At 30.2% G+C, this 72,089-nt stretch overlaps 5 protein-coding genes and 2 pseudogenes across 7 annotated transcripts in view; 4 read left to right on the top strand and 3 right to left on the bottom strand.

Moving 5' to 3' along the window:
- The first annotated feature begins 12,754 nt into the window (after positions 1-12,754).
- On the top strand, positions 12,755-17,540 carry LOC124833568 (magnesium transporter MRS2-I-like). Its single transcript, XM_047308083.2, has 11 exons — positions 12,755-13,514; positions 13,615-13,644; positions 14,196-14,349; positions 14,484-14,605; positions 14,933-15,007; positions 15,237-15,461; positions 15,552-15,596; positions 16,382-16,426; positions 16,506-16,535; positions 16,635-16,754; positions 17,034-17,540. The coding sequence occupies exons 1-11, from the start codon at positions 13,266-13,268 to the stop codon at positions 17,118-17,120; spliced, it is 1,182 nt and encodes a 393-aa protein (XP_047164039.1). The 5' UTR covers positions 12,755-13,265; the 3' UTR covers positions 17,121-17,540.
- Positions 17,541-25,199: 7,659 nt separating this feature from the next.
- On the top strand, positions 25,200-28,967 carry LOC124833570 (E3 ubiquitin protein ligase DRIP2-like). The gene is made up of 7 exons (XM_047308085.2): positions 25,200-25,768; positions 26,455-26,554; positions 26,971-27,376; positions 27,553-27,947; positions 28,032-28,082; positions 28,459-28,531; positions 28,629-28,967. Exons 1-7 carry the CDS (start codon positions 25,654-25,656, stop codon positions 28,788-28,790), a joined length of 1,302 nt encoding a protein of 433 aa, XP_047164041.1. The 5' UTR covers positions 25,200-25,653; the 3' UTR covers positions 28,791-28,967.
- Positions 28,968-31,252: 2,285 nt separating this feature from the next.
- LOC124833562 (PRA1 family protein D pseudogene) lies at positions 31,253-32,114 on the bottom strand (annotated as a pseudogene).
- Positions 32,115-35,850: 3,736 nt separating this feature from the next.
- On the top strand, positions 35,851-37,432 carry LOC124833565 (putative aspartic proteinase GIP2 pseudogene; annotated as a pseudogene).
- A 729-nt stretch (positions 37,433-38,161) lies between these two features.
- Positions 38,162-43,543, bottom strand: LOC124833564 (cryptochrome-1-like). Of its 3 annotated transcripts, XM_047308077.2 has the most exons (6): positions 42,846-43,538; positions 42,277-42,730; positions 41,344-41,565; positions 40,409-41,115; positions 38,660-39,317; positions 38,162-38,461 (listed from the first exon to the last, which is right to left on the bottom strand). In XM_047308077.2, the coding sequence occupies exons 2-6, from the start codon at positions 42,584-42,586 to the stop codon at positions 38,451-38,453; spliced, it is 1,908 nt and encodes a 635-aa protein (XP_047164033.1). In that variant the 5' UTR covers positions 42,587-42,730; positions 42,846-43,538; the 3' UTR covers positions 38,162-38,450. The 3 variants fall into 3 exon arrangements, with proteins under 3 accessions (XP_047164033.1, XP_047164032.2, XP_087953005.1); XM_047308076.2 differs by lacking the exon at positions 38,162-38,461 and having other exon boundaries at positions 38,496-39,317; positions 43,194-43,543; XM_088096879.1 differs by lacking the exon at positions 38,162-38,461 and having other exon boundaries at positions 38,496-39,317; positions 42,846-43,543.
- Positions 43,544-47,786: 4,243 nt separating this feature from the next.
- On the bottom strand, positions 47,787-52,072 carry LOC124833566 (actin-depolymerizing factor-like). Its single transcript, XM_047308080.2, has 3 exons — positions 51,914-52,072; positions 50,756-51,021; positions 47,787-48,263 (listed from the first exon to the last, which is right to left on the bottom strand). The coding sequence occupies exons 1-3, from the start codon at positions 51,938-51,940 to the stop codon at positions 48,113-48,115; spliced, it is 444 nt and encodes a 147-aa protein (XP_047164036.1). The 5' UTR covers positions 51,941-52,072; the 3' UTR covers positions 47,787-48,112.
- Positions 52,073-71,253: 19,181 nt separating this feature from the next.
- LOC124833569 (transcription factor MYB15-like) overlaps positions 71,254-72,089 on the top strand; it is a 2,385-nt gene continuing 1,549 nt past the window's right edge. Inside the window, exons 1-2 of the mRNA XM_047308084.2 lie at positions 71,254-71,670; positions 71,798-71,927. Coding sequence (XP_047164040.1) covers positions 71,538-71,670; positions 71,798-71,927 — 263 coding nt within the window. The 5' untranslated portion in view covers positions 71,254-71,537. The remainder of the gene's footprint in view (positions 71,671-71,797; positions 71,928-72,089) is intronic.

Raw genomic sequence — 72,089 nt, forward strand, 5'->3', positions numbered from 1 at the left:
CCTGCTGAAAGTACACTGTATGCATAAACTATAGAATTTTCAATTTTGTAAGACTTTTTTGCTTTTATGTTTAAGTAAAATATACTATATTACTTAAAAAATCAGAAAAATAAAAATAAGTATTATTAGTGACTGCAAGTTTAAGCTTCAAAATAAGATGAAAATATTTTAAAAAAATAAACTTTATTTTTATCACATTTTATTTCTTTAAGTTTTTTTCGTCTTTAAACAGTGTATTATTAAATGTATTTCTTCATAATCGGTATATAATATTCAGAATAACTTTTCACCATTTAAATCTCATTTTTATTAATGTTGTCACTTCTTTTAGGTAATGTAATATTAATTATTTGTTTGTTTAAAATTAATAAATTTCACTTCCATAATAAATACATTTATATTACTTGGTAGTAAATTATATTACAAACAAATATTATATCTAAAAATAAATTCATTTTACTACATTATAATTTTTATAATTTTTAAAAATTAATTTTAAAAATTATTTATAATTTTTGTCTCTTTATAAACATTTCTACAATTAAATATAACATTAATAAATAACATTTTATATTACTTTAATAACTAGGGACATTTTGATAATATTTAATTTCTATCTATTAAACTAATTTTTTAAATTTATCACATCAATCAAATCCTATACTAATTCTGACAAACTACTTCTAAATCCACTCTCAATTACTCACAAATCCACTAAAAAAAAACAACAAAAAAATTACCCTCAAATTCACTCAAATCCATTCAAATCATCTCTTTCAGATCTTCTCTCACAGATCCTTACAAAAAAAACAAACTCTTAATCTCTCATCTTGTCATACATAGCATTCTAAAAGTTTATTGATTTTGAACCTTATCAAATATCCTAATTGAATGATGGGGACATTTTGTTAAAAAGAAATGTTCTAAAACTTTTTTTAACTAAAAAGTTGTTGTACTTACATTTATCAGCATGTTATGTTATACAAGGTCATAGATTTATAAGTATGTTCGGATTTGGTAGGTTTTCTTAAATTAAGTGTATATTGTTTAAAGTAGTTAATATTAGTTTTAATATTAGATAAAGTTATCCTGTCACTTGTTTAATGTGACTCCTAACTAAACGTCAAATCATAAAATATTGTAATGACGTTAATATTCAAACTTAGTTCGATGTAAATTATATTTAGTCAACTTTGAGTGACAGTGATATTATTTTTATTTTCTATAATAATAATAATTTTTTTTCTTCAAAGCACTCTGTTATAAAATATTTAGTAATTATCAGAAAGAAAATTTCTTGAATTTCATATGCGTGTTAGAAGTGTTTTCAAGAATTTTTCTAATTAAAAAAATAAAGAAGCCACTAAAAAGAAAAATTCTCAAAATTCTTCGTAGATTTTTGTGACCACAAACGGATAGTGGAATGAAATACTTTCTATAATGTGGAGTTATATATCTATGTAGATGAAATATGATGGAAAATGTGTTCTGGCGAGCTCATGATGCTCTAGTTTCATTTCATTTTATTTTGATTATCTTTAATGTTATATATTCTTAATATTTGTTTGAATAGATTTTATCATATTTTGTTTAAAATAAGATAAAAATGAAAGTTACCTTTTTATATAAATTAAAACCGATTCATATATAAGTTAATTTGTCAATTTTGTCTATCTAAAATTTATTTTAATTAATTAATAAACTTATTTAAGTAAGTTATTTTTGTTATCATTCTTGATCTTTTGGAATCTTGAGTTTGAATTTTTAGACAAGATTTTAATCTAAGAAAATTTATGATTTATGAATATAATGAGCATTAGTTGTATCGTAAATATTTTCTAAAAATACTATATGTATTTATAAGATGAACATGGATTGTGAATCCATGTTCATATTAGAATAATACTTATCTCAGGTATATAATAATAATATGGATCAATGTTCTTATTAGAATAATACTTATCTCAAGTATATAATAATAATATGGTTAATTAATGAGAGAATAATAAATAATGACCATAGTACTATGTCAAGATTGTGTAAATATTGTTTAAATAAACTCAAGTTTGAGTTACTTTATAATGAAAATACTTAATAAATTTTCTTGAATTAAAAAAATATGCATGATGTTGTATGTTATATTTTCTCTTTTCTTCCATATCTTCTCATGTCACAGAAATATAGATCTAGAGTGATTACAATGAACTCGAGAGCATACAACTTTTTGACCGGTCACGAATGAATAAAGCCCACACCTCCTACCATGCACAATTTCTAGAATACTTCCATTGAAACACTTTTCAATTTGGAGTAAGTGTAATTTTTGTCTCTCTCAAATTTGTGATCTTTTAGTCTATTTTATGAATGTTTGACCGTTGTGTTTGTTTTGTTAGCTAACAAAAATATTTTCTCAACTAATTTTTTCATTGATTGAAGTTTTGATTTATATGGCAATGTTTGATTAAGTGTATAGAAGATTGTGGTGCTATTTGAGCCTTGTATAATTATTATTGGGTTGCCAATTCGGTAAGAGGAATTATTTTAAATTATATTTAAATTATTTTGTGCGTGATGGCATGAATGGTGAAATTGAAAGTAAAGTATTTGATTTATTAGATTTTATTTGGATTAATATATTCATTTTGAATTTGGTAATGACTTCTAAGTGTCAAAGTGTTTATAATTAAATTGGATAGTTTTATTTTTAATTGAGTTTAAATAGGTATTCCAAAGTTGTTAGAATAATTGGTTTAGAAAAATTATGATTTGAAACTTATTTTAAAGGTTTTTTATACATAGAATTGGGTATTCATATCTAATTTAAGAACGTTATGAGTGTGTTAGACGAGTTTATTAATACACATTATAAACGAGTATGTTCATTCACTAATTAAATGAATCTTTTAATATTAGATGAATATGTTCATACACTAATTAGTTTAACAATACATATTAGACGAGTCTATCCATGCACTAATTAGATAAATATTTTGTACATAAAACATAAAACAAGTAATTCCATGCATTAAGACGAGTTTAATAATACGCATTAGGTGAGTATATTAATTTACTAATTAAACGAGTCTTGAAACACACATTAGATATGTTTGTCCATATATTGATTAAATGAATCTAGTAATATATATTAGACGAGTCTATTTATATACATATTACACAAGTCTATTAATATACACTAAATAACTTTATTTATTCACTAATTAAATGTGTCTTGCAATACATATTAGACAACACACAGTAGATTAGTGTAGCAATACACAATAGATATTGATTACACAAATCTAACATTAGATATTAAACCAATTTATCGATGCATTGATTATCAAGTCTAGCAATACACATTAGACCAGTATATTCATACATTGATTTGTATTTATAACAAATATACTCAACATATTTTTCATAATTTATTTTTTATATTTTTAGAAAGTTTACTCTATATTTTTTCACATATTATATATATCCTTTATATTTTTATAAAATTTACTCTTTATATTTTTACACATATATTAACATTCTAAACTTATAATAATTTTTCACCTTGATTTTATTCAAAATTTAATTATAAACTTAAAAATATTTTTTTTTCAATCTCTATATAATTACTAACATAAAAAAAACATCAATTCGTACATATACACATATTTAAAACTAGTTATATCAAAATTAAAATCACAAATTTGATTATTTGACTAGACATTTAGGTATTAGGATGAGATTTTTGTGATGATATCAATTATTTTTCAAAGGAACAAAACAAGTATAATATAATTTTTTAGTTATACTTAATATATGAGTTTCATATTAAGGAATTCATTTTAAGATAATCTAGAAAATTATATTTCTATAATATATGTAGTTAATTATTTGAATGATTAAGAAATCAATTATGAATAATACACCTGTATATTTTAATATTTTGGTGTTACATCAAAACCGTTACGATGAGATATTTACCTACCTTTAGTGAGAAGTATCCTTAACATTTATTATTTGTTAAAACAATGTCAATGAAATGAACTATTACATGACTTTTGGCTAATTCATAGTCAACATTTGCGGCATAAACTTACTTGTGAAAGAAATCACTTACATCTTTAAATTTGTTAATCTTTAAACAACGGAATACAGATCAGTTTGAGCAGAAAATAATTATGTCTAGATCTATTCATGATTTGATAAGGAACCATGAAGTATAAAAAAAAATATGAAAAATATTATTTTTGGTTACATGGTTTTGCAGTATTAAAAGTTTTTATTTTTTTGAAGTATAAAAAAATATGAAAAATATTATTTAAAGGAAACCACTTTTTAATTACCACAAAGAGAATATGAATCTTTTGTTAAGTATGAATATTGTAAGAGCCGAGAAAATTAAAGAAGTTGGAGAAGACAGTGTATACCAGGATAGGACCGAGTGGTTTTAAGAGTGATATATAAATGAAAATTTCAAAGTTCGTTCTATTCTCTGAATACATCATCTTTTTTCAAAACTTTAATCTTCTCTTTTCTCCTCCTTCTCTATAAAATTTCTCACCAGTGGTTCATCTGATCGGCGATCAGAAGCTCCCAAAGCGATTGATAATGTTAATTCTTACCATTATCTAAGCATCATTTTAGTAGTAAAATTAACTCATTTCTAGCTTGTAACTTGTTTAATCCTCTTCTTTTGTGTTGTTTTCTAAATAAATGTGTTTTAGGCTACATTGATGTAACTTCATCACTAATCCCATTATTTTGTAGCTAAAACTATGCTTGGAAGAATCTCCAACAATGTAGAGAACTGAACTAGCCACAAAAGCAAGCTAATCTGCAGAAAAACCAGAAAAAGAAGTAGTGCTGCTGAACCTAGCTACCCCCTGGCTCAAGGGCGCTGGAGCGCCACTGCATAATGGTTGTCGCGCGCTGGGGCGCCCCTCACACAGGGGGGCTGGAGCGTCAGTTTTTGCTGACATGGCAGATTTGTCTATTTAACTCAGAAACGCGAAGGGCTTTTGGTCTTTGGTTCTTTGGAGGTGCAATTCTACAACTGGAGCTCATGAAGGGCGCGAGGAGTTTGTGGGAACATCTCCTTCTCTTCATTTGGGTCTCCTTCTTCCATCTTCCATTTTGTAAGCTTTAGGGTTCTCCATGGAAGTGGAGAACCATATTCATCTTCTTAGGGATTGTTGTAGCCTATGAATTCTTGTGTAATGGATAATTGATTTGATTATATATGCCTTTTTCTATCAATTGCTAGTATTCTTGTTTTCAATCTTAAAGCTTGCATGTAATAGGAATGTTCATGACTTGATTTTGGGGTTTCATGGATTATGGGGATGTAAGATGGAACCTTGAATTGAAACAAGAGTCCTTGTGGTCATTGATTCTAGGGATGAAAGATGATTCACATGTTGTCTTAAGATCCTATCTCTTTAATGTGGGTTTGCTTGTTAGATTTTCCAAGGAATTGGAGTTTAATAGGGAAAACCTAGGCTCTTCCACCTAAGGGATTAGGGCTAGAGTGTTCTTGTGGATTGACTTTAGTAAATTGATGGAGAGGAGATGAAGTTGGGTAGGCACAAGAGTGAAATAGGTGAAAACTAACCTTAGCAATGTCATTTCATACCATTTCTAGTCTTGTTCATATCTAAGTGCCTTTAATGACCAAAGTCCAACCATTGTATATTTGTGAATTTATCTATTTTCACATGCTTGTAAATGAATGTTGTTCTATTGAGTCTAGATGAGTTGTTAATCGCACAATTCTATTGTATTACGAGTCTCTTGGGAAAACGATACCTGGTCTTACCATGGTTTATTACTTGAAGCGATTCGGTGCACTTGCCCAAATCACCTAACAGTGATCCTGAGATCAAGAGCTTCCTATTCCACCGATCAATTTCGGGTTTTAAGTGGGTAAGTTTCGTTCCTTAGATTCTGGTGATTTTCTGGAATTTCTAACACATGCAAGAAAGCCTTGTTGTTTGCATGTGTTCATCAGTCTTCTCTTTTCCTTTCTAAATTCATTTTGGTCCATTGGGTGGTCTTTTCTCACTAATCAGTGAACTGTAGGTGTTCATAGGAATTTCTGGTGGTGATCGAGTTTGTAGTTGTTGAGCTCTCGGTTCGGTCATAGAGGTAAGGGAAGCTTGTGATTTAATTATGATTCTTCTATGTATGGATTGTTGCATGTTAGTATGATTGCATGTTTTAAATGGTGGTATGTTGGGATGTTTGGTTGGTATTGGAAATGTGGAAGTTTTATGCATATTGATATGGATGTGTTGATGTTGTTAAATGGTGTGAATGGGTAAGAATAATGTTTAATCATAATTCTGCAATATTCTGCAGATTTAGTACATGTCACCGAGAGTCATTCGTGACCGTTCGGTCTTTTCAGTATGTTCGGTAGTAACTGAATTATACTTCTATAGAGTTTTTCAGTTAATGACCGATTGGTCTTATATTCTGTATAATTGAATATAGTGCTCGGTCTAAGTATAGTTTTCTATTTCCACTCATAAGTCAGCCTAGATAAAAGTATTCGGTTTAGTTAAGCCCTCGGTATTATAATTGTACTTAGCTTGTAATTTGTGTTTAGTAACTCCAATGATCGATCCTACTTATACATTTTGTATAAGTTCAGAGTGTTCAGTCTTGTACTAGCGCTCGTTCTTGGTAGTGTTCGGTATTGTACTAGCGCTCGTTCTTAGTAGTGCTCGGTCATGTACTAACGCTCGTTCTTGATAGTGCTTGGTCTTATACCAACGCTCGTTCTTGGTAGTGCTCGATCTTGTACCAGCGCTCGTTCTTGGTAGTGCTCAGTCTTGTACCAACGCTCGTTCTTGGTAGTGCTCGGTCTTGTACTAGCGCTCGTTCTTGGTAGTGCTCGGTCTTGTACTAACGCTCGTTCTTGGTAGTGCTCGGTCTTGTACTAGCGCTCGTTCTTGGTAATGCTCGGTATTGTACTAGCTTTTGTTCTTGGTAGTGCTCGGTAATGTACTAGCACTCGTTCTTGTTAGCGATGAGTCTTATATTAGCAGTTATGTTAGAGTTAGTGTTCGGCCTAAGCCAATAATGTTCGGCCTAAGTCTTTATTGCTCAGACTAAGTCAACAATGATAAGTCTAAGACAATAGTGTTCGTTCTAAATCATAAGTGTTCTGTCTAAGATTCAAGTGTTCGATTTTAGCTTTAGAGTTCGGTTGTTCTGGCGTTCAGCTTCAAAGACGTTCTGTTCATGCTTGGATTTTACTCTTTACATGACCGTTCGGTCATGTTCTCATATAGGAAGTAGTCTTCCTTTTGGTCTTGTTCAGAGGTTATGCTACGCTTTTTCGTTCAATTGTACTCAATGGTGGTGATTGTTTTACTGTTCGGTGTAATTTTACTTAAATATATTATGGATGAAGAAGTATGTTGGTATTATATTTCAAGATGGTATGGAAGAGAATTCCAAGGAGGAATGTCTCGGGGTATGGTTATTGAATTGGTAAAGTATGAATATGGAGAGTGAAATTCACGGTGTTCATCCTGAAATTCTAATGATTACCAATTCTCAAGTAGAGATGGGTAAGTCATAGTGTGAGAATGACAGGAGGTCCTAGTCCAGAAGGGATCTGGATGAGGTATGACAGACTAACCTCGGGTGGCAGCTTAGGGGTTTCCAGTTATTACACCACCCAGGTGCAAGGACGACCCTAAGCTACATATTTATACTAGTCCGGACAGTCAGAATCAAGTGGTCGGTTATAACATGATTGTATGATTTTTATATATGTATGATTGTATTATATGTTTGTTTGAATTATATCTTAACATGGTTAATTAAATTACACTAGCTTACCCTTATTTTCCTGTCTTGTCATGTTGTTCGTTCGGTCGTATGTGTCCTTGCAATGATCACCTTGTGGGTGTGAACAGAGTGTGGAGAGTCTTTCTCTGGAGCAGGTGCTGAGTGAGGAGTCTTCAACCCCTTAGGCTAGGACCGTTCGGTTGATACAGCTCTTGTATAACCGATCAGTCTGTTTTTATGGTTTGTATCAATGTAGGTGTCAGAACCCATTAAAAACACACCCAAAAACCCCAAGTAGTGGGATCCATGTGCCAAAAGGAGAGTGAGTGTCTCAATTAGTGGAAAACAGATGGCTATAGGAGAGTGGTCGTTCGTTTTGGGTGACGGCAGTATTTAAGGCCAAATTTCAAATAACGTGCCACTTCTCTGCATGTCTTTCTTCTTCTCCAAACTGCTGAAGCTCTTCTCTCCTCTTTCTCTCTAAAATCTCCTCCTTCTCTCTAAGAAAACCTCACCATTTCTTTCTTCGATCACCTCTCAAGCATCGTTGGAACACTCCCGGCGTCAAGAGCTTCCGTTTAAACCGATCGGTTTGTGATTCTGAGCTGGTGAGTTTTGTTAACTCTTTGGCAAGCGTACCAAATCATTTTAAGTAATAAACCATTAAGACCAGATATCGTATCCCAAGAAACTCGTATGACACTTTACGATAGTATAATTATGTAACTAATTTAGACTAAAGAATATTTCCACTTAATATGAATTTAGTGCAATGAAAATAAGCATCATATATAAGTGATAGATTGAACTTCTTGGAGTTAAAACACTTGAAAATTAATTGATTAAAGATGATACGAAATGGAATGAAGATGTTGGAGAATGATTTTTACCTACTACACTCTCATGCAAATGCACATTACTACTACTTCATTTAATTGCTCATGTCAACCTACTACATTACTCAAACCCAATCCCTTAGCAGAGAGAGCCTATACTCACTCATTAAATTTCAATCCCTTGGTAGCCTAAAAAGTTCATCTGCATTAAGAATAGTGGTTTAAGACAACTAAAGGGCCAAGCTCTATCCCTAAACACAATTTCCTTTAGGTGTTTATTTCAGTTCAAGGTTCACACAATACTTCCCAATATCAAGCAAACCTAAGAATCAGGTAATGGTTGATCAAGTCACAACAAGCTTTAAGAGAAGGAAATAAATACTCACAATAAATGAAAGAAGCTTATATTCATTAAACACAAGTGCATTTACAAGGAAGTTTCATAGTCAAATCATTCCCCAACAATATGAACTTAGCTCTCCATAGTCATGGAGAGTTTGAGCTTACAATGAAAGAAAATGGAAGAGATGGAGACCCAAGGAGGAAGAATGGAGAGTTCCCACTGCTCAAAACCAGCTCCCAGAGGTCCAAAAACGGTGTTTTGAGCTTTAGCCGCCAAGAAGATACCACCCAAATTGCACGGAAGCCTTAAATACGTCTAGGGTTCCAAGTCAGCAAAAGTCGCGCTCAGCCCCCTTCCTCTGGGGCGCCCAGGCGCAAGGTCTGCGCAGGAGTTGCGTGAAGAATGGCGCCCGACCCCCTATTTGAGGCGCCCAGGCGCGAGGTCTGCGTACTGCTTTATACATAAAAAAAGAAATCCTCTTCATATTTTGAATCTTTATTTTTTTCGTCTTATATTTTTTTGTTTATTGTTATCTTTGTCTTCCCCGTGAACTTCTTTAACGAATTATTTGTTGATAGAGATCACCTCTGAAAGAAAATAAACAAAGCCGTGTGAAGATCATTAGGTTATTTAATTAATATTATATTATTTTTTTAATTTTTTATATCTTGAAAGATAACATTTTTAGAGCTTTCATTCTTATATTTATCATCAATGTATGATATGCAATAAAATGGATATCAATAAAAATATAATAATATCGAGTTTGTATATTTTCGCTATCTCAATTATTTGTGTTTGAGTATGTTTTTGGTATTTAAGTGAAATGAATTATTAACTTTTAAATTTTTTTCTTGTTTAAGTGATTATATGGTTGTTTAAGTGTTACAACTAACATTTTAGCAAAATTCAAAAAGTTCCTTCATTATTTCTGTTTTAAGATGTTTGACACTTGAGAGTGCTTAGGTTACGTGCTACATAGCTTAACACTACGTGCTCTTATCGAATTTGGATAGAGTGTCTATGAGATAGAATATAAGGCTCTCAGAGTCAATCTGTAAAAAGCTGAGTTCTTACCTTTTGATGTGGAAACTTTTAATTTAAAAATAAAAATAAAAAGAAGATTCATGTGTTGAAGACTTTCTAAAACTTAAGTAAATAAAAGTTGAAGGGAATTGTAGAATGCAGAAATATAATAGTCAATAAGAGGATTGAGTGTTCCTGTCATGGTGTGTTGTATTTCTATAATTTTTACCTTTATATAAACAAATTATATTAGGTGTGATAAAAATGACCATTTCTGAAATTAATGGACATAAAAAAGTGCACTTTCATGCATGATATTTCACTATAAACTTTCACTGATACTTTGACAGCATTTTTTTGACAACATTTTAACACTTATCTTCGTATCATTTTGTGATTGGTCCATATTAGTATTTATGATTATTATTATTGATTGTGGAGTAATTTTGGACCAATCACATAATAACATGTAAATTATGTTAAAATGTAATTAAAAAAATGATGTCAAAGTATCAATTTTTATTATAGGTAATTGTTGTGACAAATGTTAAATATTAAAAATAACATACGTCAAAACTTTTTTTAGTATTGTATTATATCTTATATTATATATTTAAGTTATTTAAGTAACAACCATATTTTTAAGCATATATTTCACTTGAAATATTTTGAGAAATACTCCAAGTATCTCGATATCGAATGTATTGGACTGATAACTTTAGTAGCTTGGATCATGTAAATACACTATGTTGAAGCATTTAGAATTAACCATTGAGTCATAAATAATATCATTTCAGCCTCTAACATACTTCAATAATGTAATTTTATATAAAAAATAATAATCTTGATTCTCTCTTTCTGATATTGTAAGCCCCAACTTGAATGACGTCAGATAATTGATAATTTATATTTTTCAGGTTCAACGTTAATTAAACTAATGTATATAGTATCACAATAATCCATATTACAACTCACCATCTTAACATACCATCAAACTCATATAATCCATATGACTAAACAATTACTATTTATAAAGGATGTATTATTATGCTTACCAAAATCAAATTCCAATCGGTCCAACTCGATCTATTCTTCATTGAATTCATCTCATTAGTATGACAAGGAAACTACTACTAGAAACTTTGTGAAAAAAAAAAATAAAGATAAAAAACTTTTTTGATAACCAAAATTTTTCAAATAAAATAAAAAAGAAGAAAAAACATTTAACTTAAATTTATAAACTTTAATTTTTATTCACTTCAAAATATATTATTGAAATACTGTGATTCTTTATTTAAGTTATATATCAATTTATTTTGCTTAAATGCAAAGGAAATCTTTCTGCAGAATTTAAATATTTAAAGCCTTGTGTTTCAAACCTGCTTAAACTACTTTGTGTATTCCATAGAACTATTCTATCTTCTTTTAGCCAAAGAGCAACCAATAAACTTTATTTCTATCTATAATTTGTTCGAATTGTACTATTATAAGAATTCACATTTACATTCTATTTTAATCTCCGTATACTCGTGGTTTTCTTAATTTTCATATGTTTACTTAAATCTCTTTGTCCTTTTTCAATCTTTTCTATTCTTATTTGTTTATTATATTTTATCTTTTAATTATGATTTTTTTTTCTTTAATATTTTGTTTTTTGTTATCATTACCTTTTTAAATTCAGCTCTAAATCTTTCTCAATTCACATTTTAAAAAAATAGCCTGTTTGGTTATTTAATTTTTTTATTAGGATTAAGAGAATATTAAACAAAAGAAAAAAGAGGTCAGCTGGAACAATAATTTACTGCTAGAACGTAACAAAGGCTTATAATAATTTACCAACTTAATTTCTACTTATATTTCCCATATTGTAACCTAAATTTAATATATTTTAACCTGACTTTTAAATATATTTAATTACAAAGTAAAAGTAACAAAAATGTTTTAGTGTAACGTGCAATACACACTATTAAAGGATATTTTGAAGTTGACGGGTAAATGAAACATATGAAGTATGAATAAAGTAAAACAATTTATTAAATAAAAGTGTATTAACAAGTTGAATATATTTGAAAAATAAAAAAAATAATAAGTTATATATCATATTTGTAGTATTTAATTATATGTGGTTCTAATAAATTTTAAATTTTTATTGGGTTTTATTTTTTTTTCACAAATTCCACGTTTATATCATTCCATAATTTTGATGTTAAAATGAGTTGATGGATCACTGTTGTTAATTACCTTTGATGTGCAATATCTATGATAAAGTGTTTTTTATATGTTAATCCAATATAGATATTTTTTATATAAATATAAAATACACATCAGAAATGAACAAGATAAAACTTAGATAGATGATCTTTCAATTAGACTTGAGAAATTCTCTTTAATAATATACTTATAAATAATTTTATAAAATGTCATTTAATTGAAACAGTAAATAATACTTGTTTAAGAGCGTTTCTAATTAAATTATTAAGTATGCATAATTCAAAGTTTATTAATACAGTAAAAGCGGGAAAAAAGATAAAGATTCTGAGAGTGAAGTTACTGCTAATTAATTTGTTGACTAATTTCTTGTTGATAATTATAATACAATAGAAACCAATTTGGTGAACAAAAAAGAACACACTGAAAACCAGAATAAGGATCCGCGGTACAGTGTGTCAGGTGGGTCAGCCAAGCACCACCGAACACACTAACCCTAATCTAATTTCTCACATTACCCTAGTTCTATTTCAATGGAGTCATCTCATTGGGCCACTAGGTGGACCCTCACCATAACTATCCTGCACTGAATCTCACTCTATATAAACTAAGTTCATATTTTAAAGCATTTCAATTCGATTTCATGTTTATTTGAGTTATTTCTTCACCCTCAGCATCCCCTGCCTAGCCTTGCCTCCCTCTAAGAACCTCACGCAGCATTAAAGAGAGACACAAATCAAGCTACAACTGGAGTTTGTCGGTTTTGCTTTTTCTTGAAGAAAAGGAAAAAATAAAAACGAAAAAGTTCCTTTCTGTGGTATCTATCTTTGTTTCTTCTGGGAATCTAATTCCTCAGAGTGGTATTAGAAACAAATATATTTTGAAAAAGGAACTCGGATACTCAATTGGCGAGTTGATGAAATGTGCAAGAGGGGTCTGAAGAAGTTCGCTTGCTTTATGATGAATTGAATTGGGTTTGAGTTTGGAGTTGAATTGAATTTGTTGAGTTTGGAATTGGAGCATGTGAGTTGGAATTAGGAGTGGGAAAGGGTAAGAGGATGGCTGGGGATGGGAGTGTCGTCCCTGCAGACCCAGGGGCAATGACAGTTGTAAAGAAGAAGACACAGTCTTCAAGGAGTTGGATTCTGATTGATGCTTCTGGACATGGTTCATTGCTCGACGTGGACAAATATGCAATCATGAATCGGGTTCAGATTCATGCGCGTGATCTCAGAATCCTTGATCCCTTGCTCTCTTATCCCTCCACCATTCTCGGTCGTGAGAAGGCTATTGTTCTTAACTTGGAGGTCCACCACATGTTTGGTTTTGTTTGTTTGTGTTTCTTGTGTTAACCTTTTCCTTTCTGTTTTTTCATTTTGTTTTTTCTCTTCTGATTCTGCCTTTCAGCATATCAAAGCAATTATCACAGCTGAAGAGGTTAGTCAGCTTTAATTCTCATGTGTCTGCTTTCATCTCTCAGGGGTCTGGATTAGAGAACAAATAAGAACATTATGCAGATTACTTTTAGGGAACCAGCTTTGACTTTTTATTTTAGGCTACTTATAATTGAAAACCTTAACTAATTGAGACATGAGGATTGGGGGATGGTAGATGAGCTTCTCTGAGCATTTTATCCTACTCTTTCATTTACTGGCCAGACTAATCTAGAATGGATCAAATTTTGGCGGCCAACTTTTGTTTTTGTTGTCAAGGTCATTGAATAAAATGGGTAGGAATAGGAAGAGATGTCTTCTTTTGCCTTGCTTAACTAGTGACAGGATCTTGACCCTCTTGTACAAGAATATACCTTACATATCTTTTGTGCAAGAATATACCTACAAGAATATCTCTCAGTAAAGGAAATTTTATATTTATCAATTTCTGTATCAAACATTTGGTCCTTTGTATAATACATAACTGTTTCTTGAAATTGAGATGACATTGCTTCCACTTCCTGAATTCCCAATTGTATCTAAATTATTGTATAGGTATTGCTGAGAGATCCAACAGATGAAAATGTGATCCCGGTTGTCGAGGAACTGCAGAGGCGGTTGCCTCGATTAAGTGCCGGTCTTCAACAGCAAGGAGATAGTAAAGAGTATCTTGGAGGCCAAAATGACGCTGAAGCAGCTGAAGAAGATGGTATGTTATATCAATGGTGAACCATAAGTAATGAATAAACTTAATGATTGCATCTCTTATTCTTATAAATATGTTTATTTATTTGCATCATCCATTGTCCTCGATATCTGAGTGATCTAAATTATGCAATGTAGAGTCACCCTTTGAATTTCGGGCACTGGAGGTTGCTTTAGAAGCCATTTGTAGTTTTCTTGCTGCACGTACAACAGAGTTGGAGATGGCTGCTTATCCTGCATTAGATGAACTTACCTCCAAGGTACATATATTATAGAATTGTTTATCTTCCTGTTATGGTTTTAATCTGGGATCCTTTGCCCATACCCTTTCTTAGGTATAAAATAAGCTTAACAAAATATGAAACTGCTTGAAAGTGGCTGAGGAAAATTTATTTTCTTCATCTCAATATATTATAATTTCCTTTTGTTATACTTATCATCTCCAAGGTGTTCATTCTAATTATGCCTGCATTATTAAAGAAGTATTTTGTTGTCTGGCTTGAAGCGTGGATGACTATAGTTCCCCTTCTCCCTTTTATTTCTTGACTTTTTTGGTTTAATGAACTTTAGATTAATGTAATCTGCAGATTAGTAGTCGTAATTTGGACAGAGTTCGTAAACTGAAGAGTGCAATGACAAGGCTGACTGCTAGAGTCCAAAAGGTATGCCAAGTTTTCATATGAAAAATGCCTATTTTCTTTTATGAAAATATATTCCGTAGCCCCTTCCCCTCATTGCTGCTGATATTTTGCATTCTTTTAAGTAAATTATTGTATTTTTCTTAAATATAATTAGTTTAATGTGACTGTAAACTGGCTTGATCAGTTTTAAGTAGAAAACAACACATATCCCTTTTCTTCTTCCATCCCCAGTTTTTGTTATTTGGTACAGGTCAGAGACGAGCTTGAACAATTGCTGGATGATGATGATGATATGGCTGACCTATACCTGTCAAGAAAAGGGGGTTCATCATCACCAGTCAGTGGATCAGGTGCTGCAAATTGGTTTGCTGCCTCCCCTACCATTGGATCAAAGATATCTAGAGCCAGTAGAGCAAGTCTAGCAACAGTTCGTTTAAATGAAAATGATGTGGAAGAGCTGGAAATGTTACTAGAGGTTATGTTACTTCCTTTAAAAATAGTTGGAAGAAGTTCCATTATGTTAATGAGGAAAAATTGCTATTAATGGTGTTTATTCAATTTGCAGGCTTATTTTAGTGAAATAGATCACACTTTGAACAAATTAACCACGGTAAGTGTCATGATTGTGCATGTGTAAACATGTGTAACAGGGAGCAGTGAATCTTAATTTTTTTTATATGACAGAAGATATAAAGTAATCTTGGAAGATTGTTTCTTTGTAAATACAGAGAAAAGTTTGTTTCTCATTGATCTGTTTAGTATTCCAATCATTAGACCGTGAACCCAAGGCCTGGCCCATTGGGTAGAGATTTTTAGTTCGGACTACTAATCATGTTAGAGTTTGACCAAATTGATACTCTTACACTTTAGGAAATTAAGGGTTAACAAAGGGGATTTGCATTTTTTTTTTATCTGCTGCTGTTTTCAAGTAGAACTTCGTGGTTTATATTCAAAATCTTGTTTCGGAAGTATTTTGTACAATTTTTTTAAAACTCTTCACATTAGCTTTGTGAGATGATATACTATTTGTTCGATCTTCTTGTCCGAGAATGAGTGATTTATGCTGTTTTTTCTTTTGGATCAAATAGATCATACTTGGATCTTTGCTGTACCACTTTTGCCTCTGTCATTAAATATTATTATACCTGTGATTCTATCTCTAATTTATGTTGTCAAGTTTGCTGAAAATTTATTTGTAGTGGAACGTGTTAAGAGACTATTGGCCCATTACATCAGGCTATTCTAGAAAGCGATTGAAAACTAGTTCACTGTTTTGATTTTTGTTTGGTTTCTTTAAAAGTCTGTGCTATTTGCTTGTATAGGATTACTTCAACTCTGAATCTGCTGTTCAAGATACTTTTACCTAATTATTTACCTTTTTCTTTTCATTTAAAGCTGCGAGAGTACATTGATGATACTGAAGATTATATTAATATTCAAGTAAGTAGCTAGCAAGTTATTGAAAATATGGCATCTGTTTAATGACATGAAGTTTATGTTAAGTTTTTCCATTTTGCAGCTTGACAACCATCGTAATCAGCTGATTCAGGTGGCATTCATATTTCTGCACCTTGAATGTCATTTATCAGTATTTTATGTCTTTTTTCTTTCTCATGAGTTTGCTAACTGGTCTTCAATTCTTGTGCAGCTAGAGCTCTTTCTTAGCTCTGGAACTGTTTGTCTATCTTTCTACGCTTTGGTAACCGCTATATTTGGCATGAATATCCCATATACTTGGAACGAAGACCATGGTTACATGTTCAAATGGGTATGCAAATTGTTACTGTTTATGAATGTGTGTATATAATATATATGGCATATGCCAACGTGCAGCTATTTATTTTTTAGAAGCAAGTTTTAATCAAGATTAAATCAAAGGTGTAACTTGCTAATACATTCTTTCTTAAACAACAAGTAGGTATACTTTGGTAAATACTTGTGTGGAGTTTATCATAGGATATGTACTTTTTAAAAAGTGTGTGTATATATATATATATATATATATGCAAAATTTTGGACTTGATAATTTGAATGTTTCTTCTTGCAGGTAGTTATTACCGCAGGAGTATTTTGTGCTTTGACGCTTGTCACGATTACTGCTTATGCTCGCAAAAAGGGATTAATTGGATCTTGAAAATAATTGACTGGAAAGCAGTGCCGAATGAACTTTGACTTACGCATATAATAGACTAATGAATTATGTTGTCAACATTTTATTAGATGTAGTTCAACTTGTGGTTCAGTACCAACAACCCGTTAAAGGATCTGGGCCCTAAGTTGATGTGAAAATTGAGGGATTTTGGATCAACTACATTCCCTGAGTTCTCTGGATTCAGTCATCGTTATAATAGACTGTAAATACACTCTGCAGAATCAAAGTTGATTCTTCCTTTTCAATAATACTATAGTGTGAACAAGATGTGTCATCAAATCAAATGTTTTGTGAATTCCAATGCCTAGGTTCAACACAGAAAGCAGGTCAAAAGAAAAAATTGTAATGTTAATACATTCTCATGTTTTTTTTTTATAATGTCAAATGTAGTTATTAAGATTATATTATACAAAGTAGCATAATTTTATATAGCTTTATATATAATGGATTATATAATTATGAAATTTATTTTCTTAAAATGACTGTTATCTCATAAACATAACAGATTGCTGGTGTTAGCATAAATGATAATATACCTGGACCTACTTGAAACAAAAAAAAATAGATATAATGTTTCCGATAATTGGTTATTAGAAAGTTAGTTCTCTCAACTAAAATGACTTTTTTATATATAAGTTTCATATTTTAATAATAAAATATTCAAGTTCAATTTAAAAAAAACTCAATTTTAGTCTGAACTATCTTCTACTCTTTATCTTTATCATCTTCTCTTGTTAATAACAATTGATTTTTTTTAATTTTTTATTTTAAAAAAATTATTATTATCTCTCTACTTCACTTATTTTAGGTTAAAATACTCTTTTGATTTCAATTTTTGTAAAATTTATTCAATATATTTTTTTTTGTCATGTCATGTGACACAAATAGTGCCAAGTGATAATGATAGTGTCGTGTGACAGTGTCAATATGGTTATTGTTTTATATTTAATGTAGCTTTTATATTTATTTTTTATTAAAATCAATCCTAATTTTTTTAAAATGAAACAATAGTATCCTTCTCTAAAATATAATTGAAGTCAGTTTACTTACCAATAAAAATAAATAAATTATAAAATTTATTTTATTATTACAAATATTATTTAATTTATAAAATTGATCCAAACACTTATACCTATCATTGAATAAAGGGTTAAATATGTTTTTCGTTCCTTAGGTACCACACATTTTGGGTTTAAGAGTTTTAAAACTATGAGGACTAAAAACCATCAAAAGTTTCGAGTAGGGACTAAACCCAAAATCGTGTGATAGTTAAGGGACGAAAAACATATTGAATCCTTGAATAAAACACTTTCACTCTAATATAATAGAAGATTTGAAAAATCAATACAAATAATAAAGAAATATTTTATACTTATTAATATTATATATTTATGAAATAAACATTAAATAAAAATAAATTTATTAAATATATAATAATTTCATTATTAAATATTAATATATATATATATATATATATATATATATATATATATATATATATAATGTAGAAGAGTATAACATAATGAGAAGAACTTCTACTATAAAATTAGAGCTGTCAAAAAGGGTAACCCGAATCGACACGGTCCGGTCCACCACGGGTTGGTCACTTAATGAGTCAATCCAACTCGGCTCACTTATTAGCAAACCGAAAAAATTTGAACCTGGCTCGACCCACTAAACGGGTTGGTGTGTTAAACGGATTGGCTCACTGACTCGTTTAATTATAAGTTTTTTAAAAAATAAAAAATATATAGAATTTTTTTAATTCAAATCTAAATAAATTTTACTCTAAAATGATGTTTAATTTCAAAGACAATTCAAAATAAATAAAAAAATTATACAATTCAAGCATAATCCAAAACTAAGCACAAAAGACGAACAAATAAGTTTTTAATATTGATAATTTTTGAAACACTTGTCCATCAATATTAGAGTCTTGAATAGATAAATCTATAATATTTTTCTCTCTTGAAACATCTTTTTTTTATCTCATCTATAATATAATAAAAAAATGCTAACTAATAATATTGAAACACAAAATAATAAATAATTAAATTAAATTAGGTGGGTGGATAAGTCAACCCGGCTCACCACGGGTTCAACCCAGGTGAACCGGGTTCTAAATAAGCCCATAAAAAATTACATTCTCTTCAAACCCAACCAGGCTCAAACCCATGGTGAATCGGGTTAGCTCGCGGATTACAACCCATTTTGACAGCACTATAGAAAATTAGAAAACACCTTTAAAATAAATAAATTTAATTCAAATTTAGAGATGAACAACATTTCTTAAGTTAAAAATGACATATTCGAACTAAATTCAATAAAAAAATAAATATAAAAAAAACTCTAAATTCTAAATACTAACACGTGACATTGTCACGTGACATTAATAGTTTCACATAACACGACGGACCTTATACGTGGACAAAAAACTAAAAAAAATTAAAAATTAAAAATATTACGAACTGATATATAACATACCTTAACACTGTTTATACAATTTTAAGCAAAATAACTTAATTGAATCATTTTAAAAAAATTTAATTAAAAGAAAATAAAATAAAAGACATTGAATAAGTTTAACAAAGAGACAAAAAAAAGTATTTTAATCTTTATTTTTAAACTTTAATTTTTTAAATAGATTATATTATGACATTATAAAATATTTATTTATATTCATATATATATATATATATATATATATATATATATATATATATATATATATATATATATATATATATATATATATATATATATATATATATATATATATATATATATATATATAAGGTCTAATCATACGATATTTTTTATGATTTTTTCTAAATTATTTTCTCACTTATTTTTTTTTATCAATTGCGTTTCAAATAATGAAAAGTTAATACAATTAAAACTCTGCTATTAAATGAGTTGAATGATGTTAAATTTATGTAGCATATTGACATGAGTTATTTAAATGACATGACAAATTTAGGATGGGGTGATCTATTACACTCATTTGAATCTATCAGAAGTCGCCACATCTTCATCTCTATCGTCTCAGAAGCCAATGAGCTAGTAGCCGGTTAACCACCACTAAAACCCTCATCCAAACCAAATCGTGTAAGATCTTTCTCTTCATCTCGCATACACGCACAGAACCTCGAGCCCCATATTAGGAAACTCATCTTCTCCACCAACAGCCACTCAAGCACTGTGAATCACGATCCCTGAGCCAGAACAACGAAGGCCAAATCGTGAAACCTCCATATCCATCTTCGCACTTCAATTGCAAAACCTAAAATTGAAAAACAGCCATCACTACGAGACAACATTCGATCTCCATCACCTCCTTCGTCACACCTTTCTTGCCAATCACCAACCACCAGAACCACCACAGATACTTGCGTCTCCTTCACGGCAGCCACTCAAACCCTCTGTGACTCATCCGCATCTCACACATGCAAAACCCAAAAAAACAGCAGAACCATAATTAAAATGAAATTGGAAATGTTTTGGTGGCTACGTGTTTGGTTTCCTGCTAGTGGCACAAAGCTGACTTGAGGGGGTTCGTCGTTCAAATCTCTATATGATTTGGGTTCTGTTCCAGGTGTGCATCGCGATGATCGTTTCTACGATGCAAGGTTGCTTCACATTTTACAGTGTGATGGAGACGTGTTTTACTGTAGGTGGGTCTGTGCATGGAGGCCTGTTGTGGCTGACGGCACTATGGAGTGACTGCCTAGGGTTTGGTGGGTTTGGTTCTAACAGAGAAGATGAAGATAATGGACGTGTCATCATGTTTCCACCTAAAATAACCTTACTCTGCCACATCATTTAAATAAGTCAGATCATTTAAATAAGCCAGATCATTTAAATAACCCAGGTCAAGGTATTACATCAAGATAAACTTAACGTTATTCAGCCAATTTAATAATAAAGATTTAATTGTATCAATTTTTACAATTAAGACAAAAAATAAATAAGAAACCAATTTGAAAAAAATAATCATACTCTATGATTAAACCTATATATAATTAATTTGTTTGTTGATGATAAATAATGAGAGAAGAAACGCATGATTAGGAAATTAAAAAAAAAATAATTGAAAGAGATAAAATTATTAGTACGTACTAGTAATAGAAAAATACTATCTAATTAATGTAATAATAAAATTTAACTTTATATAAAAATACTAAAAAAATATATAAAAATTATGTAGTTATAGGTTCAATTAATTTTTTTCTCTCATTAGAAATATTATAATACATTTGTTAGTAAACTTTAGTTAAGATATTATAAAAAAAAAACTAATAATGATCAATTTAATAAGTTTTGGTTTTAGTGACATCTAAAGCTTCATGCATCTGATGTAATTGAAAAAAAAATAATTAAAAAGGAAGAAGATTAGTCACAGTTATCATTATTTCATTGTGCATGTTATGGTAAAAAAATAAAAACGAGATTGAACTTATTTAATTAATAAATAACACTATAGATTATCTAAATTTGAGTGAAAAACTCGGTTAAGCATAATTTCAATCAGAAACATGGAATTTGTCCAGTAAAATACTCAATAATTCATTTCATTAATTTATAAATTTAATTAACACAAAAATATTAATAATTATTTTAAAGGTAATTTATTTTAGAAAATTTCAACTTATAAATTATAAGTTGTGATTAGGTTTTAGCTTATGAATTTATTTTTTTCTTATATTTTAATATGTTTATGTATTATTATTTATTTACATATTAATACCTATGTTAATGTTACATAAAAGTCAACATGGGACTATTTTAATATAGGTTGAATTACTTTTTAATTTTTATATATTTAAATTTATAAAAATAATATTATAAATTAAAGTAATAATAATAATTTAAATTAAAAATAAAAAATTCTAAAATACACAAAAGCTAAATTTGGTTGATAATCATAAATCAACTTATTTAAATAAAATAATTACCCAAATAAAAAAAATTATACAACTTTTAAAAATAAATAAAAACTTTAACAGATTTAATTATTACAAAAATCTGAAATTATAATTATATAAAATTATTTTTATTTTAAAAATACAACTTTTATTTATGTAATAAAATTTATATAATTATTATTTTATATTTATTAACTAATTTATCATCTAATTTAGTAAACACTCATTATTAAATAGGCTACTTGTTTATTCTCTAAAAATATCTGGAAATTAGTTAAAGTTGTAATTTACTTTTTTTGAAGTATAAAATTCATTTGAGTGACAGACGAGTTTGGGACAAACAGATGAATGAAGAAAAAGACACGAGTTTTTGTCATAATATTTCAATTAAAAAATAAAAATTTAATCAAAAATACCACGTGCGATTTATAGTTTTATAATATGAATTTTGCACGTGAAACTGCTCTATCTGTCTAGTTATCAATCTATTTTTAGAAAGAAGAATCAACTTTGAAATTGGAGGGATTGGACCTAAATAATCATAAATTAGAAATTACTATTTCTAAAGTTTGAATATATTATATTATATATTCAAACAAAAGTAATAATATTTTCTTTGCATATATTATATTATATACAGAGAGAATATATTATCTTTATATTTATATTTAGAATATATTATCTTTTGTGTTTTTTATATATAATTCATTTCTTTGAATTTATAATCTTACATTTTTTATGTCCTTTTTTTATATTTTATAAAATATATAAGTAACCTATTTACATACTTTTATTTATATACTAAAATTTATATTTTAACTTTTTTTATTTTAAAATTTTTTTTTTGGTATTTCTAATTTTAAAATTTTTTTGTCGTTGTCTCAAAAATTAACCATTTACCTTTTTATAAAGTGCTATATTATTTTCTTGGTGCACCAATTTGAACATATGTTTCGCATATAGACAGACCAGAACATTTTCTAAGGGATAAGTTGATCAAATAAATAATAAAATAGTTAGGATTACCAGGAATGAAAAAAAAAGAGAAAAAAATCCTAACAAATAACACATTATCTCAGAAGGTGACATTCCAAATCATTATTAATAAATAACGTTTATATTTAACTCAATAATAATTATCTTTAACGCATGCATGTGTATTATTAATTCATATTGAATGTTTTAGTGATGGCTAATTCAAATAAATTAATTTTATGAATTTTTTTACCATATTAATATCTTAAATAATTTAAATTAAATTTCATTATTTATTAACAGAAATTATGAATGATTAAAAATAACATTATATCATAATATAAATTGTTAATTATAAATTTGAAATATAATTTGTAAATTGAAAAAAAAATTGAAATACAACTATAATACAATTTTTTGTTGTGATGTGTAGGTTAAAATAGTAATTAATTTTATAAATACACTTTTTTAAAAAGTAAACAAATTTAAATTTATTATTCCTAAACTGACATTTTTTTTTCCATTAAGTATGCCCACCTAATGCACAAACTTTGATTAAAATTAATGAGATAAAATTTATATATAAACATATATCATATATTTTATTTAATATATTATCCAATTTTATTATCACTAAAATCATATACTTATTACGTATCTTATACATAATTTATAACCTGAAGAATATCTCTTACTGTGTAAACTTTAACTATAGGATGAAAGATAAAATATTTTAACAACAAAAAATAACCACCGAATCTTTTTATCCGTAAATACTGCAAATTGAAATTAAAGCTTTAAATATAAGTAATTTTAACAAATATTAAATAATATTAAAATTTCGACTATCTAAAATATATTTTACATAGGTGAGAATCCTACACATATTTACTGATATATATTATATAAGTAAATGAAAGTCCAATAGATATGCTTAGTGATTAGTGGTTTATTTAAAAAATATTTACACATTCAAACTTCTTTATATTCATTTCATAAAATATTTTTTCAATCCAATTGATCCTTTTAGACACTCTCTCATTCTCAAATCCGTTGATTACCTTGCAAGGCGAGCTGGTTTCAAGAAAACAAGGTTTGTGATATGTCCCTCCTCTTCTGTAATTAACTTTATGCCTAAAAATACATTTAGGAACTTTTTTTTTTGTCTAATTGAATTTTTTTACTATGTGCATTACATTTTTCTCTTTTTTTTATTATTGGCTATTATCAATATATAATTAGACTATTTGCAAACATGTTGCCTAATTTATAATAAGTTTGTAATATGCCGCATAGTCACTATTATAACTAAAATAATAATTTGACAAAAATGTATAATTAAATATTATTAGTTTGAATTGTAATATAAATATTTTTTAAGTCATGTAAACATATCACTGTTCCATTTTAATACCTAAAGAAAGAGGTATTTAGGAACTTTGCTTCTTGTAAAACATTTTTCTGTAATTCAATTTTTTACTCACATTTTCTCCTTATTATTTTGTAAGATGATGGTTAGGGGAAATTAGAGTCTCTGTATAATTAATTTTTATTCCTAAATGGTGTTTACACTTTGTTAGGGAAGGAAAGGGAATGACAGACATTAGAGATTCCTATTATTTTTGTTTTTCACACAAAATATATTATCATTAAAAAAATAGTTTTTTTACATGGTATTCTGTTTTATCAATTATTGTAAAATTTACCTTTTTAGTATTTTTTTCACAATATTGTTTATGTATTGTGCATCATATTCTCTCTCTTTTATAATAAATGCATAAGATTAGTGTAACAGTTAGTCCAATAGGCAGTCAAAATAGTTGATTTAATATATTTATAATATAATAGTAAAAAAATTTAAAATGTATTAATAGTACTTAAGATTAACGAGGAACATTAATATATAGGGATTAATTATAGTTTTAAAGGGGTTTAGGTTAATATAAATAAGTGGGTTAATTATATTAATTATTATTTAAAATAAAAATCTTAAATGTGTTATAGATTAGATAGGAATGTAAAGAAAATATAAGTGTTGCCCTATAGAAGCATGTGTAAGAGGGAGATGATTGGTCCCAGATCCTATTTATATTGTGTCATGTGTGCCTCAAAACAGATCCTTCAATAACACAATCCCTCTGTCACACTAACATTTCTCTATTCTCTTTCAAGCACACGCATTCCCTCTCTCTCATACACATGAAACCATATATCACCGATTAGAATTTTTCAGTCATCAAGAGATAAATCCAAACCACCATCGCCATTGGACAAATCGAGCAAAACAACCTACGATACTCCAAGGATCTCACTTTTTTGTTTTCCTCGACGTATGTCAATCATCTCAGACAGAGTCGTGCCTTAGTCGGATCATGCACAATTCTTGAAACCCTTTGTTTTTTCTCTGGAAGTGGAATCTATTTTCCTTATTTTTGTAGCCGGTTTCTCGTTGAGAATGATGTAAAACTGGCATGTTTTTATTTCTTGCTGTCGTTTTTCGGTGACATGCACCATGCTGGCTACGTGAGTACGGAGGTGTCTGTGTTTTTTTTATTGTGTATGTTTGTTTACGAGTGCATCCGTCTCAGAGGGAGATAGATATAAAGGCATTAGCGATGACAAGGGAACTCATGAAGGTCAACTTGAGGAAGCTCTCCGAAGCCGTCACATGTTATTTGTGCAATAAATGGTTGAAAAACGCAGCCACAATAACAGAATGCTGTCATAGCTGTAAGTCTTTCCTTTTCTCTTCTACCTTCTCTGTTTCTATTTGGTCTTATGCTTTTTCAATTTTTAATTTTTTTATGCTGCTGAACTAATTTCTTGGTGTTTTTCTTTGAATTTTCTTTTCTTTTTTTTTCCCTTTTATGTTTTGGGAGACCTAATGTTTCATCTCTCTGATTTATGGCCAACTTATAAAGTGGATTTATTGAAATTCTTTGTTAACAATGACTTGATTTAGCTTCCATACAGCTAAAAAAATTACACTTTGTATTTACACATCAAGCATAGAGTCCTGTCTTTCTATTTTTTTTGGCAAAGTGGCATACTGTATTTTTTTCATCATGTTTTTACTCTTCTTATGCATATGATTCAAAACAAGATATTTTTGTCAAAATTAGTTAGTTAAATTTTACAGGCTTAAACTGTTTCTAAGTTTACAGTAAAGGAACTAGGTATGCTAATTTTTTGCAGTGAAATTAGCAAATATATGTCTCTAAATAATCAGTAATTTCATATTGTTTCTGCTAATCTGCAAAATGGTTCTTCTTTGAGAAACTTAGAAGCGTCTGCTAGAAACTATACTATAGTTTCTATCATAAAAACTACCACTCATTGTTTTGTCTTTTCCATATACATTTCTGTTTCCAAATCTGTATGCAAGTTGGAAGTCTAATTCTTGAGTTTTTCAACAGTTTGCAGGGAATGTATAGAAAAGAAGTTAATAGATGAGAAATTAAATCATTGTCCGGTTTGCAATACAGACTTGGGTTGTTCTCCACTCGACAAATTAAGGTAATCACAACGAACATGATCCTTCCATAGTGCTGACAGATTGTTCTAATATTCTCTGTTTCAGTTGCTGGTCTCACATCACTCAATCATGCATTGTAGTTTGAGTCATCATTAAATGATTATACTGTCAAAACATTTTTTTTCCATGAAATTACTTGATCTTCAGTGTAGAACCAACCATACAGGGATATACCAAAAAGTAAGGTTGTTTGTAACTGGAAAAAAAGTGAATGAGATATCTGATTGTTTGAGTCAATGCATGCACCCTGAAAGAAAATTGATGTGATCAATTCTGCTTCTTCTTTTTCCCTGCTCTTATTTCTATTTTATGGTTGAAAGTCTTGTTTTCTTTATCTCCTAGTCCTTGGAGTTTTCCTGTATTTTGCCTGACTACTATATTGTTTTGGGATGAACAGGTCAGATACTCGTAAGCAAGAATTGAGGGACAAAATTTTCCCATTTCAAGATGAAAATGATGAGGAACCTGCCGCCAAATTGTTAGCCAAAATAAAGAAGAATTTAGTTTCTTCATTAAAACCCAATAGAGAAATATCCAAAGCTGGTTTTAGAAAAGTTGCCATTGCCGAAGAAGCAGATATTTCATCTCCCAAACTTGATAAAGTGGAAGGTGATAAGGAAGATGAAAACCAGGGTGATGCTGAATTTGGGGAAGAAGGCGCTACAATTGGATCCGCTAGAAGAGCGAAAGCTGCGGCAAGAATAAAATTCATTTGCTCTGCACAACCTCCGGGACAAGAAAAGATAGAGGGTGATCAGCCTCGAGTTGAAACTTCCAGCGGAACTCTCAAAATCAGAATTCCGGTATACATTTTCTCTCATCATCTAATCTTTATCTGGTTCTTCTTTCTTAATCCTCAGTGTGCCTCTCCTTTTAAGAGAAGCTAATGTTATTTTGACCTTTTTTCTTTTAACTTTTGTTCAAATGATCTTCACATTTATGTTTTATTTAGTGCATGACTATTTCCTGTGATATGCAGAATCTTTCAAAACCAAATACTGAGTTAAGGAATGAAAAGGCTGACATGTTTGAGCCAATAAATAGCCAGGTGGGAGCTGGAAGAAAACGCAAGTCCCGTAGTAATTCCACCATGCAAGAAAATGGTGTCACTTCAGTACTTGTGCACTCTAATGACGATGACCCTCAGGTTGGTATGGTCAAAATCGACAACCATACTCACAAAACTAATGGTAACCACAACGAGTCAATTCCTTCAAGCTCAGATTCGGTAAAACCTATTGTTAGCACCCGAGAAAAAAGACCAAAAATCTCGGAGGACTTGAATTTTCCAGCACCAGCTGAAACTGATTCCGACAGTGAAAGCAGCAAAGACTTTGGTCCAATCTGGTTCTGCCTGGTTGCTGCAGAAGAGAAGTAAGATTACGCTTGATGGCATATTTAACATTGATAATCATATTAATTTTTGTGAATGTCTAAACTTTGAATTTCCGTATACAGTAAAGGAAGTGCACCATTGCCACAACTATCTTCGTGCTACCTACGAGTCAAGTGAGTTTTATATTCCTATTTTCTGTTGAGCTTTTTGTTGGCTAGTTTTTTAGTGCTTGAATGAGCATGGCACGCCATGCTTGAAATATGGTTTATCTGGCTGCTGTTTCATTTGTAAAGAGCTGTTTCTGTATATTCACTTATATATGCTATAAACCATACTTTCACTGTCCTCCTCTAGCATCCCTTTGTCTATATTGTTTCATTCTGTATATGTGCCATATGATATCGTTCTCATTCTTTATCCATCTACATTGTCAACTTTGGTTTGTCAGACATTTTGGTAATTATATTTATCTAATTTATCTTTCTTATCAAGCACAAACTGGTAGAATAACTGATAACTTTACACTAATAAATCTTCAAATTATTACAGGGATGGCAGTGTAACTGTTTCCTACATTAAAAAGTATCTCGTGAAGAAGCTTGGTCTTGCTAGCGAAACTGAGGTAAATTTGTTATCTTTTTGCTAAAGCTTACTCCTTAGTGAAACGATGTATATCTATTTTTCAGAAGCTAATTGGTTTTTGTGGTTTACACTTTCAGGTGGAGATCACATTACAAGGGCAGCCAGTTTTATCTTCATGGCAACTGAACAGCTTAGTAGACATCTGGTTGCAAACTGTGCCAAAGAACGAGATTCTGACATCTTTTGGAAGTTCAGCCAAGGATTTTATCATGGTTCTTTCGTATGGTCGAAAGGCTTAACACCTCAAACTACCTCCTTGGTCTTTAGAGAGTTTTTATTATTTTTCTGTCTATTTAGAAGCCCCGAACTTTTTCTATTGACCATTTGCGGTAAATACATTATACCCTTCATTTTACAATAGATTTTATTGTTTATTGGAATTAGATCTTCTTTTTATGTTATGATCCTTTTTATATGTCTCACTTATTTTTCATTTATCTTGTCTTTGTTATTGCTTCTTTGGCTATGCACAGGAAAATATGAACCTTTTCAAATTATATCTTATTCTTTTAGTGTATTGATAGATGTAAAGAGATGTGGATAAAAAAGATAATGGAAGAAAAAAAATATGAGTACATGTGATAAATAATGTGAAAAAAAGAGAGAGTAGAAAATAAGAGAAAAGTTAAGGGGAATAAATGCACGATGATGATGATGATAATAATAATACTAATAATAATAAGTTTTCGAAAATATGCATTGCGGATCTCGCAAGCATTCAATGATGGTGCGAATATGATTTTGCTTTTAGAAGTTAGAACTATAAAATAAATCGCAAGTTATGTTACAGAAAAAAAAAGAAATACAAGTATAAATAATGATATGATGGGAAAAATAATAAATGTTAATCAAAAGTTGTATTTATATTATTAAATGTTGTATTTATGTTATTACACTCACAAATATGGTTAGTTTGGCAACCAATAAATATATTTTTTTTCATAAAAAATTATTTATTCAGACTCCTTGGGATACATTATATAAATCCATTTAGAGGGAAGAGAGACAGGAAAAAAAGAAAAGGAAAGAGATAGATACATTAGATTATTTTGATCGTGAGAGATTGGTATAAGAATGAAATGGATTAACGGTGGGTTTTTATTTATTCTAATCTAACACGTTAAAAATGAAATGACGCGACCTGTTAAATCAGTGTATATTGACAATGGTTAAGAATTCACAAGAGAATAACTCCTGTAGTAGGTATGTGTAGATTTAAGAGGGAAGTTTAAAATGAAAATTCTGTCTTCCTTTCTCACAACAGTTCAACTAACCCAAACGGAAGATATCAACTAATCTAAAGCCTGTTGGCGAGTAAAAGCAGATGTTAAATAACTGACTACATCAAATAAATATTTTAAGTTCGATTTAGTTTGTAATATTATATTCTTAGCAATAGCCATTTAAATTTCTTAAACAAATTCACGTTCATTCTTATTTCTCAAGTCCAAAAGAGGAATAACATCAACAATATTTAAGAGTACGAAAGAAGAGAATTTAAAAGGGAATCAAAATTCTAGAGACAAAATTGTATAACTTTCTATGCTTCATTCTCGCAAGTGAAGAGCAAATATTAGGCACGTGACACTGACACCAGACTAATGATTAGCTTCTTCTTACTTTTGGATAATAATTGTAAACAATAGTTGCATTTATTCTGTTGCTTAAAAGGGAGATATAAAAGAAGAGCTAATGTTTGCGACAATACACTTTTGGGGGTAATTTTCACACCCAAAAAATGATCTCATTGACTTGTTGCAAGGTCTGTACCGCCGCTACTATTCCAAATAGATACATGTTGCATGCGAAAAATCAGAGAATTCAAGCGCTTGACAAATTGTAATTAATTAGATTGCAAGCTTACCGATTAAAACAAAATGAAAGACGCTACATACAATTTTTTTTCTCTCCTGAAAAAGCGCAGAACCTAAAATTGATCAAAGAGAATTTGAATGTTCATCCTCTTTGAAATTTTTATTTACTTTATAGGCTAATGAGTTTCTCTTTGGAACTTGTATCCACCTAGATGATAGAGAGACTCCGATAAAAGTAGAAATTTGTCGAACTTGTCACATTACAAGTAAAAACAGAGGAATACTTCTGTTGAATAAGAAAATTTGCAGCACAACAGATAGTTAAGTAGCAACTGCACAACAGAAAGTTTACACCAAAGATCTAGCGCATGATACATCTAGTTTGCAGAATTGATTTTGCAAGCAGGTAATTCACCCGACAACTCTTCTGAGAACATGATCATACTAAAAAGGGCATAATGCTGTCAAGTTTACAATGAGAATGCAATAAACTATCACACTAAAAAGGGCATAATGCTGTCAGAAAATGGCATGCACAAGCTTGGGGAAATATATCCCACCCTCAACAGTAATACCAGTTTATAGGACATTTGATTCCAATTTATACATTCATGGAGGTAACAAATTATGGCGAAATACCGTCAGATATTACATTGTTGATAGCTAGTTCTAACACAATTAAGGAGACTTTTATAATGCAAACGCATATACAAACCCTAGGTGCCACCCCAAAAAACTGGAAAATCATTCAGGCACAATGATGCAAGTGGAATTGAAGATGACCAACACTTAGATTCAGAAATTAGGTATTGTTGTACTGTGTTTCAATCAAAATTGGCGGGTTTTAGAAGAGAAACTAGACTAGCATCAGAAACAGTTACAAGAACTACATTTAAATTGTCCTCAAATGCATTATTTGGGCTTTCTTTCAGTTCAACCTAGCACATGACAGGGCAAAGTCGTATAGAAACCCTATCATAACGATGAGAAATCCCCAGCAGCACACCAATTACATGGGATCATTCATCCAATAACAAGGCAAATTTGATACAATGAATGCAGCATACATGAATAAATGCGTGATTGTTAGTGAATTGTACATCAGAGTTGAGAAATGGAAAAAGAGAAATCAAACAGGTACATAGGCACCAGAGGCGGGAGTGTCACCAAGCATATGGCCATAGGGGGAATCTTGATCGTCCCCGACAAGGTCTTCTGTACTCCGGAGCACGCCGTGCAAGAAAACCACAACGGCCTCAATTAGGAGGGCAAGAAGAAGGTTGAGCCAGGCGGCGGTAACGAAGAGTGCGACAACGGTGAGAAACGCGAGTGGGAGGATTGCGAGGGGGAGGTCATCGCGGGAGAAGTAGAGGAAGTACCAGGTGGCGGAGAGGAGGAAGAAAATGAGGAGAGGGAGTGGGTGGCGGAAGAGGGTGAGGAGGAAGATGAGGAGGAGGATGAGGGCGTAGTTGAAGAGGAAGTAGGTGACGTTGTGAGCGAGGCGCGTGGTGGCTTCGGAGATGGAGGACGGGAGGGTGAGGGCGAAGAGGTCAAGAAATACGCGCCACGGGCGGCGCGTGGAGATAACGGTTTGACTTGCTTCCCTTATATTAGCGAGCATTTCCGCAGAGGGCAACATTGTGGTGTGCACAAGATTGATGGAATTTGGAATCGGAGTTTTAGATTTTGAATTGGGAACAAGAGAAGACCAGTGAGTGGTGAATGAGTCGTCGATGGAACCAACCAAGACCAACTTTCTTTAACAAGACAAAGTTTCTTTCCCACTCCCCTCTCGTCTCTCTCTTACAATTGGGCCCTCCTGGCCCAACTAACTATCAACAACCACCTCCCAAAAACATAACTAATTGCTTCTTCCACCTCTTTTTTTCTTTCCACCTTTTCGTTACAATTTAATAATATCTTCTTTTAAGAAATACTAACACTGTCCAGAAAATATTTTCATAAATATATTGAAAAGGTCGAGTTTATAGATTCTGAAAAATTATGAAAATAAATGAATAATATTGAAATGTAGTTGATGCTTTGGTCTTTCCATAACTTTTAAAATGCATTTGAAAGTGTTTAGACAAAAGCACAAAAACGGGATATTTTTGTTTCAAAATAGTATAATTTTAAAACCAAAAAAGAACAAATCTTGCTAATTTAGTATGATTACATTATAAAGAAATCATATTATCTTGACACAACTTTGATGCACTAAAATAAAGTATTGCAAAAGTGATATGATTTCGATTAAAAATAAAAGTTAAAATATAATATGTTAAAATCGTATCGAAATTTATATGACTTCAGTTTATATTACAATATATGAAGTCACACTGAGTTTATATAACTTTAATTAAAATTTTAAAAAAATATATATTAAATCACATTAAAATGACACGAATTTAATATATATCACAATATATATAATGTAATACTAATACGACTAAAATTAAATTTTAAAAAAAATAAAATACCACTTTTTCACAACAAAGTATCAAATTGATGTAACTTATCTATTTTAATAATTTTTTAAAGCTTACACCATTTTAATAAATTTTACAAAAAAAAAGTTACATCATTTTAATATTTTGCCTTGCCATAACGTTTAAAGTATTTGATTGGAGCCTAAAACGATAAAAAGTACATGGAGGAAAATCACCGAAGAAAATGAATTTCTGGCACAAGTTATCAGAAACCTCCTCCAAAGAGCAGGAGGCGGTTAAAAAGGACATCGCTCCATCGCTTCACGTGCTCATTCCATCTCAGACACAAAACAACCCAATAAATAAATTAAAAACCTATATTTTAAAACTTTCAAAATTTATGTTTTCAAGACTAATGTCCAGAAAATATATATTTTAAATTATTTTCAAAACATTACTTATATCTATTTTCTAATTTTATCTTTTAAATTAAAATAATTATTTTATTAATTTTATACATTAAGTTATAACTTTTTTAAATTTAATACTTTTTCATTGATCTTTTGTTAAACTTAATTTTTCTTTAATTATGAATTTTTCTTCAAAATAAATTTATATTTATATATAAAGGATTTTTTTTTGTGTTTTATGTTTGAAATATTTTTTATAATTAAAATAATTATTTAAACACTTTTAGTTTTGACTAAATATATAATTTTAACTAAATTTTCACACACCTCTTATAATTTGTTTAATGTCTATAACATTGTGAATGTGAAAACTATAATTGGTTTATAATATGATATAATGGTTGGAACCAATTCAAGGAGAAATTAGTGGTGATGTTATTAGTGTATGTTTCGACATGCGAGTGTTTTAAAATTATATATGTTGATATACTACCAATCATTCAAGTTATATAGAAATAAATGGGATAAGAGAAAGAATGACAAGAAGTCTTTATCTTAGACTTTTAGTCTTAGGTGTGAAGATTAATCTTGTCAGTATTATAGTAATAACTCATATGTTTATACATATTATTACAAGTGCACACTTATACTGTATACATAATTCAAATAATTAAGTCTAGAGTCAACTGCTTGAATGTTTATATGATTGATAAAATGTTGAACTAATATATATATATGTTAAATGATTTATGATTTTTTTTAATACTAGCTTATCTTGTCTTCTTTTTTTCATATGTAATATTTTTTTTTTTGTAATAATCATTTGTTGGTGTAAGCAGATAATGAGTTAGGTATTAATAGGTCGTTGATGAAACCAATGATATTGTTGAGTGATTTGTTAAGTTTAGCTAGATATTGTATAGTATTTTTTATTTTTTTACATAATTATTCTAGATAACTATATCAATATTTTGTATGTTTCTTTTTATTTATTTGTTCTACATTAATATATGATGTTTTGTTTAATAGTTTATATTATTAAATAGAATATTATAATATTCGTATTTTATTTTATATTTTAAAGACTTAGATAATATGTCATATGTTTTAATAATTAATTAGGTGTATATTATCAAATCCAAGTAAATTAGTTAACGTACATTTGCATTTTTCAATCACGAAACTTAATTATTTATGTAATCTCGTTAACAAATAAGAAAAGTGAAGCATTCCACGGCTCTGTACTTTTTAAACAAAAACATTAGAGATATAAGGCCATTTTATCAGTAATTATGTCTTACAAAGGTGTTTTTTTATTAAAATAAATAGGTCTTTACTTTTTGTTGACTTCTTAAATTGATGTTTTTTCCTTAAAAAAGTTGTTACGTGGCAGATATTGAGGAGTGCTATTAGCATATCATTATCTAAATAATAATGTGATTAAAATCTTTAGTTGCATTCCGTGAACAAATTCTAGAGATTGTAATCTGTGAAAGGTGTCTACATAAATTTTGGAACCTAAAGTTGGACAAACCACACATTAATTAATTTTGTTTTCGAATGCCTTCTTTTCTTCTTTGAAGTTGAAATGTTGACTTATACATTTTTTATAATTAGCTCCTTAAGATTTACCATGTCTACAAGCTTTTTTTATTAAACAACTTTTTTATCATAAATAAATATAAACACTTAAATGTCATGATGACATCTGTCTCATCCTTATATCACTCTTGTATGGTGGCAAAGTGAATGAAACTTAAAAGACAAGTAAATTTTTTAAATAATTCATTACTTTTTTATTAAGTTATTTATAATTTTATTTTTTACACTCTCTCTTATATTAGTAAAATAAAACTTAATGGTAGACAAAAAAAACTTAAATTAGTCACAAATAATTTAAGAAATGAACTAAAAATGCTAAAAAAGTGGCGTACCTTTTTATATCATGTGACAAATAATTCCATGTCCAAACAAAAACCTTACATCCCTCTACACCTCACAAAACCCCCTTTTATTTTATCTCTACCACAGCTACTAAAATAACTTGGAATAATTTCAAGGTCTAACTCTTGTATCTCTATCATTACTATCCATCTTACAATATTACTCAGAATCTAAGTTCTCCAAAATATGTTACTCTTCGACGACTCCATACACTCAAGCTCCAAAAACACAAAACAATAACAAAGATATAAACTAAATTATTCAAACATGTATTTATTTAAATTTCACCCAATCGTAGTTTATATCTAAAATGTATAACTAAAGTAAAAATGTTACACGTAAACTTAAATGCATAATAACTTTTTTTATAAACTTACTTACATATAAATCTATGCATCTTGATCATTTAACGAAGGATCAAATTTGGTGTTTATGGATTAAAATTTAAATGATCCTATATTTCTTTCAACAATGTCGGTGTGGTGATGTGAACTTATTAACCAGAGGCAATCCAAATGCCGATATCATCTTATGAAAGAAGTGGTGGAGATGTTTGAGTCTGCGATTGCATCAACTCAGTTGCCACCTTTGACACTGACACGCGTTATTTAACTAATAAATCTGTGTGCTCAACTTGATGCTGAAACTCATCCAAAAGCGAAGAAAAGTCAAACATGAAGAAGCTATATAAGTATGTACCAATCCCTCTCCATGTTATTCACATCATTAAAACGTTTGCTTTTTATCTCTATCTTCACGTCTCATCTACTTCCTTACAGTTTATGCTTGCTTTGTTCCGATGGCAGCCTCTGCTAAACTCTTATTTTTGTCTTTTCTTGCGTTGTTCATCTCGTCCTCCATAGCTCGAACCTCTTTCAGACCAAAAGCACTTGTTCTTCCCGTCACCAAAGATGTTTCTGCCTCTGTTCCTCAGTATGTCACCCGAATCAAACAAAGAACCCCACTTGTGCCGGTGAAGCTAACCGTTGATCTTGGTGGCGGTTACTTTTGGGTGAACTGTGAAAAGGGCTATGTCTCATCCACTTCTAAACCTGTCCGCTGTGGCTCTGCTCAGTGCTCACTGTTCGGGTCGCACGGTTGCAGTGGGGAGAAAATTTGCGGTCGCTCTCCTAGCAACACTGTAACTGGGGTCTCCACATATGGTGACATTCATGCTGATGTTGTTGCTACCAATTCCACCGATGGAAACAATCCTGTAAGGGTGGTTTCTGTGCCCAAGTTTCTCTTTATATGCGGATCAAATGTTGTCCAAAAAGGCCTTGCCAGTGGTATTACAGGCATGGCTGGTCTTGGCAGGACTAAAGTTTCCTTTCCTTCTCAATTTGCCTCAGCTTTCAGCTTCCCCAGAAAATTTGCCATTTGCTTGAGTTCCTCCACTATGACAGATGGTGTTATGTTTTTTGGAGACGGCCCTTATAATTTTGGTTATTTGAACGAGGATCTCTCCAAGGTTCTCACTTTCACCCCGCTTATTACAAACCCTGTCAGCACTGCTCCTGCCTCTTTCTTGGGGGAACCGTCGGTTGAATACTTCATCGGAGTGAAATCTATAAGAATTTCTGACAAAGATGTCCCGTTGAACAAGACCCTTTTGTCTATAGATAGAAATGGCGTTGGTGGGACTAAGATTAGCACTGTTAATCCATACACTGTTATGGAGACCTCAATTTACAAAGCTGTGTCTGAGGCCTTTGTGAAAGCAGTTGGAGCCGCTACTGTTGCACCCGTGGCTCCATTTGGGACTTGCTTTGCGAACCAAGACATTGGGTACACACCGATGGGCCCGGCTGTGCCTACCATAAATCTGGTGTTGCAGAATGAGAAAGTGGTATGGAGCATCATCGGAGCAAATTCAATGGTGCGGTTTGATGATGTAATTTGTTTGGGCTTTGTGGATGCTGGATCAGGCCCAAGTACAGCCCAAGTTGGATTTGTGGTGGGTGGTTCTCACCCAATGACTTCAATCACCATCGGAGCACTTCAGTTGGAGAACAACTTCCTACAATTTGATTTAGCAACCTCAAGGCTGGGCTTCAGCTCGCTCTTCTTGGAACACACCAACTGTGCCAACTTTAACTTTACCTCTTCTACTTAGAATTTCATTATTCTACTATAATATAATCATAATTTGTATTGTAGTAGGTTAAGATCAATGTGTGTTTAGACTAGGTGATGAATAATAAGTGAGGTTATCTTTACTAATAGCCTCCAAACTTAATTGCCTTATGTCTAGACTGAAAATAAAGAGCACGTTGTTCCATCATATTCATCTCTACATCTTGAATTACTTTCTGGTTTTTCTTCCTCGATATAAATCATAATAATCAAAACAACAACCTGTTCGCACATCATTACCATTGTTATAAAATCTAACCTGTTACAAACAGTGCTAATTACTTTGCTTCTTTTTAATAAACAAAATACCGATGATCATAAAATAATGATAAAAAAAAATAGTCTGTTTGCTGTTCAGTTTTAATGCCGGAATTTCCTCATCCGAATACCCACAGTTTTTACCAATCTACATTGGCACGTTAATAGATAAACCATCGTAGTTGGTCTCGTGCTGATCCATTCCTTTGCACACGCTATATGGGTGATTTTCAACCAAATAGCTAACTGTTGGATACAAGTTACAAGGTGTCGGTTTGTGATTTGAAGTGAGAACAATTTCACATCGGAAGAATTAGAGAAAAAAAGTGTTGATTAATAACCTTGGACGTGCAAAAAACATGAACTAGCTTTTGGATCAAGTTGAGTACTATCCCAGTTATAACACGCTTCATTCATGCCAAAGCTGAAGTGTTACCAAAAGGAAACCACTGAACCGTTAAAAAAAGGAAACCTATGCTTAGTGTGTCAACTACCAAAACTTTTAATTGCCCATGATTGAATTAAATTCTAACAAGATTAAGAAAGGTTGTACTAGTTTTCCAGTTATTATTTAATTACATTTCGGAAAATATTGTGTAATTGCGCAAAAACAAAAGGCTCTAGTAACACGAATAACATTAAAGTAATGTTTTGTGTAGAGTATTTGTTGATATAGCTTGTACCTAGGAGATTGTCAGAATGCTTTTGGACCAGCCCATCGCACAAGTTCATAATATACAATGTTCACTGTTGTTTTAATCCGTGTTCTTCTTGTTGGATTTCATAACCTATTACACAACTGATTGATAGCATATGCAAAACAAACCGCCGGTCTCAAATATGCCACCATTTTCTTTACGTGAGTCCTGCAGCTGCTATTGGATTTATCAACAAGAACAACATCGATTTCACATAGCTCCTGCATTGAAACTCTTATTTATTAGTAGCCCGCAAAAAGCCAATAAAGTTGCAAAGAATCGAGTCTCAAATAATCATAATAGTTATAAAAGATAACATCATTGTAAATCGGTTTATTCAAATAATTTTTGTAAATGTCTCTCGTTTGAGACTGTATTTTCATATCTTTTCTCCGTTGGAAATGTAAGAATATACTTACCATCTTTGCTAGAACTCTGCTCCATGTCAATCTGTTCTTGCCATGGCCACTTTAGATTTGAAGATGAGGAACACTGTTGTGGAACTGAAAATGAATATGAGCTTGTACTGGCACACTGCTTCTTGCATGATGAAGAATCAGCTGTGGAGCAAATGTCTTGATCAATGCTTGACATTCCAATATCTTTGTTATGATTTTGAGAGTTATCCTGGTTCTGCCCCTCCTCTACCATACAATTTGGCCTCTTACGAGTAGGACGGTGGTCTATCTTGGAATCCGGTAGTGCTGGTACCTTCTGATCATTAGCAGAAACAGTAGCACACGGAGCCTTTTCCAGAAAGACAAGTTTTGGAGTGTCCAAGTTTACAACACTGTTAGTGTTGTCTACAACAACTTCATCCCTTGGTTCAGTACCAGCAGCTTTTGCTGCTGCCTCAGATTCCCACATCTTAAATATAGCTTCAGTGAGTCTTTCTCTGGCCAAATCTACATCAATCATTGGCTTTGGGTAATTTTGACCCAACTCAACTCCTGATGCTCTAAGCACAGTAAGTGGTGCATCCCAGGGGTGATGGATCCACTCAGTTGGCATTCTTGCCAACTCAGGTAGCCATTGCCTCACATACTCACCTTCTGGATCAAACTTGGCACCTAGAATCTGTCACCAAAATTACAGATATGAGACTTCTCACTTTTATTTTTATAATTTTCTAACCTCAAAGTGGGTAGAATTTACTCCTTCTAGATGAAATGAAGTCAAAAGGGAGACTAATAGTTCTTTCATTTTCCTCATGGGCAAAATGCAATAACAGACTCAGTTCAATATGCAGCTCAGCAGAAGATAACTTTCTAACTATTAGGATTCCTAACCTACTTAGTATTTAATAGGAAATGGAACCAAGAAAGCCATGAATGTTCAATGAAACAAAAAAGAAGAAAAAATTAAACGGACTTATCCATAACCTAATATTAATTCATTCAAATTTAAAAATAAAAAAATTAGATAAGGTATATGAGAGAGCTTCGATTAGCTTGTGCATAACTTAAGTTTAACTGTGGAAAAGTTAATTTAATTTTTTTCTTCCTATTTTTATCTTATACAAGTCCTAATGCCCCCGTACTAGTAACCAGAACTTTCAAATTATCCTGGAAGATAGAAAGGAGATAAGCTGTGAATTTTGAAGATTTATTCCTTTTAAACTAACTTACTCATTTGGTCCCTATAGATACAAAATTTGTCTCTTTTTTTAATCGTTTTTGGACTGGCTACAGGGACTAGAAATATTAAAATTAGGTACGAGCAGCAACTAAAAACGGTACCTGTAAGAATTAAGATGACTAAAAGGAAATTCTTTTATAGGGATCAAAATTCATCCTTCCTTTTAGAACTTGAAGAAATATGAACGGGTAAATTTCACCAGGTATAAAAGGAATTGAAGAAATTATGAAGAAAGTATCTAATTTTCCTATTGCAGTAAGGATAACTTAGACTGTGCCAGTTTTTTCTTCACTACACAAAATCAATATCTTCTAATTGTGTGCAGTGTTACTATTTATCGGGTGCAATCAAACTCCTTAGACATTAAAAAGTGGCACACGAGGATAGAAATGAGGTAAGGAAACCAAAGAGTTTGGGTGCAGTATAAATGGTATTCCAGGTGGTGATAATGTCGGTTATGTTAATTAAGCAACCTTGAAAGTGCATAGAAAATAGATTATGGAGTGTAAAATATCCCATCAGATTGATACCTCAGGATTGTCCAAGCGCTCAAGCTCATGACCATCTGGTAAGCCACCTGAGATATACTGCCAACCCAAGATATCACTTTCAAGGTCTGCATCCAAAAGTGTGTCCCAGAAATACTTCATCCCCCATTTCCAAGGTAGAAGCAACATTTTGACAGCAAAACTTGAAACTATTACTCTTATTCTGTTGTGTATCCATCCTGTTGCCCAAAGTTCTCTCATTCCTGCATCAACCAAAGGATAACCAGTCCTCCCTTGTCTCCAAGTCTTAAAGTTATCAGGATCAGGATCCCAAGGAAAAAACTTTAAGTGCCCCAGAAGTGCTCTCTCGTGAGTGAAGGGAAAGTTGAAACAAAGATAACGTGAGTACTCTCTAAGTCCAATGGCCCTCAGAAAAAGATTGACACTCTCTTCACCAACACTGTTGCCTTCATTTGTCCATAATATTTGCTTCATACGTGTCACTTGAAAAACTTTCCTCACGCTCAATTCTCCAAAGTGAAGATATGGGGACAAGAGTGACGTTGAGTCTCCACCAACCTTCAGCCTTTTCTTGGAGTAGTGAAGTAGATGCTGCTCCACAAATTCTGTTAAGGCCTTGTCAGCATTTCTCCAACCCGGTGACCATGCCCGTCCCAGTAACGCATTGCTTGGCTTTTCTAATTCATTTTCAAGATCCAGTTCCTCCACTGAACAACACTCAACTTTTCCTGAAATCCACAGGAGGGAAACAAATTCTCACGTGTTTTATATCTATGATAAGTTAATATGCAGATAACAGAAGCTTATCAGATTGCAGCTACTTTCTATAATCATTGTCTTAAACTAGACTTGCTTCTTATTTCTCAACCTCTAGCAGTAACTTGATACCAACAATCATACTAACGAGAAACGATCAAATCAAAGTAACATGAATTATTTGTATAGTCGAATCATACCTTCAGCTGGAGTTAATTGCCACGGAGGAACAACTGAAACAACATCCATTTGCTTGTGCAAGCATTTCTTCCAAAAAGCATCGAAGGTAGTGAAAGCACGTCCACTCTCAGTATATATTTCCCATGGCTCATACAACAGATCCCCATTGTAGCTTTGCACAGAGATGCCTTGTTCCACTAGTTTTTCTTTGATGTTGTGGTCACGGACAAGTGAAACTGGATCTGGTAAAACATTTAGCGTAAGAAACATGGATCAGCTAGCTACAACTGGACTGATATGAAATCTATGTCCAAGTTATTTTGTTCATTATTTACCAATCTTGTTAGTACCAGTTAATTCTCATGTCTCAACTAGTTAAGCTGCTATCTAAAAGACTAAATAAGTAATATGACAAACAAAAGTAGTAGTGCTAAAATAGAATGCTTAAACCATAGAGTGCATACATTTGTGTATCAACAGTCAACAAACAAAAATACAGATTTACGGCTAATTCTTCATGTTACCTGCTATATAATGATTTTTAATGTGTTATGACAAATAAGAATCAGTGTATATTTTTTTAAACTCTCCATATTTGACAATCATGCGCCATTTTTCAGTAGCAGATTATCAAACTGAAGCACTACCAAAATAGTAAGGGTGAGAAAACGCCTCAAGTAATTGTCACTCAGTGAGCATACCGATATGTTCAGTTTCGAGGACTATCTTCAAGGAGTATCCAACCCTGAAGCTTATCAATAGAAAAAGCCTTCACTTGCTTCTTCAAGTTTTGGAGATCCAAAACATTAAATGATACCAAACATATGCTACGATGGGATGCACTTCAAAATTGACTAAAACATTCAAAATTGACTAAAACATTCAAAATTGACTAAAGCATTCAAAATAGAAGGCTAAATCTACACCATCTACATTCTGACAGCAGCACTCACCATATAGATGGTTAAACACTACTTTTGTTGCTTGAATGGCCTTTATGCAGTCCAAAAGAGCTGTGACAATACTATGGGTTTTGATGAACACAAGCCTGGTCCCAAGAGACTTCAGTGACCGATCCAGTTGAGCAAGAGATTGCTTCAGCCACCACCTTGACACTCTTCCTGGATAAAATTGTCCCTCCTCTTTAGGGCACCATATATAAACAGGAAGTACAGAACCCTCCCTGGCAGCAGCAGCTAATGCAGGATTGTCCTCAATTCTAAGGTCCCTTCTAAACCAAACAATAGTCCTGTTGCTAACCATATTGTACACTTCCAATTTTTCATGGCACAGCCAAAACTTTCAACCTCATACCATGTCAGAGTAACTTCTCCACAAGTTACTTGTACCCGATTAAAGAATTACGAAGTTCGCCTCAACACTTCACGGTTCTCCTAATCAAGATCCCTGGCAAAAGAAGATATGTGAAAATTTAATACAAGACAAGATATCAGATACAAAGGTTGGATCTTGATTTTTGCAAAAAACATAAAGATATCTGTTAGCAGCATGAGATGAGAACCTCAAAATCACAGCCAAAGTGGACCAAGAAACAAGTAGCTTATCAGGATGTCCAACTTGGATGCCACTTTGCTTTGTGTTAGGTATCCAACCTAAATCCTACTCAGAGAACCCATCCCCCACATGTCTCACTCACCAATTTAAAGACCACCACCAGTTAAAAATAACAAAAGGAAAAGAAGAAAATTTCCGATCGAGAAACAAAAGTGACTGAAGAATAATAAAGGTTGCAAAAGCATAAAAATCCACAAAGCACTGAGTTGGAATATTCAAAATATCATATCAGAAAATAATCTTCAATATAGAGATGAATAACTGGAAAGTTCTTCAAATTCATCCACAAACACACCTTAAACTGGGACTATATGAGGAGGCTATGAAACACGCTAGATATTTAATATTCACAACCGAATCATCAAAGTTTAGCTGCACTAAATCAAATCAAATAAAGATTCGGCCTAAGTTACAGCTAGAGATAAATAATATAGGCCATTAAAGGAGGCAACAGTGATTGAATCATGGAAGTGTGTTGGGAGGGTTGGGAGGATCTGATTAGAGTGTGATCACGTGTGGAAGATCACAAGGTTTGTGCACTGATGAAAGTGGGAGACAGACACGTATGATTAACAGAGACGAAAGGATAAGAACATTGAACATGTCACTAGAGTCTACCAGCAGCTTCCACAACTTCATCAAAATGGACCAAAGTTTTACCACAACATCATAAAAATATCCTCAATAAATCCAAAACCTGGTGGGCGTAACAACAACAGTTGTGCGTCGTGATTTGTAAAAGATAATCATGACATGGACTTCTGTACAATATCAACGCAATGAAACCCAAATTATTTTTTCCTTGTTTAAGACATGAATGATTTACTTTCATCAGTGATGATAACACCCTTGTTAATTAGAACTGTAACAAGATTTTTTTTTTCTTGGGTACAAGGATAAGTTAACTGGCTGCTGAGTGGAACACTAGGTAAGGAATTTTGTACAATAAAGTTTTCTTTTAACCGAATTCTAATTTAAAAAATCTCATTATTTGGGTAAATATTTAACATGAGATATTATTTAAATAATTTTTTAATCCCCGTGTGTTATTTACGTCAAAAAAATCTCAAAATAAATGCACAAATAAGTTATAATAATATAAATCATTTTACAAACATGGCAAACAGTTACAAGTAATAATTTATTTCAAACATTTGATTAAAAAAAATAATGATTAATCAGTAAGCAGTAACAAAGTAATTTTTTTTTCTCAAATGACGTTTGATAAAAAAAAAATGTTTCATCCTTTAACTAAAATTAATTTTGTAAATGTAAGATTCTACAAAAGTTTTGTGCAAATATTTAATCATAATTTAACTATTTAACTTTAATGGGAATAGTGGGCTCCCTTTCAATATATTATGAACAATAAATTTGATAGTTTTATAATCAAATTCTACAAAAAAAAGTTTTATTCCCAAGTATAAAGGTGAGAACTCATTCATAAATTAACATTCCCATGCTACTTTCTTTAAATATGCTAAATGATGATGATACCTTAAACTATAAGCCCTGCATCTTATCATGATAGTTTTTTTTTTCATCTCATTACTTAATTTTATCATCTATTTAAAAGGATATCAAATGAGAATAGTTACAAAACAATTTTAATAATTAGTTTGATGTGTCAACAAATAACAAATAAATAATTTTGTATTTCAAACTAAAATAAAAGTTAAAGTTAAAATAATAAATTTTAATGATGATTTTGACCACCTTTGCACATATTATTGTTGAATTACACAATACATTGATTAGTGTTATTTATCATGTAAAAATCAGAACTAAAGAATACGAATATTTGTAGGATAAAGATATTAGAATTTGATGAAAAGAGATAAAGAATGAATTTCACAACAAAAATCATACTTTTTTAAAAGTTTGACAAAAAAATTTGGATATAGAATAAAGTAAAATGGAATAGATAGTTTATCAACAGAATAATTTAAAATAAAACAAAAAAAAAAGTAAGATTCAATAAAATATAACATTATAAATAAATTCACAATATGTAGTCGTCTTAATTAGTGGAGAATTTTTGCATTAACAACCAGACACATTTTTTAATATAGGCAATTTCTATTTTTTTTTTTAAATTAGGTATAGTTGATAGTGACTTTTTAAATCATGCAAGAAAACGAGAATGTGTATGTTCATATGTATTTTTTATATAAATATAATTTTTTTAATTAAATTGTTTATATTATATACATTTAATAATTTATACTTGTTTATATTTATATTGGTTGTTGTTTTTCTATGCAAAAATGTCAAAATTATCAATTTTGAGTATTTAAAAGTGTAAATCTTTAATTTAATAACTAATTATATTTAATTTTATATAAATTTTAGTTTAAATTTACTCTTTTCAATTTTTGTTTTGAATTAATTTGTTTTGATATTTAGTTTTGAATGACTTGTCTCAACCTTTAATAAGAGTTCACTCATTTTGACTATACTTCATGCTAACTCGAGTCAATTATGACAACTTGGCTTAATTATAGGTCAAGCTAACTCGAATCGACCTTTAGTTTTAGTTGGTCCATATTGACTTTTATCCCAGACTAACTCGTTCCAACTTTCGGGTTGGTCGGTTTTGACCTTTGGCCCAAGGCGACAAATCTTAAATTTTTGTCCAAGCTAACTCATCTCAACATTCTTCTCGAATTGACCTATCTTGACTTTCAGCCTAAACCAAGCTATCTTGACCTTCAACCTAGGCTGACTCATCTTAACATTTGACTCGAGTATATCTCTGTTTTGACCTCCAAGTCGGGTTTTCTCATCTCAATATTCGACTCAAATTTGTCTATCTCAATCTTCAACCCAAACCTTCTTGTCTTAACATTTAGCTTTGACTAACTCATCTCAACCTTTAATGTAGTGATCTCGTCTCAACCTTTAATTTGGCTGACACATCTTGAATTTGTCTCAGTTCAACTTAGTTATAACTTTGGCTTATACTGACTCGAATTAACCTTTAACTTATATCAACTTGACTTAAACTTCGATCTGGACATATTCAAATTGACTTTCAAGACAAGACAGTTCGATTCGACCTTTAACTGAAATTGAAGATGTTATATTTAAAAATTAATTAAAGTTTTCTAGTACAACTAAATCGAATTAGTTAAAAATGTGCTCATTCAATAGGATTAGGATTAACCACCTTACATGAGCATATTGCCATATCTAACTCTCTTACCAACAAAAAAATAAATTGTAAGAGCAATGAAAATTGTTTTAAGGTCTCAAATTGAATTCATTAGTGAGAAAAAAAGGAAAGTAACAAATTTTCTTTATGATATGAAATTGAGGACTTATACAGAGAAAAATAAATAAATGACATATACAACACAACAAAACTCACACACAAAAAAAAAATCTCAAAAGCTCTTACTATCTTATTAATATAAGATAATACATAATTTCCAAGAATATATTGATATTTTATAGCTATATGTTTATTATTAATTTTCTATTTAGAGTTATGTATAATAAGACACAAATATCTCTATATATTCCAATTAATAAAAAGCTATACTTAAACGTGAATTTATCTGCTTACTATAAAAACATAAATTTATTTAGTGAATAATTTCTATTCTTGTAAATATATTTTTCAAATTTCTCAAAGTACCTGAAACCAATAACCAACTATAAATTAAAAATAAGTTAAATATATTTTTAGTTTTTAAACTTTAACATAAAATTAAAATTTATTTTCATTTAGAAATTTGATACATTTTTATTTTTAAATTTTAAAAATAATAAATATATTCTTTTTAATTCAATTATACTAAAATTTTTTTATGTGTCAAACATATTTTTATCTTAACATTTGAATAATTTATACCCTTTAATATGTTCATATTTTAATTTCAGTTAAAAAATACATTTGATTAGAAAAAAAATATAAATAAATTTAAAATTTAAAATTTAAAATATATCAAAATTTTAAAAATAAATAAATTTGAATTTCGTAAAAGATAAAAGTTTAGAAACGTTTGATATTACACTTATAAGAGAGAATGAAGGCCCACGAAAATAAAAAGAAAACCGAGATACCTTTCCTGTATTTATTACACCAGTCCCCTTAACAGGACCCGTGCTTCAATTCAACACAATACTAACAGAAAAAGAAAATTTAGTACTTTGCATAATAGAAATAGAAAACAGTAGCACTGCATACCATCACTTTTTGGATAAGACATACATAACAAAAAAAAAAACAGAGAGAGAAAGGTGACAGGACCAAAGCAATAATGGTGTGGAGCCATATCATTGCCTGCCAATCTGCCCTGGCCAGTTCATCATGCTCCCTTCTATAAATTAATTCATCATTTCAATCCCACCCTACACCACATTTCTGATCTGGAATCGAGAGAATGAAATTAAACTAGACATAAAATTAATATGTAATTATATTTAAATGTGATATTAATTTAATATTTTTTATCAAACTTTAGACAGACTATTCAATTTTTTTTACTTGTATATATTCTTGAAATGATTCTTGTCTAATAAAGTAAACCGACACCACATGCATTTTATTAAAGGTCGATTGATTTAAGAAAAAAAATTCCGAGTGTTATAAAAAAGACATACTAAACGTGTCGTTTGTTTAATTTAATTTTAATACAAATTAGAAAATGTAAACATGCCCAAATAATAAAAAAGTCGTAGGTAAGAATTAGATCCAATTTTACTAAGAATTAAATATACGGAGAAAATACACAATAATTTTAAACTGTTACTCGATCAAATCAGTAAGCTTATTGAGTAGTTTTCATACCTTAAGTTCAGAAAGCAATTGGCAAATGTTCCAGTCCTGGAACTGAAGCAACAAAACTAAACCCCTGCGTGGATTAAAAAGGAACAAAGTAGATTCACCAACTTCCACTAGAAATTCATAGAATATAAGTTGATTTTTCAATAGCCATTAATATATTAATCTGCCCCTGTGAAGCATCATGGCAATTAGGAAATGCTGAAATTCCCCTGCAGTGGAGTTTCTTAGGCAGGAACCCCTAATCAGCTTTCACAGGTGCAGGTTATTCACTTGATAAATGATAAGTCAGCAGTTTAAGAAAAAAATATATCGAAACAGACAAATAACATGGTAGAACTAAAGGGTATCAGTCAACATCAGTCCCGCAGGGTCTCATATATCCTAACTAGTCACCTAAAAACACGACTCTCTTGCGTAGCTGCTCAGTTTGCACGCTCTCTGAGGACTTCAAGATCCATCTCTGTTGGGTCTGTTGCCTGAATCTCGTAATGGATGCCCTGTAGTTCCCTTCTGAACCTGTCCTTGGATGTTGCATAAAGCATCTTAGAGCGAATGCGGGATACTGAAGGAGACCTGTAAAATAATCCCTTCGTAAACCGTAAAGCAGAAGAATAAAAGCAACAAAAGATGTACCAAAATGTTTGAGAGAAACTTCCTCTGATTTAGTCCAACAGCAATAAATAGAATGTAAATTTTATCTGCAAGTGTCAGATAAGCTAGTTGAAAGAAACTGTGAGTCATACTTTGACACCGGCCAGACAATTCTTTCAAGGCCGTCTATCTTGCAATCATAGTCAATCAATAAAATAATCGAAACACCTAAAAATATTTATCAACACAAAATTAAAGATATAAAAAACTATCACATTCGTTTAGTGAGGATGACAGAACATAAATTAACTACTGGAAACATTGGGAAAAACAACTAAGCGAAAAAAAGAAGTCACAGAGCTGACAAAGCAACATACAGTATGTTACTAATGGATAAGTCTAGCAGTTGAGAAAAAATAAATTCTGTCCCCAGTTCAAAGAGGTATTAATTAAAGTTCAATTTTGCTTGAAAATATGTAGACAGTTCCATTACAGGTTACCCCCTACTCCATTTGAAAATATGATGATATATACCCCAATAATAAGTTTTCGTCGACTAGCACATGCCAAATATCACGTGGATCCCAAATAAAAAAGATTACAAGTTCTTCCACAGTAAAAAATAACCATAAAAAAAAACCTCTCGCGTCAATTGACGACCAGACAATTTCCGTTTATACTAAGTTTATATCACAAACAAGGAGAAACTTTATAGCTTTACCAATGTCTAAAATCCATCCCGTGACTTCAAGAAAAGAAAAATATTCCAAATTGTGTAATTCCAGTAAGTAGTCTGGGTAAAACAGTTCAGTCATTCAAACTTACTCAATATTATTTGTATACTTTTCTAGCAACATTTACGATTGGAAAAGATCTAGGTAAGTCAGTAATGATCTAAGGATAAACAATCAAAGAAAAGTATACACTAGCTTATGAGACAGCTATAAGCTACGTAATAAATTGCTCGGTATATTTTATAAAATGAAATATACAGAAACCTTTTCAAGTTTCTACACTAGAGAATGCAATAAGATATCGGACTTTGACATATATGCATAAAAATTGAGATCTAAGAACTTGTCAAACTACTTGTTCAGTCTCTGCCACTCGTATGTTTAGAGTGGGCCATAACAAGAAGAATGAAAATAGGCATTCAAAATAACAGAATATTGGTTACATTGAGAGGGTGCTGGATGTTTCCAAGTATAGTGTTACGAAGAATTGAATATGTCATAGGTGTTCCACCTTTGGGGTTGGAAATAGGAGATAGGAGCATTTTCCTCTCACATCTCTCAATAAAGAGAAGGTTAAGGAGTGAAGAGAAGGTTAAGTTTTGTATGATCCGGGGTTAGGCTCATGATTACTCGAAGACCCTTTTATTATTGGAGGGGAGTCATAGACAATCATTGTATTGCGTGTCTCGTCCGGTGTGATCTTTACTTTTGTTAGACAATTAAAGATGTACGTAAGGAGTTTAGTTTGTTAGAAGAGAGAGAGTATAAATAATAAACAGAATGGGGGAGAGGGGTATCAGATATTATTTTGGGATTTAGACTGGACCTCTTGGCCAGAGGAGGAAGGGAGGCTTCCTTGGGAGAGAGATTGATACTTGTATTTTCTTTTCTACACATTACAGAGGAAATAGAAATACACATTACAGAGGAAATAGAAATACATATACATACATGTTTCTTTTATACTGAGTGTGTGTGAGCATAGAGCTGTTGTTTGGTTCCTTGAATAAAGGAACCTAACAACTTTACACTTGGCTTGGATTTTCCGTAGTTATGCCTCATCGTGGTCAAGTTCTTATCTTTGGCATGGAAATATGTTGGAGGAAAGAAAGTATGCTTGGCATATTTTCTACTATGCTGTTAATATGGTTGTTGTAACAATAAGACTTTTTCCCAAATTTTGCCCTAGGATATGATGATGGGGTTGATGGATCTCATAATGCTCAATGTCATTTCCCAGAAGAACAAAAGGGGTTTCTTTTTTGTTTTCTGATTGGTACACGGAACCTTTTACTTGTATCAGACAATGTGGTTGGTTTCGGACCTGCCTTTGATTGATATGATCTGGTTCTTTTAGAGGGTTACGCAACCCTTGTACTCATTTCAATAAAACTTCATTGGCGCATCAAGGAAAAAAATACAATCATAGTAAACGATTGGAATCATATGTAGATATACTAGAGACTTACATCACTATAGAGAATTTAAATTGTATAATCTGCTTTCATTTTACCCATAGATACCTCTTTAGATGGGCAAAGTGGCCATGATACCCTAAGACGTCTTAGGCTTTAAGTATTTATCTGTATTTCAAGATTTGAGGCAAGCTACCCAGATGCAACAGTAAAATGCTATACCCACATGCATGAAACAGTGTAAACAGAAACCAACGTGGGAATATTAGAATGAGTTAATATGATATGCAATTTCTAAAGTAGTATATGAAATCAAGAGACTAACCATGCCACGAAAAAGATTTTGCTCTTCTGGCAGTTCTCAGATGTCACAAAATCAAAGTCATAAACAGCATATCGGCAATCACTTTCAGGCAAGGATGCAGTGAAATCATCGTAGCTCTCAGCAGGGCCTCCGGTTTTCTCTACCACAACCTCTTGCTTTATCTCGTCAATTTTAAAAACCACATAGCGATGAACTTTCTTCCTCTGTAATTCCAGGAACGTGTTAACGCTATGCTCAGCAACACCCATTCCAGAAGAGGCATTTCCCTACAATGAAGCAACATATCGATTAATTCTAAATTATAGCCCCTTTCAAATTCAATGTTCCAACCATGTTACCAAAATCGATAATGATAAGGACAATGATGATGTTCTTACAGTAAAATGAATCTTAGCAGTCAGGAAAAAAAGGACAACAACCCAACAGGAGAACCAATCATATACTCCTAACAAATGTAATTCCCTCGAGCTCAGTCACAAGATCCATATGCAGTATGAGTGCAAAAATTAAATAATATTTCAAAAGTAACAAAATGCACTTACTTATTTTGCATCCAATCCCTGAATCAATTAAAAATTCTGATGCAAGCAACCCTAAAGTTAATTGCATCTCAAAGCAACTTCATGCATGGGAAAGGAACAAAATATTCAATAAACTTTCAATTGTTAGCATATGATCTAGCCTGATTTCTTGACCCCTTCCTTTGGTAAGATAGTATGTATCATCACAGTGAACCAATTGAAATTTAAGCCAATGGATAGATAAAAAACCTTCTCATTTCAATTTCTGAGTCATCCTCGTAGCGAACCCAACATAGCACTAAAAATCTAACACATACCAGGCCCAACTCAAATGCATCAAGGAGAAGTTTCGAAATACTAGAATATAGACCCAAACCAAAAGACAACATAAAGATCAATGTCGATTTGATGTCAAGTGAGTGTAACAAACTAAAAAGCATGAGATTAAACAAAGATGTAGCATTAAATTTGTAGCATCAGTAAAATTGGACCTAGACAACGCAAAAATAAATAAAAGTTCAACAAATCAAGTGATAACAACACAGGCAAAATAAGGAAAATAAACAAGAAAGTAAAAGTGTTAATTAAAAGATAGAGAGAGAGAGAGAGAGGCGAAAAGATGAAAGGAAGAGCTTACCCCTCCCCCTCCTACTCTGAAAGCCATGGGTACAGTGAGATAAAAGATGTGTTTTGCGCAGCGAGAGAAAGGTAAGAGAAATTGTGTGGAGAGGAGAGAAAAATAGTGAAGAAAATTATCGAACGCAAAAAAAGGTATTTATTCTCTTCACTCAAGAAAGGTAAAGTAAAACCAAAGCAAAGGGAAAACCTCCACAAAAGAGAAACGCAAATACTTTTACAAAGTTGCAAAAGCCCCCTTCAGTTTACAATTTCCAAAGCTCTTTTTTGCAATTTAGTCTAAAGTTTGAATTACGAAATAATGCCATATAAAGATTTAAATATAGTTTTATTTCTTTAATCTAATACAATTATTTTTTTTACTTTTTAAATAAAAAATATGCAAATTAGTCTTTAAAAAATATGACGATATTTTTGGAATCATTCTAATATTCTAATATAATCCTTTATCTTAATAAATAACATTTTTCTAGTATGCTGTTAATTTATTATTGGTAAAATATTGGCCTAACTCTTTTCATTTAGGTGATCCTGTGTGATGAAATTACCTACCCACTCTATTGACTAATTAGTCTATCATATTTTTAATTGTACATTTGCAATTTAATCTATCAAATTAGTAACTACTTTAATCTTTTAAAGCGTTTTTTTATTTAATTATTTCTTCTATTCAACTACCACGCTAAACTAAATGAAAACGTTTATTGTTTTCTCCTAGTCGACGCAAGTACACTTGAACGGATCTCATAAAAATTCGTCTTTTTTTTGCTTGACTAAAATTTATTCTTTATATTTGTAATTTTATTTTTTGGATTTTATTTTATACAATTTTAAGTCCTTAACTTTTAATTATTCGTAGTTTTCTTTTTAAATATCCATAATTTCTTATTATTTGGACCTTACACGTAAAAATGGAAACTAAAAGAATTCCTCATCCTCCGATTCTTTTTTTCTAAAGGATTGGAAAGATAACAACAAATTTTAAAGTTCTTCAATGTATTTTTAAAAAATTGAACAAATTTAAGGAAAATTAAAAATTATAAGATTAAAATTGCTCAAAAAAATCAGGTTTCAAAATTATAGATAACTAAAAACTAAGACACTAAAATTGTGGAAACAATTAAAAATTAAAATTATAGATTTTGTAAAATATATGGATAAAAAAAACATTGATAGATCGTCTCGAGTTAATATTTAAATTCAAAAGGGACAAAATTACAATTAAGTCTGTTTTTTTATAATTTTCAATTGAATTAATAAACTAAAAAAATCTTATGTTATACTATATTATAAAAGAAAAGAAGTTTAAAAAAAAAAGCCTTTGTCGCCTAAAACTAAGCTTATGTTTTTGTAAATACTTTAAATTAAATAAATTATTGAACATAAAAAGTAACAACAATATAATGTCTATAATTAATAATTGAAAATATATCACATTTACAAAAGAGACTTCCAATTGTCACACACAACTATTTTTGTTATAATTTGATTACTTAATACATTCAATAAATATTATAGTTGTTAAAATGGGTCACAACTCGCGGGCCAATCTGGCCTTTTACAGGTTTAAGTCGGGTTGGGTTTGAAAAAATTGTATTATTTTTATGTAGGTCAGATTTTAATCTGGCTCATTTAAACTCGGCTTATGCAGGCTGAACTCGTGGTGTCCCAGATTAGCCTACCAACCCACCTACCTAATTTATTTTATTAAAATTTAATTTTAATTTTATAAAAACATATTTATTTTTTTTTCTTGAAAAAATTATTTAAGTTCCTTACTTTCAAAATTAATTAAACACTCATGTTGGAAGTGAAATTTGTTTAGATTTGAATTATAGAAAGTTTGTAATTTTTTTTATTTAAAAAAATCGTAATTAAGTGAGTCAGTGAGCCAACCAATTTACCTACCAACCCGTGGTGGATCGAACCGGGTTCGAATTTTTCTAGCTCGCTAATAAATGAGCTGGATTGGGTTGACTGATCAACCCGTGGTAGACCGGATCGAATAGGGTCGGATGACCCATTGATAGACCGGATCGAACGGTAAATTTATCTTGAAAAAAGTTATTGAATTTTAGAGTATATTATAAATTAATTAAGAAATGGTTATAAAAAACGTCTCTAGCATTAAATGTAACAAGCCATATTTAATAAGCTACTTTAACAACATTTTTATAACTTAAGATATTAATATAAGATTTTTTCACAGTTTAATATTAGCAAATTATTATAAGAAAAGCTCTAGTATTAAATGTAACAACATATTTAATAATAGTTACTTGAACAACATTTGTACAAATTAAAATGTTAATATAACTCTGTTTTACAACTTACAAAATATGCTAACTTTCCCTTTAAAAATTAATTTGTATACATATATACTTTATAATTTGTCTATAATATATATTATACTACAGTAGATCATAGAGTCCTTATAAGACTATATATAATGTTTCTAACAATATGAAGTTTCACTCTAACATCTTTTTTCTCTAGAATTGAAACAACTCTATTTTATATATAGATACCAAACTTATAAATCTTTAGTAAATCAATGAGGGTAAGTGTTTTAAAATATTTCTTATATGTTTACTCATTTAATAATTTAAATTGTAAATTATAATTTTTATAAATAGAATATATCGTTTGAATTATTACATAATATTTTTTATATATTATTATTTAACGTGTATATCTATTGCATAGGTTTTATCTAATTTTTTTTCTCTCATTTCTCATTGATACGTTTGGTCTTGTTTTTCTATTTTTCTGAACTTACTCTTCATTTTAGTTCCATTTTCTTATAATTTATTGGCTTTGTTTTTAGTGAGATTTTCACTAATTTGCAAACAAGAGATTTTTTCACCTTAGATATTTTTCTACTCAAACAACATTTGTCCAGTTACTTATAATTTGTCTTTGTTGTTTTGTTTGATATGATTTAAAGTCTAGTTATTCATGATTACTTTATATATAATGGATTCGATTTGAAGTCTAGTTGATATCTTAACAATTTTTTTATAAATAATTCTTTTACAACAGTCATATGTTATTATATTCTATCAGTTCATTTGAATTTATTTTTAAAAAAATATTTGAAACGATCATAAGAAACCACGTGTATGTTGTCAAAATATTGTCAAAATAAAGTTTTTTAGAAAATATTTTTCTTTGTAATATGCATAGGTTTTGTAATTTTGCATAAAGTGAGATGATCCAGGATGCTAATATTGGAATGACCAAATTACCTTAATGAAAATCACATATTTATGTCCATGATAGTCAAGGAATAAGGTGGTTTAAATTATAAGGCGGTTTATATTGGATTTGTAGTTATATAATAGATTTTTTGAATGTGGAATTGATTTTGGACTTTAGTATGACAAAGGAAACCAATTATAGAACCGATTTCCAAGAGAAGGTAAAAAAAAAATCTAATTTGACTCATCTTTAAAAAAAATTATAGCTTAGGTTGCTAGAAAAACTAGATGTAGATTTGTTATAATTAAATCATTATAAAATTGTGTGTCTTGTGTTTTTTATCTAATATCTTTCTTTGTGATTGATTAGGACTTTAACAATGCATTTCACACTAATTAATCTTATTAAATAATTCATAAAATTTCATTTAAACAGTTTTTGAACACACACACAGGCACAGACACACACACAGACACACGCGCACACACCCACACCCACACCCACCCACACACACGCACACGCACACACAGACACGCACATGCACACGCACACACCCACACACACACACACGTACACAAACACACACAGACACACACACGCACACACGCACATGTTATTTTTTACATACTTTAAAAAGTATAATATTTGTAGTCCTTTTTTATACAAAATTTAATTTTTGTTTTTGTCTCAATCATTTTTGTTTTTAAACTTTATTAATGAATTAATGCAGTAACAGTGATAAAATAGAAATTTGTTGATGTGATAAAAAGTGCTATCATGTATATTCATGTGCTGATATGGACACATAAATATAACTACATACACACATGATAATTCTATTTGTGCTATCTATAAATTTTGTTTGATGAGAATGACTACATTTATTAATTTTTAAGTTTTGGATATAATCAAAATATAATTTTACATTTATGTACTAAAAAATACTTAGCTCCAAAACTTTCTATCATATTCTTTTTCTTTATATTTCTAAGTACATTTTTTTTATTAGTATTCATCTGCTAATATTTCTTGATTTAAGTACATTTTTCTTTATATTTCTGGATTAATTAATATTTAAAAGACCAATTTTTTTAACTTCAAGAAGAAACTATAAATAAATCTAATTCCTTAAATGAACCGGTTTCGATCACACCTTGCAACACAAGTTTGAACCAACTTTATAAAGTCAAGAATCAAAAGCATTTACTCTAATTCCTGTCATAACTTTAGTAAACCATTATATTCATAATCACGATTAAAGTTTCCACAGTAGCTAACAAATAAAAACTACAATTTTTTTTTTCATATTTAAAATTGGCCAAAAAAGAATATCCCACATAAACCCTTCAGGTCAATAATAATTGATTTTTTTATTATTATCAATATTCTCAAAACTCAACCAACCTAGTAGTGGTAAGTTTCGCAGACAATACCGACCCTAAGAAACAGCCAAGGAAAAAGTATAGTAATAATATTCTTAGTTCTATATCTATTGAGAAATTAGTGCCAGTGATAATCGTAATTGGGAATGGGGAATGTATCATGAAGGTCATAATCAACGATCAAATTGGAATATTAACGTGTAATTTCGATGAAAATATCAATAGTTATCAATGTATACATATCACTGTTTTTCAATATTATCATAATAATCGTTCATTGTCATAATTATCCCATGATGGGTATTTATGTCAGTATCACGACAAAAGACACCACTACCATAATGCTTATAATAAAGATGATAGATGGTTAATGATAAAAAAGGATGCTCATGATGATGAAGTATAATGATATAGGTGGTGATGAAAATAGATAAATATATTATATATTCTTGCTTTGGCCATTAACATTCTCATTACAACCATTAACAAACCAGTCACCGTAACAACAAATAAAATTATAATGATGTTTACGTATAATTACTATCTCGATTGTCGTCTTCTTTATACTTTTATTTATTTATTTATTATTACTATTATTATACTAAGAATTTTATGTGATTAAATGAGTGCGTGAAATTAACTAACATACAGTAAGTGCATTTAATTATGTGTTTAATCTTAATTAATATAATGTGTGTGATGGTTGTGGTTGATCTTAGATATGAAGGGGTAAATACAATAATTCTAAGGATTAAATGTAAGATATAAGTTGGATCTTGGAATTTAGGGCTCATTTTAAAACGGATTTCAAACGCACAAGGCTTTGACTTCAGAATGATAACAGGTGCGGATAGAAAAACAAATATAATAAAAAAATTATCATCTGCATTCTCATCCATACGTTTCTCTCTGAGTTTCCTCCCCTTCTTCCTTGTTCAACTTATCATGTTCTTATTTTCTTCGAAATCATAAAGCTTAGTTCTTTTCCCCTTCTTGGTGGACAAAAAATTAAAATTGTGGAATTTAATTTATAATTATATAAATTTATATTACTTTAAGTATATTAAAATAAATTTATTTCAAATTTAAATTAATATTTTTAAATTTTAAGTCCAATCTATTTAATTGGATTTTGATTAAAATTTGGTAGTTTGTTGAATGGTGGGATTTTGAGTAGTTTAATGCTGTTATACTTATTTGGATGGAAATCGAAAATTTTGTTTAGGTGTTTTTTGAACTACATTTAGAGGCCTTATTTAATGGTCGTATGTTAGAAGTTTAAGGAAATAATATTTCAGCATGTATATAATAATATTTGGAATTGATTTGAAAAAGGTTTAAATTGTGTAATAAAGTTAACCTTTAAATTAAAATGAATTAAATCATGAGATAAATTTTTGGGTGAAAACGTAGAGTTTAGCATATTAGTTTCATAGTTCATTAAATATGGTGGTGATATGCACATGAGAGTCCAATTTTATGAATTTCTCTAAAAAAAGATTTAGTTTTGTTTAATAGTAGCGTACTTCTAAGGATGTTACTTAATTTTAAAATAATTTTATAAATTTACTATGGTTGTTAATCATTTTGTCTTTGTGTAGGCTAAATAAAAGGATGAGGTGAGATGATTTGATGTGAAACTAAGGTGATTAATGTTATATAGTTATTATATAAGGTTAATATTATAATTATTGGAGTACAATATTATCTTGTTATCTACTTATAATACTTTAATATGACTAGAGATTAATTTAGATATTATTATTTTTAGTTAAAATTGTGATAGTTAAGGTTAGAAATGAATTTAGATTTTAATTCAAAAATTAATTATAAATTAGTATTTATGGTGATTTTTTTTCTCTAAAATTGTTTATTATTTAATTATTTTATTGTAGGACTTGAATCATATAAATAAATATGCTAGCCAAGCGAAAATGATTGAAAGTTATTATTTGCTCAAGTAATTACACAAAGTCTATAATGTTTTAATAGCTACCAACATGATAATTTGAATTACTAATTGGAATAAAAATTTAAAAGCAAATATGATATTCTTATACTCTATTATAGATTACCCAATGTTAATTTCATATCTAAATATTCAACACAATCTTTTAAAATTTTTTTACTTTCAATCTTTGGTAGCATTTTTTTTACTTTATGTATTTGCATAAGTTATATATTATGATCGATTAATTTACCAATTGTTTTTAAAAGTTATATTTAGTGTGATTTTAGTGTTATATTTATTAAGGTTTGTGAACTATTTATACCATACTATTTTCATATTAAATACCTAATTATATGAAGTCCTGTATTATTTTTCTTCTAAATAATAATAATAATAATAAATAGTATTATTACAGCTATTATCGTAGTTGTGGCTGCTATCACGATCAGAGTGTGGAGCTAGAGAAATATTTGGTAAGGTGACAACTATGTATTTGGGCAGCAATATGTTTTGGTCTAAAACTTAGAAAGCAAATCGAGCAACGTAAGCATAAATAAAGATGTTGAATAAGGTGTAAGAAACCAAATTGAATTTTTGGACACTATTAAAAAATCAGCACTATCCCCAAGCACGTCATGTCAAGATGCAGCTATTAGCTACATAGCCTTTTCAAAACATAATACCAATATTATTCCTTTTTAATAATTTTATTTTCCCATATGTTTTTCTCTCTTCCACTGTGCATGTTCATTTTTTCTTTTTCAGTCTTTAACATATTCTTTTTCCAGTATGATACTGATTTATAAAATAAATTATTTCTACTCTTTTAAATATCATGGATAGGACTTCCTCAGTTCTTTCGGTCGAGTAAAAGTTTTGAACAAAGTCAACTACGTTTTAAAATAATATTATTTTATCATCAATTAGTTAGAAATAACTTTAATAATGGTGCTAAAATATTATTATAAACTTTATTATTTTAATAATATGAAAAATTATGTTTAGATAAGATTATAATACATACTCGAAATCATCTTAATTATATATCCGAAATCATCTTTCCAAAATCATAAACTTTGAGTGTATAGTATTCTTCTAAATTATTTTGTGTATAATTAGATCTCTTGAGACAACATCGCATCACATTGATAATGATAATGTACTGACAATTGATAGTAATCAAAGAAGTTAAGAGTTAAAACATATTAGTTGAATATTAAGTTAACAAAGGTGATTATTTATGTGACTGATTATTTATGTGATTGATGTACCTACTCAAGCAAAAAGTTCAAAAGCCTAATATAAATAACATTGTTCACAAAATAATTAAGATACATGTTTATTATTACAATATTTATTATCATTTGACACACATCTTTTACCTTGAGCGTCAAAGTTTCTTTTTGCAGGCACACCAACTTTCAGTCTAAGAAGGAGCATTTTATATTGGAAGATGACAATATCATTTTGAAGGTTCTTTTGAGTTTTCTTGTAACGTATTAAATATATCCTATTAAAAATTATTTTGGAATATAAAGAGTTTTATGTAATATATCCTATAAAAGGATACACTTCTAACCATCAATCTTGCCGGTTATGAGCACTCCAATATTTTGATCTTATTAGGTTGACATGTAACCATTGATCCCATGAATTATCACCCACATTTTTATCTTTCTTGAGTGAGACATCAATATATTTCTTTAAGTGAATATTATAACAATCCTTCCATGATTTCTCATTAGGAGAGAAAAGTTTTTCTGAGTTCTTTACAATGTGTATTAATCTTGTAAAAACAATAACAATTTACAAGTATTTAGTTGTAATATTTTAATTCTATCTATGCAATTTTTTTAATTATGTTATTATCATTATTATTAGATAACCTAAATATTTTATTATTTGAAATTTCTAATATAGTATATAAGAAAAGTAATATTAAATAACTATTTAATAGATAAAAATATATAAAAAATTTATAAAAAGAAGAATAGATAAATCTAAGTAATAGGTGAGGTTTATCCTTCTCAAGGCTTATCTATGTGTAATGAAGAGTTCAAAAACAAAGATGGGTTAGAACCAAGTTATACCAAATCAAAAGAGTGCCAAGAGAGGTATAATATGAAATAGCGATAGATTCGAATGATAATGTAATTATTTCATATTATATATATATATATATATATATATATATATATATATATATATATATATATATATATACTTGGTAGGATGTCTCTGATATTATTTTATCTAATTATTTTATATTATTCCTAATTAAGTATCTTAGTGGAAGGCTTCTAACCTTGTTTAATTATTTTTTGTAATTTATAACTATTATTACTTGCATGGAGTGTGCTAAATTAACCTTTTTTTATTTAATTATTCTACATGTTACTATGAGCTCATAGCTGACCGAACAGTAAAGGTGTAGAAGAGTCGGTCACCGATGATACCTTTCAGGTCAATGAACCGATCCGTAAAAAGAGCCGTTAAAGTAATTAATAGTAATAATTGTCGGAGAGTTAATGAAATCAGACCTAACGGTAAGATCATTATAATTTATAAATATTTGTCTGGCAAAGGAGAGATGTAACTTAACTTGAACTGAAACTTAGAGCTCTGATAACTAAATCTTAATTACAAGATTATTACACAAAGTCACTGACTTGAGCGTCAGAGTGTCTTTTGCACCATCTCCCACTGTTTGGACAAGGAGAAGAGAGAAGATAGCACAACTGGACATCAGAACAGATAATTTTGAATGTTTTGGATTAGAGTTTTAAATCCTGCCGAAACATATTGATTTAATTTAGAATATAATTTTTTGGTTGAAAAATAAATTAGAGTATATCTATATATTTATAAAACTAATAAAGATTAATTCTAAATTTTATAATAATATTGTTACATAAGCTTAACGTATTAACAACCCACCGTAGATTCACAATCCTGTTTCAAAGATACTTTCAATCAGCACCATATATTATACGCACTCTTCTGTCGAAAGCAAAATTTTCCAATCCGCAATTAATAATTGTCAATTAAGAAATGCATCATATTATTTTATAAATACATCAAATCAATCTCAAAGAAGACTATGAAATGAATAAAAGAATAAGGTGTGTGAGCAGATTAATTTAGCCGTAATATTCCCAAGTTTCAAACCTTAAGTTCACGTGCGAGTCGCTTCCTTTTCATATATTGCCAACTACACAACAAGTGGATGAAAAGAAAATTCTAATTGCAATATTCACTTTAATAACCACAGTTATTAATATTTGTTTAGTCAGTGTCTAACACGTTTGACTAGAATTGGTAATGATTTCATCACGGTGATCGATGGACAACGTGATATTAGGGATTCTAAGAATCAACTGTGAGTTTAAGTAGGGCATACAGAAAAAAAATAGTTTTTTTCTAATATTTGGAATGGTGTGAATTTTTTTTATATGACTTTAACTTATATTGTATTATTGTTTTTTTTTATTTTATAAAATTTTTAAAATATTTCTACAAGAAAATCTTATATTAATAAAACTTTATTGATGAAAAAATATGTAGCTGTAAAATAGGATTTACCAAAAAAAAATTGATAAAATAAAATTTATTAATATTGATAGTTTTAGGATTTTAATAACTGACATATTTTTGTTCCTAATGAATCTATCCATTAGTGTAGGAAAGGATTTTCTTACAGGTTATTTTAGAAATTCTGTTTCAGTTGTATAATCAAACTATATTCAAGCGAAATAAAGAAAAATGATTTTTTAATTCAGTTATAAACTAAGACAAAAATATTCTATTATGTTTTAAATTTTCCAAATAACCATGAAATCATAAATAAATAATATAGAATAAAGAAAAGAGATTGTGCTTTGATTTTTATAGTAACTAAAGTCTGAACTATTTCTAATACAAAAAAATTGTTTGATTTTAAGGATATTAGGCTTCAGTTTCAATAATAACCGAAGTTTAATATTTTTTCTGATTTAAAAAAATTGTTTAATTTGATAGGTATTAGGCTTTGGTTAATATCTTAAAATTAAATAATATTTTTAATCAAAAAAATAATAGATTTCAATTATAATCAGAATCAAGTCTAATATTCATTCATGTTTTACTTTTGATTATAATAAAAAACGTAATGTAAGTTTCTTTTAAATATATATTATTTTGTTTTAGTTTCTTCACACATATTAAACATGAACATAATACCACTAGTTATTGGTAAAATCCGTCGATAATCTAAAATTTTATTACCAATGAAGATTTTCTCCAATAAAATCTATTGGTAAAATGGACACCAAAGTTCCTGCTTCAACTTTGACCATGTTGTGATAAAATTTGTTTGTAAATTATAGTATTTTTTTTGTTTAAATTTGTCGATATGTTCATCATTAATTAAATTTTTTAAAATTCGTCGATAACTCTTTCAATAAATCCATCAATAAAGTGGATGTCAATTTTCTCACCAAATCTAACAAGGAGTGTGTTATAGATTAAATGGAGATAGGTAGAGAAGAAGAACAACTATGATGATGACAGTAATGCCAACGCTGATGGTGATGATGATGATGACGGAACTGGTAACGACAAGAACAAAGGAGAAGGATGAGAAAAAGGAGAAAAAAAATGAGGAAGAGGAAATAAAGTAGAAGGAGAATGGAGATGAGCCAAAGTACAAGACCTAGCGGTGACAATGAGGACGACAGGAGAAAGAGGAAAATAAGACCAAATCACGATATTTACCAATGATTTTAATCAACAAAAAAAGTTTGTCAATGATTAATGACATATATTAACCAATATGTAATTATTGACTAATTTGGACTATTAATTTTTTTGTCACCGGTAATTATCAACAATTTTTCTAATCTTCACGTAAAATTTATCAACTAGTAACATTTTTTATAATCAATAATTTTATTTAAGTAACAAATTTTGGTGTTTACATATTTTATCTATTGGTAATATTTTTTTATGATGCATCATCAATGTAGATAAGTCTTTGAACATTCAGTTATAATATTTTTTCTTGAATTTTGTTATTACATGCTTAATATCATATGAGTATATATGTAACCTTAACTAATTTTTCTCATAATAAATAGCGAATGTGCCAAAATGGAACACATTTTCGTCCATACACGAGGTATAATAAAAAGTCAGAGTCTACCGTTAATCATTATAATAGTATTATTCTTGTTTAGGCCGAAGATTGTATTGTTTGCGTTCACATGTCATGTTCACAAGTCTACGCTCTGAATCCACATTTTTGTATTTCTTTTACCATCACTGATCAAGTCAAAATATGTGCACTTCATTATTAGTTTTTGTATTCTATTTCTTGACCTTTAAGCAATGATACAAATTATATAATGGAGATATTGTATATGGTAATTTTTTTGGGTTGAATTACATAATATAATTCTTTTCTTTTTCGTTTTATTCTTACACTTGGTATAAAGAATTTTATCAAACTGGGTGAGTTGAAACTTTCAAATATAAATTAATATATAATCAGTGCATTGACTATGTATGTAATAGTTAAAGAATGTTTATAATGCATGTTATCATTATCACGTATAGTTTTTAATTCACTATTTATGCATGTATGTGCATGGTATGACTTACGCTACATTCAATATTTCTAATTAAACTTTGCTTTTACAAAACATCATCTAATGAACAATTCCTGTTATATAAATTATGTCTGCAACTTTTTTATTAGTATGTAATTTCAACTTTTTTATCATTATCACGTATACTTTTTTTTTATTTCATATTTCACAATATGTAATATGTAATTTTCAAAATAGATATATAAATAATTTGGCTATCATTTTATTGTTGTTTTTTTTTTGTTTTTTTGCAAGACATAGATAAGTTATATCTATGAAACATCCCAACAACATTCATTAATTAAATTTATATTTTTTTAGAACTTCTTTTGTTATTTTTTTTGTCACTTGTTGTATGAGTTTGGGGATTTTATTGGTGTCTATATTTATTTATTTTCCTTATTCTTTTAAATCTAAAAACTTAGTGTAAATAACCATTGCAAGAAAAAAAATATTCATCCAGATTGAATTAATTAGTGATATTTAAGTTTAATAAATTAGCTACCAAACAAATTAGGAACTAAGTTAATGTATAAATTCAAAGTACCTTTGGTTTTAAAAAATGCTTAATTTAATCTTATAAAATCAAACTTGTTTATACATTGTATACTGTAAATTTATTTTATTTTTAATTGACGTGAAATCTTCCATTCTTAAAAACTATTTAATAATTAGTTAAGAAACCTACTTAATAACAATATAAAAACTAATAATTCTCAATTTAAAAATAATATTAATTTTTAAATCCACACATAAGATGATTAAATATTTTTCATTTTTAATTAATATGTATCGAATAATATTTTTATAGTGAACGAAGGTAATAAAGGATTATAATTTATTTTAGATTTATTCAAATTATATTTCATATATACAATAATTGTATAACTTTATTATAATCTAGCCACAGTGAGCTTCCTTATTATAATTTTCCTTTTACTCATTTATACATCATATTACTAGCACTATTTTTTTTTCTTTTTATTTTGTAGAAATCAACGAACAACATATATAATACTTCCTCCTTACTGTTATAATAAAGTTACTTGTATACAAATACACTTAAAAATAAAAATAAAAAAGTTATTTATGTATTTTACTTTATTCCATAGTTACGAAAAAGTTTATTGAAAAGATGACCAAAATCATTCTTGGATCTGATAAAGTCACATGGTAGCACCGAATTCTTGTACTGATTGAAAGTGGAAAAGAAAGTATTGAAAGTGTAGAATGATCGGTGGTCTTACAAGACAACAATCTGCTTCGCAAGGATATGTAACACAATTGGGTTAGAAAAAGGTCCCACGCAAGAGATAGAGGTTCAAGTAAGTGTGTATATATAGTTCCTGAATAAAAATCTATGGTTGAATTGAAATCTTAGGAAAGGAACAAAATTGGCAAGTTATAGAGTTGCTTAGTTTGATAATTGGGTCTACGAGAGCTTAGTCATGGAGACATATCCCGTGTGATGTGTGATGCGAGAGTTCGACGAATAATAATGTGGTTGGGAAGGTGCGTGACCTGGGTTTATAAACCATTCACTACGACCCTTGTGTCCTATGTCCTGTTTTGACTTATCACCACACGCAATAATTGACTTTGATATCCAATTCGGAACAACCAAGCTTTTAAGGTGGTCGCATATCTCTGCTCTTAAGACTTGTTATCAACTTCGACATCTTCCTCTCCGTGTCTAAATTGTATGCTATTTTCAAACCATCTTCCTTATTCGGTTTGGGTATTGTTTAAGTCAATTTTCTGAGTTTTGGTTTTGTTGTGTTGTGTAGTTTAAAATCTAAATATTATTTAAAAATAATTTTTTGTTCGTTCAAATTATTTGAAAGGTATTTGTAAAAGATACTTCGATGTTAAAATTAGCTCAACGTTTGACGATTAGTTGTTAATGTAATAATAAATATATGTAACCTACCTTCTTACCTCAAACCTTTATTTATAGGTTTTGTAGTAGACTTTTAATATAATATAGACTTAATTAGGATTCAATCGTGAGAAATTATACTTTACTTTTATTTTAATGATTTAAGGTTAATCTACTCTAATGTTGTTCATTCTAATTAGTTCAATTTATGGCCAACTGGTTTATTTGGTGTTTGGACGAGCTAGTTGTCTTGTTCACTGAACTATTTGAGCTAATACATGTTCAATTGACCTATGTGATGACCGACCAGTTTTGGTTACCTGTGTTTCGAGTTATGGGATGTGGACTACGAGCTAGTGTATGATCAATTAGTCTGTTTGGTGTTTGGTCGTGCTTATTTGTATTTCTAACTAATACATGACCTACCGACCTGCCTTATGACGAGCTGAACTCACTAATTGATCACTTGAATTATAATAGATCATTCGCAATCTAACTAACAATCATACCAGACAATTATACACTATATCTTCTATAAATAAAATTGTATAGTCTAAGTCAATTGTTTGAGTTTTGTTGTGTTGTGTCCTTCAAAATCTAAATGTTAAGTCAATTGTTTGAGTTTTGTTGTGTTGTGTTCTTTAAAATCTAAATGTTATTCTAAAAGTGAATTTTCGTTCGTTTAAATTATTTGAAAAATGTTAAAATTAACTCAACGTTTGACAGTTAGCCGTTAATGTAATAGTAAATACATGTAACCTATCTCCTTACCTCAAACCTTTATTTATAGATTTCTTGGTAGACTTTTAATTAACACAAACTTAATTACGGTTCAACCGTGAGTAATTATACTTTAATTTTATGTTAATAAGATTTAAGGTTAATTTACTCTAAGACGATTAATTCTAATAAGTTCAATTCACGGCCAACAGGTCTATGTGCTTAGGCGAACTAGTTGTCATGGTCATTGAGCTAGTGATTAACTATCTTAGCTAATACATGTTCAACCAACCTATTTGGTGACCAACCAGTTTTGGTTACTTGTGTTTCGAGTTGTGAGATGTAAACTCCGACCTGTCTTATAACTAATTGGTCTGTTTGATGTCTAATCGTGCTTATTTGTGTTTCAGATTGATACATGACCTACCGACCTGTCTTATGACAAACCAAACTTACTAATTGAACACTTAATCTATAATAAATTATTCGGACTCTAACTCACTGTCATACCAAACAATAATAAATAAAATTGTTTCTCGAGCTTTGTTTATTTGTACGTAATAATATGTGTTTTTTAAAATCCACATTTTAATACAAATAAATAATTTATGCGTATTATTTTGAAGTAAATCATCAATTTATCAAACATAATTATTTTCATACCATCTGCAATGATCTAGAGTTAATAAATAAATAAATAATTAATTAAATCTTTCATGTGATCCGTTAATTTTCCCAGTGCTTTTTGAAATGAGAAAATGGAATATAAATATATTGTAGAACTTAAAAAAGAAAAGACTTAGATTTAGTATAAGGGTTCTTGACGTCACAGTGCTAAATTAAGACTTTGACCATCACTCACTCCGTATATAATACTCTACGATTTACGTCTAATAATTTACTTTGCATACCTTATATTATTCACACCTCGTGTTTCATCCATCAATCATATTCTAACTTCTCACATTGCAAATATTAAAATCAAGAGTTTCCAAAACTTTCTTTTTCAAACAGTCGTCCGATGTGTTGTGCCATAAACATTCATTTTAAAAAAAAAACAATTCTTCTTCTATTATTATTATTATTATTATTATTATTATTATTATTATTATTATTTTTACTTTATGGAAATTTCAGATAAGGTGAGAGTCGCCTGCTCTTGATGACTCACATCAAAAGTGCAGTCAATAGTTACAAAAACATATTTTTTAATTAATTTTAGATCTTATTACTAAGATAATGACAATAAATTTCATTATTTTTATGAGATCAGAGCGTTTTTGTGCGATAGGATGGATTCTATTAAGTAATTTCAATAAGAGAACAAAAACTTCATTCTTTTTTGCATTAATCCTTTCATATTTATCACGAAAAGCTAAATCTTGTCACCAAAATATCTAATAACACGAATTATCCTAACTATATCATCCTTCCCATGCTTTTTTCTCTTTACTAATAAGTCCTTGAAGACGTTTATCCATTTTTACAACCTTTTTTTTTTAAGTTGACTTATAAGTCAATATTGCTCATGAAGTCATACATTTTATCTTTGTTTCTTTAAACATTTAAAAAAAATGTTTCCAACCATCAAAACCTTCATTTATTAAGTGATTTGTTTTGTGACAAGTATCTAAAATCTGACAGCAAAAACAAATAACCTCGTATCTAAGTAGAAAAGTGATGAATTAAATGACAACGAGTAATACCTATCAAAATTAGCCTATGATCACACCTGTATCTTTTCTAACTATTTTACACTGTCTCGTGTTATAAATTTTCAAAGATTATTCCATGAATAGGTTGTTTCTTTAGTTAAATAAAAGTATTAGAAAGCAGTTTTAAAATCTAACTCATTCCCACAAAATCAGTGTGTAAAGTGAGATTTGTACCCCATTTATATATTATAATTTGATTTTATCTTTAGTCGATGTAAGACTTTTAAAAAAAAAAAATATACACATTTTTATGTATTTCTTAGCGTTGCCACTTAGCTCTCCCAAATAAAATTTAAAAGAATAAAAACTAACAAAATAAAAAATGCAATACCACATTAAATATATTTGTGGTAGAACGGATACTAATTATAATTTTGATACGTGTTGTTGAAAAATGAAAACGTTGACCATGAAATGAAATTATTAGAACAAAAATTGGATACTACATTAATACTATAATATATATATATATATATATATATATATATATATATATATATATATATAATTTTTTTTTATTCATTTCATATATTTTTTTAAATATATATATATTTTTTATGATCATTATCAAATAAATAAAAGCATATATTACGTATTCTACCATTATCCAATATTATTAAGTGTGAAAGGAAGGTCGTCTCTCCAACTCGCTCTTTGTACCTCACATCATACCCACTGTATACCTGTATATAAAGATGCAAGATGTTCTTCGTTTTCTTAATATTATTTTTTTCATAATAAACTTGTTTCAAGAAAAAGAAATCCTGTACAGATTGATAATTTAATTTCGAATTTGAAAATATATTTTAGGGATAAAAATATTTTTTGAGTTCACATTAAAGAACAATTTAATTTAGAATTTGAAAATATATTTTAAGGAGTTCTTAGGGAGAATCTGGAATAACTTTTCAATGACTATATTGTTTAAAAAAAGCAAGGGAACAAGGTTCTTTTAGATGGAATAGGTAGCGGGCGATCGATCACCATGTTTATGTATGTATGCTGTGACCAGTTCTCCTTTAATAATGATAACTTGGACAAACACATTGATGCCTTCAAACACATACGATATGTTCAAACAGTTAACTAATCTTATCATAGTTTTGTCTAAGGTTCCTACCCACTTCCTAATAACAATAAGCTTGAAATTGGGCTTAAATTTATATATTTTTACCAATAATTAAATAAAGGTTTAATTGCTTCCTTTGTCCCCAGTTTGGTTGAGTTGTGTCAAATTCATCCTCATTTTTAAAAAAGTTTCATTTTCGTCCTCACGTGGTGTAAAAGTGTCAATTGAATCCAAACATTGAAAAAATGTGTGTCAATGTAGTCATCTCCGTTAAATACACACTAACGGTGTTAAGTGACTGATTATTTGGCACTAGAGAATTAAAACGTGGCAAAAGAAAGGTTTACGTGGATGCCCAATAAACGTAATCTTCCAACGAAGTTCCAAAGCAGTTTCTTCGTGAAACATCTCAAACAGCCAGTGCCAGCAAAACCTCGTTCATTTCAAGTGCAAACCCCTTTCCAGATTCTTCCAGCCACGGCGTTTTTCTTTTGCAAGAATCTGGAAAGGGGTTTTCAAAAAAGCTATTCTTGCCCAATTAAATTTATTTTTTTAATTTCTTTTACGTTTCAGAATCTAAACCCTTCCATTTCTCTCCCTCCCCATCTCTCACGCGGTTTCTCCCCTTCCCATCTCCACACCAATAATTTGCTTCTCAATCTCTCATCCAGTCAGCAACGACGACCTCTGGCGGTTCACCGGCAGCGATGCGTTGATGGAATAGTGCTAACCAACTTTCGTTTTCCAGCGTTGAAGGAATGGCTTTTGAAGTTGCGATTTTGTGATTGGGGTTTCTGATTTGGATAATTTCGTGTGTTCTTTTTGGGGTTAGGGTTTCGAATTGGGGATTTGGGAATCTAAAAATAAATTTTCAAGTGCAAACCCCTTTCCAGATTCTTCCAGCCACGGCGTTTTTCTTTTCAGGTCCGGCTATGATCCTTTCAAGTGCATCAGATATCTCATCTTTACTGATTTCCTTGAGGTCACGCCTGGCTGCAAGAATAGCTGCTTCATTCATCAAATTCTGCAAACCCCTTTCCAGATCCCCTTTCAACCTCTCTACAACAATCCCCCAATTAAGATCGTGCTGAGCACGATAGTCTTAGTGAAACTAATGCCGGAAATCGAACAGGCGGCGGCGGAGAGCACCGTTTTGTTTGAAAAATACGAGGTGGGAAGGCTCCTAGGATGCGGCGCGTTCGCGAAGGTGTACCACGCCCGTAACACCAGCACGGGGCAAAGCGTGGCAGTGAAAGCGGAAGATTACGTTTATTGGGCATCCACGTAAACCTCTCTTTTTGCCACATTTTAATTCTCTAGTGCCAAATAATCAGCCACTTAACACCGTTAGTGTGTATTTAACGGAGATGACTACATTGACACACATTTTTTCAATGTTTGGATTCAATTGACACTTTTACACCACGTGAGGACGAAAATGAAACTTTTTTAAAAATGAGGATGAATTTGACACAATTCAACCAAACTGGGGACAAAGGAAGCAATTAAACCTTAAATAAAACATTAATAAAATTACGAAGTGAATAAAAATTAAATGAAAACATGTTGTTACGAATATTTCAATGTAATGTGATTAACTAATAAATAGTTTAGTGGATAGAGAAAACAACGTGGCATTCTATACAATATTAGCATATAGAAATAAATCAATGCAATTTGGTTGGCAAATGACAATGAATGTGTGCGAAATTTGTCGTTATACTCTTTCACCACTCCCAAGTCTCACTAGTATATGCATGTAACATTTATTTTTCTTTTCTCTTTGTGTATGCGTGAGAGAAAGAGAGAGAGAGAGAAAGAAAGAAAGGAAACCTCTTTCGCGGAAACTGCTAAATGGTTTGAATATGGAAATTTGTTTTTCCTATTGTTGGACCATTCTGGTCATGGCGTGCGGAGTATCCAAGGATAAATAGCCAGCGAGAGTCTTTGGAAACGAAGTTGAAGGAGAGAGAAAAGAACTAGTTTGCTAGTGAGACTAGCACATACTATAGTACTACTCTACTACTCCATCAATTTCTTCATCTTCCCTTTTATATTATTGCCATCAAAACAATACCACAAACATGGTCCGAGCTCCTTGTTGTGAAAAGATGGGATTGAAGAAGGGTCCTTGGGCTCCCGAGGAAGATCAAATCCTCACTTCTTACATCCAAAAACATGGCCATGGCAATTGGCGTGCCCTCCCAAAACAAGCAGGTAAACATTATTCACCATACTTTTTTAACACTTTCTGCTTCATGCTTTACAAACCTTAATGAATGAATATATATATATATATATCTTTCCAGTTTTTTCTTCTAATTCCTATGACCATTTTGCTCAGGCCTGTTAAGATGTGGAAAAAGTTGCAGACTGCGATGGATTAACTATTTGAAGCCTGATATCAAGAGAGGGAATTTCACATCTGAAGAAGAAGAAACTATCATTAAGCTGCATGAGATGCTGGGTAACAGGTATTCATTGATCATTTCCTATCTTGGACCCATACATGACATTAATCATGCTAATTTAACTTCCCAGCAAAAAGCATATCATGACAAAAACATCATGCACATGTCTGCCATCCAATTCCTAGTTTACACGTCACGCTGCTCAATCATTTTGATCTTTTTAAT

This window comes from Vigna umbellata, chromosome 8 (assembly GCF_029865625.1).
Source record: "Vigna umbellata cultivar VRB3 chromosome 8, Vumbellata_1.0, whole genome shotgun sequence".
NCBI classification, from domain to species: domain Eukaryota; kingdom Viridiplantae; phylum Streptophyta; class Magnoliopsida; order Fabales; family Fabaceae; genus Vigna; species Vigna umbellata.

What these genes read in the sequence shown, in the direction of transcription:
- LOC124833568 (XM_047308083.2), top strand. Translation starts at nt 13,266, where the DNA reads ATGGCTGGGGATGGGAGTGTCGTCCCTGCAGACCCAGGGGCAATGACA. An exon ending in TAGATGAACTTACCTCCAAG is followed by an intron (nt 14,606 to 14,932) that starts GTACATATATTA and finishes TGTAATCTGCAG; the next exon opens with ATTAGTAGTCGTAATTTGGA. An exon ending in CTTTGAACAAATTAACCACG is followed by an intron (nt 15,597 to 16,381) that starts GTAAGTGTCATG and finishes TTTCATTTAAAG; the next exon opens with CTGCGAGAGTACATTGATGA.
- LOC124833564 (XM_047308076.2), bottom strand. Translation starts at nt 42,586, where the DNA reads ATGGTTAGCAACAGGACTATTGTTTGGTTTAGAAGGGACCTTAGAATT. An exon ending in AGTGTTTAACCATCTATATG is followed by an intron (nt 41,566 to 42,276) that starts GTGAGTGCTGCT and finishes ATGTTTTACCAG; the next exon opens with ATCCAGTTTCACTTGTCCGT. An exon ending in GCAATTAACTCCAGCTGAAG is followed by an intron (nt 41,116 to 41,343) that starts GTATGATTCGAC and finishes TGTGGATTTCAG; the next exon opens with GAAAAGTTGAGTGTTGTTCA.
- LOC124833570 (XM_047308085.2), top strand. Translation starts at nt 25,654, where the DNA reads ATGACAAGGGAACTCATGAAGGTCAACTTGAGGAAGCTCTCCGAAGCC. An exon ending in AACAGAATGCTGTCATAGCT is followed by an intron (nt 25,769 to 26,454) that starts GTAAGTCTTTCC and finishes GTTTTTCAACAG; the next exon opens with TTTGCAGGGAATGTATAGAA. An exon ending in CTGGTTGCTGCAGAAGAGAA is followed by an intron (nt 27,948 to 28,031) that starts GTAAGATTACGC and finishes TTCCGTATACAG; the next exon opens with TAAAGGAAGTGCACCATTGC.
- LOC124833566 (XM_047308080.2), bottom strand. Translation starts at nt 51,940, where the DNA reads ATGGCTTTCAGAGTAGGAGGGGGAGGG. An exon ending in TCAGAGTAGGAGGGGGAGGG is followed by an intron (nt 51,022 to 51,913) that starts GTAAGCTCTTCC and finishes GCTTCATTGTAG; the next exon opens with GGAAATGCCTCTTCTGGAAT. An exon ending in AAAATCTTTTTCGTGGCATG is followed by an intron (nt 48,264 to 50,755) that starts GTTAGTCTCTTG and finishes ATTATTTTACAG; the next exon opens with GTCTCCTTCAGTATCCCGCA.